At 35.7% G+C, this 60,948-nt stretch overlaps 2 protein-coding genes and 1 long non-coding RNA gene across 3 annotated transcripts; 2 read left to right on the top strand and 1 right to left on the bottom strand.

Annotated features, from left to right (window-relative positions):
• Window positions 1–21,894: 21,894 nt before the first annotated feature.
• LOC129260538 (sodium/potassium/calcium exchanger 2-like) lies at window positions 21,895–31,314 on the top strand. The gene is made up of 2 exons (XM_054898505.2): window positions 21,895–22,028; window positions 24,147–31,314. Exons 1-2 carry the CDS (start codon window positions 21,895–21,897, stop codon window positions 24,394–24,396), a joined length of 384 nt encoding a protein of 127 aa, XP_054754480.1. The 3' UTR covers window positions 24,397–31,314.
• A 6,717-nt stretch (window positions 31,315–38,031) lies between these two features.
• LOC129260539 (uncharacterized) lies at window positions 38,032–40,440 on the bottom strand. Its single transcript, XR_010293615.1, has 2 exons — window positions 40,283–40,440; window positions 38,032–39,411 (listed from the first exon to the last, which is right to left on the bottom strand). It is a non-coding gene; the product is annotated as an uncharacterized LOC129260539 (long non-coding RNA).
• A 322-nt stretch (window positions 40,441–40,762) lies between these two features.
• LOC129262461 (bcl-2-like protein 2) lies at window positions 40,763–44,403 on the top strand. Its single transcript, XM_054900584.2, has 2 exons — window positions 40,763–41,940; window positions 42,194–44,403. Exons 1-2 carry the CDS (start codon window positions 41,311–41,313, stop codon window positions 42,311–42,313), a joined length of 750 nt encoding a protein of 249 aa, XP_054756559.2. The 5' UTR covers window positions 40,763–41,310; the 3' UTR covers window positions 42,314–44,403.
• Window positions 44,404–60,948: the final 16,545 nt, after the last annotated feature.

Raw genomic sequence — 60,948 nt, 5'->3', positions numbered from 1 at the left:
ACAACAAAAAAGAAGCCCACTCCAAGAGGAAAATGAACACCAAATATCATTTGTATAATCAGTTTTTTCTGTTGAACAATAGTATCACATTATCAAACTCAATGTCCCTGCCCCATCTCTGTTTTATTCCGTAATGATTACGTCACCTTCAATCTTCAAAGTGTCTGCGTCATTACAGAGTGCAACTCGTTTTTGGAGCAGGGGCCAAGATGCGAGGCGGCGTCACCCCAAAATGTCATCCAAATGGTTTCCTAGCTGAGAAACGTGTCATCCATCATCATCACCAGAATCTTCTTCATCTTACCGAGCCTCTCTAGGAGAGTGACACCCGATGAATTCATCCCTTTTCTCTCAACGAAGGACAACCTTCTTTTTTTTCTCGGAATAACCTACTCAGAATCTTCACAAAGTACAAAATGGTCATTGTGCGAATAATAAGTAGGGTTAAGAGATTGCAGGGTTTTTCTCTCTCTTGACTATTGTAATATCATGAAAACTTCAGCATTACCTGTACTCTTAACCTTCTTTGCAAAAAACACTCTGTCAATCCATTGGCTATCGTCCATTTTAAACCTTATAACAATTTTCTGTGATGTACTTGTTAAGATAAAATTATCTTTAACTTGTATTTTCCCATACAGGCTTTGCATTTCCTCTTTTCCTTTTAAAGGCACTGAAATCCATTTTTCCTGACCCATCGAATGCTGGAAAGTGGTGACTGTTAATCGCATGTGGCACATCCAACCAAGCAGGTGCCACATTTCTCACTTTATGGTGGATCTTTGTCTCGCTCTTCCTCCTAACAACCTGCCAAACATTCATTTCCTAACCAGTCAGACCGCAGGTCCCTATGCTAATGAGCAAAAAGGCCAGATTCATCCAAATCATCTCGTGGCTGAATCCTCCTTGCAAAATCTCGTGATTCGTGAAATTTTCTTTCTCTAAGAATTTCCCTGTTTTAACCTCTAGTTAAATGAAATATCATTGCACCATCAGATAGAGTAAATGTTATTCTTTCTTATTGGTCATTTATTTTTATATACAATATTTTTATAAATAAGTAAATTTCTGACCTGAAAATGTGCCTCAAAACTGAATTTTCTTCCTCTGTTTTCTTTTGCAAATTGTGCAAAACTTTTTATTTTGAGCCTCAATGATATAAATATCACCATAAAGCTGAACTTCTGTACTTTCTCACAATGCCACTCTTGATATGCGGCACCTTTTAATCGGGTCAAGATCACACTTTTCCCACCAAGGTACATGACGAGATTTCTAAAATTTTGTAGTTGCATGAAATCCAGAGTTCTGATTGGCTGGATAAGGTTCATAAAACAACAGGCGCGGGTAATTTGAGGAGATTACCACAAGCATGGGAAGTGTGACCTTCCCATGAACCCAGGCACTGAAACCGTTGGAATCTGCCAGTGTGTGGTCTCTTTGACCAATCAAGTGCAGTATTCTTGTTTTCAAGCTGCTTTATGTATATATATATATAATTACATATCTGTAATTTATTATAGAAAGATAAAGGACTATATTATTTCTTAAAAGTGACAACTAAGTGATATTGTAGAGCTAAATTCATGCATAGCTTTAAGAAGTTAAACATCTCCTGGGTATGCGCCCCCTGTTTGCATAAATGCTCACATGTGTATGCTTTAATCATGTGTGAGGGAAATGCTCTTTTACAATTATTCAAGTACACTTTTTGGTAAAATAGTACACATTGTATTGTGAACGTTTATCTAAGATAGTAGACAGTGCAACATACCAAAAATGTCAAAACTCTCCTGACATTGGATGTCTCTCATGTTTACTGTGCTCTTTCCTAGCCCGTGAATGGTGAAGAAAGCTAACTTATCTATCCTTCTGAAACAGTTAAAAATGATTTGAAAGAAAAAGGAGTTGGTACATTGAAATTATACTGTTAGAGAGATATTGACCACTATTGGCTATCCATAGTTAAACCACAACTTTAAACCAGAGTTTGAATTAAACCCGACTTCAGAATACGGGCCCCTGTGATGTCCCCTTCTCTCTCTCTCTCTTGTCATCCTCTAGCCATCTTCACTTCTGTTTCCATCCCCTCTGGGTATCCCCTTAGTTTGGCAATCATAAACCATGAATAATTCAAGTCCTCGTTATTGCATCCTAGAATGGCTCCCAATGGGATTGATATAAATCATTTAGCTTTTTACTCTCCACCCTACCAGAAGAAACCATGCCCCTTTGGTCATGAATAATCGGACATAAATCAGTATATCAAAGCATCCGGTGCTTTATTTTATGTAATATCAATAGATTACCTGTTCTACTGGATATCTCGTGAAAAAGGGACCAAAAAAAATCTTAATACACACCTTACACAATGTTTTTGTATACTGGAATGACTTATTTGTATACCATATCTGCCAATGTTTTATGCAATCACCTCTCACATTTTGTTGATTGTAGAATTTGTTTTATGTGATATGCATTGTATTTAATTATTAAATTTCTTGTCGTGGATGACTTGGCATGGGACTGAAGGCTTTACTTCAACTTAAACTTGATTGTCAGCTGTATTCACTAATCTCCAATAAAAATTCTCTTCAACACAGTACATGTCCAATTCCCAATCATTTTAATAGTGATGTTTATGACATAATCTGATATTATCTAATTCTCTCCATTTTCTTCTCTTTTTTTTTGGCAACAGGAGAGTAGAAGGTGGTACTACATAACATTCATCGGCAGTATCCTGTGGATCGCGGGTTTCTCTTATCTCATGGTGTGGATGGCCAAGGAAGTTGGAGACACCATCGGCTTCGAGGAGCGGGTAGGTCCCATTCATTCATTCATTAATGCTTTTCCCCCCAATCTCTCACGTTTCACTCTAAATGCACTCCTACTCAAGGGAATACCAGGGGCATCTTCTGGAGCTGATAAAGGGTGGGACAGATGGGATTTTATTCTAAATCTGGTTACAAATTTGATGGGAAAAAAGTCTCACCCGGAAGAGAACAAAGGGTCATGTTCGAGTGATGAGGTTTTTATTTTGAAACGAGCATGTTTCATTTTGTCTTTTTTAATTTGGTGGAAAAAAAGTCTTACCAAGACCATGGGAAAGGGGAAATGTTCGAGCGATGAAGATATATTGTGAAACAAGTATATTTCATTTTGTGTTTTAAAGGTAAAAATTGTAAGACTTAATGTTTTCATATATATCCTCCTTCAAATTTCTCTTTGAATGATGAGAGCACAATTCACAGAGTTCATGAAAAGGGATATCTCTATCTCTTTCATGAATACTAGAAAGTCATATAATACTAGCTTTGTGCATCATTCATAACATAACTTGTTTTCTTTTAATTTTTTTTTATATTTTATCTTTTTATAATAAATCATCAACCATCACAATATTTACAATAGAATGACATGATAACAATATAACAACCAAAATCAAACAAAAGTATAAATATTAAGAAAAAAGAAGGAAAAAGCCAGAAAATATATCCAAAAAATATTGAACATATCAAGTACTCGAAGACTGTGTTCATGATATAAACTTCAAATTGGTGTTGATGTTTACTAAAGGAAATGTTATTGGCAGACTCCCAAGATGATGAAAACAATGAGATTGATGTCTCATCTGTTTGGATGACATAGTTGCGTATCTGAAACCAACATCCAGGCATTAGTCTTTACGGGCCGAGGCATAAATAGCCAGTCCCAGCAATCGTAAATCAAGCAGGAATATTGCAGCATCTTGTTAATTGATAACGTTCATGGGAGTATCCACAAGGACTGTAATGGATCCGGCAAACTCATCAATCAGATGCGGGAAGATATTTTCCCCCAGCCCGATCACAAAACAGTCACCCCATTTTCCCCAGATGGACCCCTTATTTCATCTTGTTTGTACTCCTACCTGCAGCGCGGTTCTCTGTACAAATAAATTGTTTGCGCGTTTTAGTCGTCTTCGCTTAGTAAATCTAACATGTTGTGTGACAGAAGAGTAACCGTATGGTAGTTCTTTTACACAAATGACATACAGAGCCCTGTTTCACGAAACTTTTTTTACAGATAATAATTTGCTCTTGATCAATGAAATTGCATCATTTCAGTAGCTTTTAACAAATCATGTATATATACACATGTAGTTGATAAGAAGTTCTATGTAACGGGACCCAGAACTGAAGATTTACTCGAGTACAAGATCGTTTAAGGAGGTTGAGAAAGTGTTTTATAGGGAAAAAAAGAGAGTTAAAAGGGGAAGATATCTGCACTCATGGGGCTGCTTGGGTTTCACCTCTGATTCCCATTGATGGAGAAAACTTAGAACACCCCGAGGGGGAGCGGGGAAAAGAGAGGTTCGCTTCTTCAGTCCTTGGTGCAGTAGTAGCCTGCCATCAGCATTCCAACACCGTAATGAGTATATGGGACTCTGGAGATAAGGACTTTGCACTGCACTTAGAATAGGGTAGATTTGCTTTGTTTTTGTAATGGCCTTATTTGTTTGAATTACATAAAGTTGAATTTAGTGAACTACATATATTCATAGCCCCATGCATGTGCCTTACATGCACAATATTTGTTGTATAACTAGTGGGGATTTTAAAAAAAAAAATCATGACTCGATAAATAGCATCCAGGTGAAAGCAATAGTTTAACGTTCGAAAATTCAAGATAACAGTAAAAACTTTATAGAGTGTGCACACCTGGGGGGGGGGCACTCAGTATATAATGCATAGTGGGTATGTGCCACGGAGGAGACCCCCATTTTTACACTCAAATTTCCGTTCCAAGGCATAGCATTTTTGTCTTATTGAGAAAAAGAAGAAAGAAATCCGCTCCAAAGCTTCGCATATTTTCCGTTATGCCGTTCCAGTTGCATTGATCTGCTACAATGAGCCGCAATTTTGGTGAAAAGCGGCCGCAGAGCGCTGTACGATCATCGCCTCTGCGCTAGCGCACCCGGCGCCCGTGCCGCCAGGCTAGCTGCATGCACGTTCCATAGGGATGCATACGCACTCGCACACAGTCGACCCGTTCCAAGGACTCCCGTTTTTACAAACATTTGTAGTTCCGAAGCTCGTTCTGAGCACCCTCCTTTTTACAATAAGCCCGCTCCAAGGCCCCTGTTTTTTGTCTCGCCCGCGGCACATACCTACTACTTTTTTGGTCGAGTACCCCCCCCCCCCCCCGGGTGCACACTGTCTGAAAACTGTTTGTGGTGGTAGCTCAGTGCCATCATTTCTATGTAGTATATACTAGCTAACAATGTCTGTAAAATCCTCGCACACAGTGCGTGAAATACTGTTTGAATGACAAAAACTGCATTGCCATGATTATATAGATTATTGCAATTAATCTGAAAATTTTGCAAATTGAATTCTCTTATCATTTTCAATCAATGTTTATACAATTCTGCTGATGTATTTGGTTTTCAAATTAACATGGGGAAGACACTTTTGAAAATATACTTTTGAAATATGATGAAAACTGCTTAACCATGGTAACAGCATGCCATAACAATACTTTTGAAACTCTCAAACTAGATTTCCCTCAGTGACTTTAAAGAAAAAAAAGATTTCTAGAAATAAAGCTCTTCATCAGAAACACTAATGAACATGTTAGAATATATTAAATAGTGTGTAAAACAGGAGCTACGCACCACTCATCGCGCACGCAGTTTTTAATGTCAGATGCGCACTCTGTGTGTGGAACTGTGACAGCAGTGTGACAAAAGATTCCAATTCAATTTTTTTCTACAGAGGCTGCAGTAAATTTCTAAATGCATAGAAAACCCACAACTTTTTAGAATTTTGGAGTTATATTTGCTTTAATTTCATATTATCCTATAATAATATGAACATATTTTAGAAATTGAGGCACAGGAAATACTATTTTTTTGCATGATAAATCGAGTGCGTAGCTTTAGGACCCCCTTCTACATCGGGTGGCGAAATGAAGAGGTGTTTGGAAAACATGGCGGGATTTTCGTATTAGTAAGTTTTGTGATATTTTCTTCTTGGTTTATATAAGGACAGTTAATCATAGAATATTTATTACAAATTAGTGAAAGATAATTTGTTCAAAAATTAAAATTTGCATAGTTTTTATCATTTGTAAACAAAGTGCGTAGCTTTAGGTCTGCCCATCATACAGTGACATAGGATTTATCCTACAAGGTCAGTGATTTATTACATGTCTTTAATTTTCTGATAGGGCAAATTCATTTCCTAGTAATTTTTTTCTTTATTACCTATTGTTTAATACATAGGCGGGATAACCTGGATCCTATATAGACAGTGCATAAAATGGTATATTTTTATCCAATGAACTTTATTTATGATACAATGAATTAAGTGTGACAATTTCATGAAATATGCAGTCTCATCCATAAACAGGAATAACAAAAATCCCATTCTCCCATTACATAAAACTTGTTGTATTTACACTGTAAAAAATGAAGTGCTAATTTAGCACTTACAGTGCTTGTATAGTGACTGCACTTCGAGTGCTGACTTTCTTGTTTAAATTTGAACTAGAAAATCAGCACTCGTTGTGCAGTCACTACACAAGCACTGTAAGTGCTAAATTAGCACTTCATTTTTTACAGTGTAACAATAAATTTATTGCAATGCAAAAACTGCCCTTAGCCAATCAAAGAGCACTGTTTCAGTAGCTTATAATAATAGCCTGTAACTTGATTTTGATAACAGGGTTTATGAAACTCGGGGCACTGGCTGCCTCCAATCAAATCTATTATGACCAGCGATGCCTCATTAATCTCGGTGAACATGATTACAATCCGGGCCATATCCTTTGATTAATAAATATTTGCTTCATATCGACAGGCGCAGGTATTAATAGAGACTCTATCCATCAGCACAGAAAGGCGAATTGGGATGGGTGGAAAATAATCAAGAGGGCGTTTTTGTTTATAGAATGTTCAGGGCTGTTGCCTTGGCGAGTCGCTTGTTTGCTGGAAAAAGCACTGAGGGTTACCAAGTAGTGTCACAGACTTTGAATTAAAGATCTTTTTCCGTCTCTCTGTTCCTTTGCATTTCTCTTTATTACGTACGTAGATCTATTCCCTCCCCTTCTCTTTCTCTCTCTCTCTCTCTCTCTCTCTCTCTCTCTCTCTCTCTACCTGCTATCTTCCTCCTCTCCTTTCCCTCACACTCTCCTTCTCTCTCCTCCTCTCTCTATCCTGTATTCCTAACCTTTGAAAAAAACACTTTATACCAGTCTCTGAATACATTGGCTATTGCCTATTTCAAATCTCACAAATTTCATCTCTGTTTTCTCTCCCTTTCTCTTGGCTGTATTTCTCATTGTTTAATTTGATTTAATATGGTACATCTAATGACAATTAGTGAATCGCATATATTTTTTTCTGAAGAATCAAGAATCAAAAGATGGAAAAAACAGTCATTTTAAATGTGACTCTTCAATATATACTCACTTCCACCGTTTCAAGTAAGATTTTTTTTAAGGTTATGCAAATGACTGATGTTGAAATAAACACTGTTTAAATTTCAAGCTATGATGTTAAACCCCATCACTCTGACAGCAATTATTGTTTAATTTTCTTCAGCAGCATTATTACAGACATTTGAAGTGGGTTAGGGGGAAAAACAGTTTCAAAGGGGTTCTGTTTACCCCTAGAGTGAAAAGAACTGATGAGGCCAAATACTCCCATGACTCTCTAATCATCATTTCAACTCAAAGACAACGTGAAATTTGCAATGAGCACTTGTCATTAATAATGCACATTGTTCAGAAGAGTTCTATGGCCTTCATTATTCTAACAAAGAAGCAAAAATTATAAAGCATGCAAGAAAAAATATGAAGGGTCACTTGAGAATTGAAATATTCCCCTTAGTGGTAAGAGTTCTATGGCCTTCATTATACTAACAAAGAAGCAAAAATGATAAAGCATGCAAGAAAAAATATGAAGGGTCACTTGAGAATTGAAATATTCCCCTTAGTGGTCAAATGGCCTCCTTCAAAGGTGGTATGAAAGAGATTAATAACATCACTTTGGGGAAGATGTAAAAGATCTTATATGCAGGGGCCGCGGAAACGGGGGCTTCAGCCCCCCCCCCCCCACTTTTTTCCAAAACTTTGTACAAAAACAAAAAAATTACCATATGATTGTGATTTTTTGCATGGTCAGCCCCCCCCCCCACTTTGAAAACCATTCCGTGGCCCCTGATATGGCCCGTATTCTGAAGGCAGGTTTAACTTATACCATGGTCTAACCCTGTGCTAAAATTATGGGAAGCCAAACGTTTTGTTTACAGTGATTGCTTCTCATGTTTACTGTGCTCTTACTAATTTTTTAATGGTGAAGACAACCGTTATACTTATCCTTCCCAGGCAGTTAATAACATTTTGGTAGTCAAATGAGCTGATACATTGAACCTCTACTGTTAGAGATTTTATGTAACAACTGGCTTTCCATAGTTAAACCACAACTTAAAACCAGAGTTTGAATTAAACCTGACTTCAGAATACAGGCCATAGAGTTCAGCTCACCTAAATTGAAAATTCTGCTTTTGTAGGATTTCAACAACAATTTGTTTTGTTTCAAATATGGTGACACAACATTTGATCCTGCAACATTGGAATTGTTGAAATTGTAATAGAGTTTTTGATTCAGAATAATGATAAGATAAGGATTAGGGTAGCTTTGGAGGTTAGGATTTATGTTTGGCTTAACATGCAGATTTTCCATCAGAGCAATCGTCGCCAGAGCAATTGTCATGGAACCTCAAAAACAAGCAAATCTAAGATAATATGACTCCATCCATAATTGAGATAATTTTATTTTAAGAGTTGATTCGTGAACTTGCAGTTTGGTGATTTCAAGTTTGGTGTGGTTATTGGCGTTGGTGGAATCCCAATTTATTAACCTAATATTAGTTTATGTAAACCTTATGTGATTTTTCATAAATGGTCCATATTCAACACCAAGTGGGACTTGTCCATCAAATGGCCTTATCTTTTGTTTTTGTATCGTGTTAATTTAGAAATCTACCCAACACCAAAACCAGCAACCAAAAAAAAAAAGAAATTATTTCACAACAATTACTTTGTTACCTAAATTCTTTTACAGGTGTAAGTGGTAAACTGCATGCACCTTAAATGTAGTTTCTACAGGAGAATGTTTTGTATCAGGCAACAGGTTTGTCAAATTTATTTGTGACCCTGTATTCATTTATTCAAGGAGCTTTAGTTTGTGGATTTTATGCTCTGGTCGGCTGGCCTGTAGATATAAACAGCACTTTATTTGAGCTTCTGTGGATCAACAGTGCTGCTGTGGTCAGCGAGAGAGGCAAAACACCACAAGCTAACATCTTTATCTCATTGGTGGATCCAGGCAGGGGGGGGGGTGCAAAATGCACGGCACCCTGTACGGTTTGAAAATGGAAATTGCCCATTGAACAGACATATAAATAGATGAATGGAGAAAATTGTGATACATGCCCCCTATATTTTCAAATCTGCCTTTTGCCCCCCCCCCCCTGTTTATTTCAAAATCTTGGATCCTATGAGAGATTTGTGCAGACAGAGGTATAAATAGCCCTCTGATGTTTGACCATAGATTGCTACAATAATTAGCATTATGACTAGGGTTAATGATCAAAGAGGGGGGGGGGGAACTTTCTTCTGGGATGTAAGGAGGGCCAGTTTGGAGGATAGAGGTATGGTTCAATGGACAACTTAAGTCCTAGGGGTTCAGATAACAGTTATCAACCTAAAGAATGAGTAATACATCCATAAGGGGTTTTAAGTGCCAGGGAAAGTTTTTTGATACAATGATTGTATATTAGGATTTTCATTTTGGACCTGATGATGATTTTGATTTTTTTTTCTTTGTTGATCATGAGAAGTTTCATCATTCAACCCAGGTCCATGGCAAAGAACACTAACAATACGTGTGCCATTCGCAGGGTGTAATACATACACAATACGTACATGTACATTGTGGTATACAAAGAAACATGCATAAAATAGAATGAAACTTTTAAGACTTGATTTGAATAAGAGGGTAGAAGGCGTTATTCAAAACACAATATTCAAATTTAGAAATCGTTATTTCCACGTTGTCATAAATATTAATATGATTTGTCTCACTTTTGAGTTTTATTACAAATTTGTATGCGTCCTGCCCCCCCCCCCCCTCACACTAGGAAAAAATTCCTGCATAAGGCCGGCCATGTATGATTCCATGTTGCATAACGTTAATCGCATTAATGTCTTGCTGGATGGTATTAAATTGAACATTGCCTTTGACTTATAAATCAAATTACTTGTCATGTTTATAAATAGGATGGGCAAGAAGGCAGTGAATGGGAAAATTGAAGTTTAAACCACAAACGATTATCAATCTAAAGTAGATAGCAATGTAGAGAGAGGAAGAGAGTTAGAGAGGGGGAGAAAGGGAAAGAAAGAAAGAGACAAAAAGATAGACATGCAGATATAAATAAACTTGCAGATATTTGAATGTGATAGGGAAATATGTAAATGTATAATAATGTATGACTTTTATGCAAAGTTTTAAAAGATGAGCAAGAATATTGTGCAAAACACTAAGGATCATCTGAAAAAGTGAAAACTGGAAACGCGATAGTCAATCGCTTTATGGCATTCCACGTTCTTATTTCAGCTTTTTATCAATTTTTTTTCATGTTATGATGACACACCACATTTCTACCCCCCCCCCCAAAAAAAAAAAAAAACATATAACATTCTCTAAGAATTCATTGCAAAATAAAACTTGAATTTAGACTCTTTATGAGATATTAGTTGTTCTCATTGAAGGTCTTGAATATTAACTTGACTTAAAAATAATATTTATCACTTCAACATTGAGTTAGTATTTTCACTGACAAAATGTATGATTAAGTTGCTGTCATGGCTTGAATGAAGCTTTCAATTGTATTTTCTTTTATTGCCTGAAGCTCTTTAGAAGCAATGGAAATCAATTGATTAAAGTCTGAGGCACTCATTCTACCCACAGAGATAGGAGTCGATGGGACTACACACAGATACAGCTTTGAAAGTTTCATTTCCTAATTTATTTCCCATTTTGAATTTATAACGGCATTGCCAGAGAAATCATTCCAGCTGATATTTCTACACCGATATTCTTCTACAAGGACACACAAATGTTGAGGACCCTTGAAAATTATTTTCCGTCTCATTATCAGGGGGTCTATTTTGTCTTCTTTGCTTTCAGTGTGCAGCCAGACAGGTCAATGATATGTAATACCAAGTTCATTATGTGGGGGATTTAAGTGCTTTGGTCGAGGGACTGTTTACAGCGTATACAATACAAGACAGAGCCAGGCAGAACTGGTAAACAGCCACCTACGTTGATCAGCTGACTGATCACATGACCTTATTTGTCTTCCAATCTCACACCTTGAAAAATCCTCTTGCACATTATTTATGTTTTAGACCGGTGCTATGATGGCCCCTCAAAGGCTTCAAGAAAGTAATTACCATCATTAATTTATGCAAAGCAAAATAGGCAATCTCTCAGAAACTTGATGGATCACTGTGCAGCAATTGCATGAATGATCATCATTTATTTCTACGAGCATTCTCCGTCTTACGAAGGGTTACCGACTCTTCCGCGCTGATGACACTTCCTCCTTCCCCCTCTTTCTGTCTTGAGCATCCTTCTCGTTCAGATTTTTCATAATCACTTTCCAAATAACTGTTTAGGAAAAATTCTTGTTAAAGCATCTGTCATTGTCAGTGGAGCTGCCGAAGAGATTGCAACCAGAGCTTGTGTCAACTCCCCCGTTCATGATAGCACCTTCAACGATTCACCACAGACAAAAAAGGAACACAATTATCGCCTTTCTCTGTGAATAATGAATATGAAAAACGTAGCCCCTTTTTACTGCTGGATGATGAATAGTGGTAGACCCCCATAGCTTTTAAAGTCAATTGATAACTGCCGACTGTGTGGTGAGTTACTGCAGAATGCGAAGAAAGTATCATCAGGACCCTGTCTTACAAAGAGAAACGATTGATTCAATCAATCGTAAATCTATGGAAATCCATCAGTGTCATAATTTTTGTATTTTTTTTTTTTGTCCTTTGTATGCATCATATCAGCTAGAAAATATTTTGAACAAACATGCATAATAGATGTTGACGTTGCTGGCCGTCCATAGTTGCGATTGATCGGATCAATTGTAACTCTTTGTAAGACGGGGCCTAGGTTGATTTCAGTAAGGACCTGTTGCATAAAACTTTTTACCTGAGAAAACTCAGGTATTTTTTACCTAAGTTTTTGCCCTGTGTTAAAGTCAATGGCAGAAATCAGACTAACCTTAGTAACTTGCTTGGAATCCTTGATTTTGATTGGCTGTTGATCATCGTTAACATGGTAGTTACACTTGGATGGCAAAGTTACCATGGACCTATCCACGGAGGATTATTCTATTGTTACTGGGGGTGCTGAGCATTGTCACAGCACCCCTAGTAACAATAGATGATCCTCCGTGGGTAGGTCCATGAAAATTACCATAGTGTTTATGCAACAGGGCCCAGATTTTGAAATCGATTGCAAATAAGTTTCTCACAATGCCCTCTGTGAGAGGTTCATATCTACTTGAGATTGATAGATGGTGGTTTTCTTGCACTTCTCTAAATAATAATAGTTTTCAAAGGATCCTTCTTTTCCTATTCAACTGTTTATATCAAATCTTCTCTGTTGATATATCAAGGCTTTCCAAACTCCCCTAGTTGATGTTTGAAAGTATTCTCCATTGAGCTGTTACTAGGTAGGTCTAGCGTGTGTTTCATCCCATTCAGTGGCTCACTCGGACGCCCTCTCGACACCTGATCTTTCTCGCTTGTCAGAATTGGGAAGCCCGTGCACTTTATCATCATATCCCTTAGGAATGTGGAAGATGGTTTGGAGAGGTAAAGGAGGTAGGAGAGGGGAGGAGAATAGAGATTAAAAGAAGCTAGTCAATGTATTTTCTCATCCCATCCCTTAAGAATGTAGTAGATCGGTTTTGGGACAGGTAAGGGAGTAGAGGAATGGGGGGAATAGAGATAAAAGGAGGCTAGTCAATGTATTTTCTCATCACATCCCTTAAGATTGTAAAAGATGGGTTGGACAGGTAAGGTGGGGGGAGGGGGTAGAGGGATGGGGAGATAGGGAGGGGGTAGAGATTGAAATAGGCAAGTCCATATCCTATACAATCCCACCCCTTAAGAATATACATATAGAAGATGGATTAAAGAATAAAAAAGGAAGAGGAGGATAGAGATAGAAAGAAGCAAGTCATTCACAAATGGATTCAGAAGATGGGTTGGGGAGGTGAGGGGGTAGAGGGAAGGGAGATATCAAAAGAGGCATACTGGGGGAGAGACACATATATTTTTGTTTTGAAGGGGAGGGGGCAGAAGACAGAAACTGAAGGAATGTAGGGGGAGCAAATAAATAGTCCAGGGGCCCATCTTACAAAGAGTTACAATTGATCCGTTCAAATCAAACGTAACTATGGAAATCCATCAGTGTCATAATTTTTCTACAAAAAACTTGCACAATGTCCTTTGTATGCAAAGAGAAACACAGTGAATTTTCAAGAAAACAATGAATGCATGACATCATGGCTAGAAAATATTTTGAACAAACATGCATAATAGATGTTGACGTTGCTGGCCGTCCATAGTTACGATTGATCGGATCAATCGTAAATCTTTGTAAGACGGGGTCCAGAAGAGAACAGAGAATATCATGAAATAAAGATGGTGAAACAAGTGAAATCAAGATGAAGGATTGGGTCCATTGATGAAAGGAACTTGATTAAAGGGGGCGGCTTGATTAATCCCTTGACTCGCTGGAAATAGAGGGGCGTTACTTAAGTGCAATGTGTGTGGGGGGAGTGTGCGTGAAGTCTCTGTCTTATGGTCATGAAAGATCTAATGACATTTACAAGAGAGTTGTGTAGAAAAAATCATTATAGAGAAACCGCATTTATAGGGAAAAGGGAGGAGAAAATAGGAACATGAGAGAAAGAGGGAAGGAGTAGTCTCACAATCAGAGAGAGGACAGTTCTTCAGACAATGAGGAAAGAGACATGTAGAAAGAAAAAAATTAGAGAGTAAGAGAGAGAAAGAGAGAGAGAGAGACGGGAGGAGGGGTATAGAAATACAGAACCATATATTTAAAAGACAGAGTGGTAGATAAAATGGGTGAGCTGATACATAAAGACAAAGAGAGGCATGCAAACTAATGAGGCAAGATAAAATTGACACATAGATACACATAAAGAGACAAGGAAGCCATAGAAAGATGGAGACAAAAATGACACAAAGGTATATGCATCCAGACAGACAAAAAAGGGGGCTCAGAAAGATAGAGGCAAACAATGACACAAAGGTATACATATATATAGACAAAGACAAAATAGGCACATTAAGACACACAAAAGGATACACACACATACATACATACAGACACAAAAAAGGGCACAGAAAGACAAACAACAAGATGACACAAAGGTATACACATTCAGAAAGAGACAAAAAAGTGGCACTAAAAGACAGAGACAAAAAAGGCACATTAAGACACACAAAAGGATACACATACATGTAGACAGACAAAAAAAGACACAGAAAAACACAAAAAGACAGTGACAAATTACACAAAGAGATACAACCAAAGACAGAGAGAGAGAGAGAGAGTGAAAGAGGTGGAATAGAATGAGAGAGAGAAGAGGAGTATGAATAGCTACGTGTAGCTATTTCAACCTGCCAGAATACATCAGTGAACACATTTTAACAGGGTCAAGAGCTCCAATCTGTTTGTCAAACTAAATATATTCACATACATGCCTATCGTTCATATGCTCAAAGCTGAATACACTTTGTGGAATTGGATTTGGAAGAGTTTGACCGTCCGGTGCAAAGAAAGTTCCGCATTTAGAGGGAAATCCTGATGAAAGAGTTAATTCAATTTTATTTTTAAAAAGAGAAAAGAAAGTGGCTCAATCTATTCTTTCTCACTATCACAAACATTGCATAGAAACGGACTTGTTGGAATTGTATATTACAAAATGCTTACCGGTAAGTTAAAAATGAGTGGAAAGTGGTGAGAAGGTACTCATGAAACATTTCTTATTTCTAGGAAGTAGGAAGTGGGAATATTTCACATTAAGCAAATATCAAGTGCTGGTTTAGAAGTCAAATTTCGGTAGGAAATGGTGGGAAGTAATCCTAAAGGGTTTATCATATGCCATAATTCATATCTAGAACCGCACAGTTTAATCAAAGTAATTTGTGCTTGCTTGAAATTATCTGCATTTTCATTACCTTGTGCTTTTCCTGGTGTAGCTATACACAGGAAACAACATGTGGGACCACACTGTAAATGGATGGGCTTTTCCAGTAATTTTTCTGATCTTAATTTGCTTATTATTCTGTAACTATACATTTTCCTTAAAAAATATATCAGATATCATTTTTTGTTCTCATTATTCCTTGTAAGTTTTGTTCAATTATGTGAACATTTTATTTGAGAAAAAAAATTGTAGACTACACACACAGATATTGGTGGGTGGGTCACGGGGTAAAAATTGAACACAGACAAATATTCTTGATGGTATGAGTGCAAAAAAAACATTGGGACAATTTCTAATATCTGTATATTCTGTGAATTTTTAAGCATTTCATAAATGTAAGATAGAGTGTCAATAGGATATTCAATACAAATCTATTAGAACAACATGGACAAAATTACTTGGGGCTTAGGGCCAAATGTTTAAGCTTTTCCATTGTTGCAGATTTAGGCAGTATATTATGAAAAGTAGCCTTGAAAATAATTTTTAAAATTGTCTCACATAGACTATAATATGAAAAGAAAGTCTTTTTTGTATTATGTTCTCTATCTGTTCCTCCGTGGCTTTCTATGTCTCCCCCCTCTCTCTTACCCTTTCTCATTTGCTTTGCTCTTTCTTTATCTGTCTGCATCTCTCCCACACTCTGAAAAAATTAATCTCTTTCATCCTTCTTGTCTTTTTGTTCGTCTTCTGCGTCTCACTCTGTCTTTTTTTTTCTGCGAACTCCCTTCCATTTTACTTCTTCATTTCATCTACTTAGTCTATACCTTAATAATTAATTGAGAGGGTTTTGAACACAATCCCTTACCTGATGCTCGTACCTCACTCCCTATTAATCAACATGATTGCTTCCATTCAGGGATCATGCTCTGAACTGTGTGTTGTAATTGACTTTCATAACACTTGGGAACTGTGTGTCATAATCGACTTTCATAACACCTGCGTAGAGCATCCTCCCTTTGAAGTGTCTTTAATTTAAAGGGAAAAAATGGTGAAAAGTAAAAGAAAAATCCCACTTCTAACCAGTGAATGTTGATTAATTACAAGCATGCTGGGAAAGGGTTGTTATCTTCTTGCATAGAATTTTCACTGAGATTATTTTTGTTAACTAACTATGTCTCATATCCTCCATTTTCTTTCTTTCTCTTCCAGGTTGGTGTTTCATAAAGCTGTTCGTAAGTTAAGAGCAACTTTAAGAACGACTGGTGATCCTTTCTTGTGGTAAATGGTATATTCATTGGCAATGGTTCAGCTCGTAAAAAAGGATCCCCAATCATTTTGAAAGTTGCTCTTAACTTACGAACAGCTTTATGAAACGGCCCCCAGGGGGTTTTCCTTTTTTCCCTTATCTTTTCTACTGCTTGCTGTATCGCTTTCCACACGTTATCCGCGTCTTTCCTTTACCGCCCATATCTCTTCACTTCATAAACACATTTCTATCTGTCTCTTTCATTTTGCTTCATTAAATGATATATCGTCTCTGGGCTGTTACATTCTTGTATCTCAAAACTAAAATATTTTTATGACACCTCAGAATAAGCTTGATTTTAGACTAATAACATGAAGGTAACAGCCTTCATTTGCCTAGAATGAGGTCTTGACAGGTATCAGAATGTTTTCACACAATGTAAATTGTAACCATTGCCTTATTTCTAAAATACAGCCTTTGCTAAGCTGCCCTCAAAATTTGTAAATTTTGAGATACAAGGTTTTAACAGCCCATGCAGCCACGATATTTCCCTTCGTGTGTCGTTACTCCTTTGCATCTTCAATTCTTCTTTGTTATGGTAAACTTTTATTTCTCTTTCCTTCTTCCCTCAAGTGTTTTTGGATCTCTTGCTTTCACTGTCTGCCTCTGTCTCTGTTTGCCCCAGAAGACAGTGAATGATGTGTTTGTGGGTCTTTTATCTTCATCACAGTCTATCCATCTCCCCCTCTGTTAGCATCTTTCTTGCGCCCAGCAAACACCCTCCTATTTACTCTATTCTCCCGTTTCTGTTCCGTTCCTTTCCGGAGTCGGCACTAATTTCTCCCTACGTCTAATATCTGTATTGCCTCTTGAGTTAAACTGCAAACAGAATGTCGCTTCCCTTCATCTCCATCAACCAAAGTAGATATGCCCCCCCTCCCGTCTAACAGTAATGAGACGGAGATAAAGTAATAAGATCTAGGTAATCTAACGCCAGATGATGAAGCTACTTTCCGCGGGCTTCCATTTCAAGCCTCTTCTTTTGCACAGAGCCCCAGATTATTAGATTAGTCATGATTTTGCAAGTACCATGGCAACGGGAATTTGCTTGGCACACACGCCACTGTTTGCCTATGTGGTTTGGAGTCTCTGAAAGAGATGCATTGCTAAGCACATTAATGATGGGACATTGCATTCATCTTTGCCTGCTCTGAGCTACTCTAGTATAACTCCCAAAGCAAAGAAATCGTACCCCTGATTTGACAATGAGGTATTGTGTTTGGATTTCTCCGCCGATGGATGGCAATCCCGGTCACATGAAAAAATTGTTGATCTTAAAGTACAAATGGGATGGAGTTTTTCAGTCCCAATAATATGATTAAAATATCATTGTGAGCATTGTGACTTTGTTCATATTTATATATTCCTCAACTATACATATCACTTAAGTTAATAAAACTATTCTATATTTGGATTTTCCAAGAGCCCAAGCAGCAGTAGGTGAAATGAGGAAAAATATCAATGATATGATTCATTCTTTAAACAAATTCTCAAGCATTTTTGTAAGTGGAGTATTTTCAGGAATAATTTCATTTTAGATTATATCAATGATTCCCCCAGAAAATACCTCTTATTTAGTTGTTGATTTCTGTAAGAAAATGCTTTTCTTTATGTGGAAAAAAGTTGTTTCAATGAGAATTGAGGTTGTGGTGATTTCTTTTTACACGATTGCAAGAAAATATGAATGCTTTTTGTAAGTTACAAACCACAGGACCATTAGCTTCAAGTCCTCTCAGAGGGACCTGGTAATGAGATTAACTGCCTTGCATTATTGAAACTTGAATTCTAACACTTTAAAAAGTCTCTATTTCCAAAACTTCATTAAAAAAAATATTTTTGAAATATTTTTTTGTCTGTCATAGAAATACCATGTTTATCATGTTTATTCTTTAGACTTCTTTTCCAGGAGTATTCAATTATTTCTCCTGGTTTTATTGTCTCACCTGCATAGCAGAGTGAGACTATAGGCGCCGCTTTTCCGACGGCGACGGCGGCGGCGGCGGCGACGGCGACGGCGGCGGCGGCGGCGTCAACACCAAATCTTAACCTGAGGTTAAGTTTTTGAAATGACAGCATAACTTAGAAAGTATATGGACCTAGTTCATGAAACTTGGCCATAAGGTTAATCAAGTATTACTGAACATCCTGCCTGAGTTTCATGTCACATGACCAAGGTCAAAGGTCATTTAGGGTCAATGAACTTAGACCATGTTGGGGGAATCAACATCAAAATCTTAACCTAAGGTTAAGTTTTTGAAATGTCATCATAACTTAGAAAATATATGGACCTAGTTCATGAAACTTATACATAAGGTTAATCAAGTATCACTGAACATCCTGCATGAGTTTCACGTCACATGACCAAGGTCAAAGGTCATTTAGGGTCAATGAACTTTGGCCGAATTGGGGGTATCTGTTGAATTACCATCATAACTTTGAAAGTTTATGGATCTGATTCATGAAACTTGGACATAATAGTAATCAAGTATTACTGAACATCCTGTGCAAGTTTCAGGTCACATGATCAAGGTCAAAGGTCATTTAGGGTCAATGAACTTTGGCCAAATTGGGGTATTTGTTGAATTACAGCCATAAATTTGAAAGTGTGTTGGTCTAGTTCATAAAACTTGGACATAATAGTAATCAAGTATCACTGAACATCCTGTGCGAGTTTCAGGTCACATGATCAAGGTCAAAGGTCATGTAAGGTCAAAGAACTTTGGCCACGTTGGGGGTATTTGTTGAATTGCCATCATATCTCTATAAGTGTATTGGTCTAGTTCATAAAACGTGGAAATAAGAGTAACCAAGTATCACTGAACATCTTGTGCGAGTTATAGTAGTTTTCAAAATCAGCACTGCTGCTATATTGAATCGCGTGATGCAGGTGAGACGGCCAGAGGCATTCCACTTGTTTTTATTGGAAAGGGAAATATTCCTATAAAAATGATGGATGGGCGTAACAAAGTCTATGAAAGAAATTTACATCTCTGTGTCTCACAGCAACATTCATGAGTGAAATTTGATGAAGATTTATTTTGTATCTTTTGATACGAAAATGAATATCTTGATTCTTTTGTATTATACCTCCTCTTAGAAGTTATTATTGAGGAAGGGCGGGTGTTTGAAGAGCAATCGATTCATGTTGCGATTTAATCTTGGAACAAGTAAGACCACGCAAGTGGCAGTGTAAGAGTTTCCTGTCTCGCATATTGATTGGGATGGAAATATTCTGAGAAATGTCATGGTATGAGGGCATCGAAATGAAAGATCGTGAAGAAATGTGTTGCTATAAGGGACTGTGTCTTGCTCTATTTCCTGCTCCAGTTTACAGAATTGAATGTCATTCTTTCACTGTTTTTATTCTTGTGCCCCCACCCCCGTTCTTTTCTCCCTTCCTCCGACTCCCACCCCTCTGTCTCGATACCTAAAAAAATACCACTATATTCACCATAAGAAATATACTGTACCTCTATATTCACTACAAGAACATACACTGTATATAAATCTAACTTGCTGTTTGCCCATCTTGCCCCCCCCCCCCACCCCATACCCTGACACAACCCTAGGCATTTGTAGTAGCCATGAGGAGGAGGAGGAAATGAAGAATATTTTGTGATTATGATGATTTTGCTGATTGTAGAAATGACAATGATGATAATGAAGATGGTAATGATGATGAGGAGGAGGAGGAGGATGGTGTTAATGATGATGGTGGAGGGGATGGATGTGATAGTGATGAGGAGAAGGATGATGATGATGATTATGATGATGCTGCTGATGGTGATGCAGATGATTATAATGCTGATGATGCTGATGATGATGATGCTGAGGATGATGATGATAATGATGATGATCATGATGATGATGATGATGTCGATGATGATGATGGTGAGGATGATGATGATGATGGTGATGATGATGATGATGCTGATGATGATGCTGCTATTGCTGATGAATGATGATAATGACGATGATGATGATGATGGTGATGATGATGTTTTATTTTCCCCGCTAACTTCAGCTTGATTGCATATTAGAATATTACAGATCATAAAACATACAATTGACACTGTAAAGATTGAAAAGGAAATGTTCCTTATAAAAGTAATACTGTGGTTTACCACTGTCCTTTGAAATAAGGCTGAAAACACCATGATGATATTGTCTTGACTTGTGCAGTAAATGTCACATTTTATTATTTTCTATGCATGCACTTGCGCTCAGGTGAGAAAAAAAAAAGATCTCGAGCCCCCCCCCCCCCCCCCGATTTTGCCTCGTTAGCCATTAAATTTGTACACAAAACTTTTTGAGCATTTTCTCTGAGTTTTGTTATTCCATTTCAGAACATGCCCATAGTGAAATCTACGTTAGATGTGAATGCATTTTATTTTTCTCCCCATAATAACACTTTTTGATATCCAGAGTCGGTATTCAATTCAATACTTAAGCCAGAATTTTCAGGGTTTTTTACTCGGTATTTTGCTTAAGTAAAATACTCAACCATCTTTGGTAACATTTTCTTATGGGGGGGGGGCAAAATAGTCAGCCACCAACCTGGCTTAAGTCTGGCTTGCCTGCACAAACGTGCCTACGCGCAGTTATACATACTGCAATACATATATTGCGCATTATTTGGCTAAAACTCTATGATGTCACAATGGTTATTATTAAGTATTTTGCTTAAATTTGGCTTTATAAAGTAAAATACTTACATGAGATATGAATACCAGTTCAAGCATTTTTGCAAAGCCAAGTAAAGTGCTAAATAAAATACTTACTTAATATTGAATACCAGCCTAGGACTCTGTCTTAAAAAGAGTCGTGATAAATATGAATTACACTCAACTATGGAAAGCCAGAAACACTTTTAATTTGTAACCAGATGACATATGCCTCGTTTTCTTGTATAAGTCCAAAATCCAGTCTCCATTTGCTTTGCATGTGATTATGTGAAGCCCATGACACCTAAGATACAATGTATCTAATAACTTAAAATTATTTCCACAGCTGTAGCACAGCTATCTTGAGCATTCAAGGAATATTTTCCTTCCTACCAGTTACCGATGTACTACACTCGGGTGGAGAGTGGCAAATGTAGATAAATGCCTTGCCAGCTAGAGGACACGAGTGATGCAATGGAATTTGAACCCTGGACCCTGTGGTTCAAAGTTTGGCCACTTGACCTGTGAGCCCCAGCACCTTTCCTTTCGATTCTTTCTCCTTCTTTGGATGAATGATAGAATAACATTTCTCTTTTGTTCCTTTTGATAGGTGATGGGACTAACATTCTTAGCAGCTGGTACCAGTATACCTGATCTGATTACTAGCGTGATCGTAGCCAGGAAAGGCCTTGGGGACATGGCTGTATCCAGCTCCGTCGGGAGCAACATCTTTGACATAACAGTCGGGTAAGTAAATAAAATGATTTTTTTTCAACTTATATATCATTCTGAATCATCCTGAGTATTAAACCAAAAAAATGCAAGTTATGGAGGCTGTTGGGCAACTTTCGGGGGCTGATCTATCTGACCCGATATGTATATTGTTCCTTAATTTAAACGAATTGAACCTCTTCTTTGGTAATACAGCTGAACAATTATTGAAAAAAGCACAGTGATGAAAATTTGAAGTCAACTTGGGCCTCACCAAAGGGGAGCAAATAATGTTGTGATGGGTGTATTGTATAACTACAAATTTTGGGTTGGAGTATTGTGGTGAAGTTCTTAACAACTCGTTTTTACACCAGGTGTATTCTTAGATGTCATCTAATTATCATTTAAACGAAAAGATGATTCTGAATCATCATTTCCAAAAGAACAATATTCTAGTTATCTTTAAAACACCTAAGAAGACCTTAACACCTTGGTAACGGAGACTATCGATTCCTCACATGTGAATTGCTGTATAGTTGGATTGAACGTTTAAATGTCAAACTTTGTAAGAATCTTCATCTCTGTTATTGTGCTCTCACAGTAGAATAATGTTGAGTTGATCAGTGATGATGAGTGAACACCTTGACAATTCTCACTATCGAATATAACCTACAGTTCCTGGACGTAGTGCACTGCGTGAATTCGCTATTCACTTTGTGCACTGAACTAGAAATTCCATCCTTGTTCAGTGATGTGTGACATAACAACATCCAGTCTACTCCTAACGTAGCTAGCGCTGGTCTAGTTGCATCCCCTTTCGCACCGCATTATCAATCTCTTACTTGTCAAGGAAGAATCATTGTAAAACTTCTTGTTAATCCCTTTTATTGTTTGCTATTCCTACCTTCAAGCCACTGGAAGTTACCGGGTCACACTTGTAAACGGCATGAGCTACATCCGGGAAATTTTGGTTATTGTCAATAGCGAGAATTCTAGATCGTAATACCGAACCCTGTATCTTTTGGTCTACAGGGACTGTATTAATGACAGTATATTACAATCCACAACAGCCAGATTGTCTCATAACTGTGATCATCGATCTGGACTGACTCTAAGTTTTAGTGTCTTTGTCTGTTAAGATTTTCTTAAGATTTTCTTTTTATCAGGAGGAGGATGGGGTTGTGTTCATTGTTGTAGTATTGAGGATGTGTGCCTTTTTCCAATTCCAAATAGAAGTCATATGGCAATGTGTGATAAAGAAATATGGTCAATGGTGCCCATCGCCTAATTCATATTAACATATCGAAGATCGAAAAGAGCTACCTACAATACGACTAGATATCACCGCGCCCTCTCTTCATACCAATTGGTCCAGCAGTGTACACATCCAGATCAGAGATCTTTGTGCTTGAAGTTGCCTTGCAATAATAAAGATTAACAGGATTAATCTTTATTGTAGTCTACTAGTAATGGATTTATTGTTCAATTTTGCTTTTGCTTACAACCTTGTTTGCGACTTCAGGACAAAGAGGTAGCATTTCAATTTTTGCAAGAGACTTTTGGTCTGAGAGTAGGGGTTAAATGATTGGTAGGAGTCGTCATTATTGCAAATATGAGTCTCATGGTAATCGAATAACAGAGAGTAATTATGACCTACCACCCCAAAACCACCAATAAGTCACCAGGTAAGGTTCTCTGTCAATAGCCAAAATAATAATTTAGTCTCCAAAATCAAAAAATTAAAAAATAGCTTACCTAAAAGAGCAATTCTTCTTCTTCATACTGTGAAAATTTGAAGTTGTGAAGTTGAATAAAAGAAAAGATACAAGAGTTTCCTGGACACTACTTTTTCAGACTGCTTGGAAGTTTCACTGAGATTACACAGTATGCTCATCTCATGAGTGAACCTGAACTTCAAACCTTGTTTTCTCCTTATTTTTTAAGCTCTTGCCAAATTTCCTCTGCATTCAATCAAGTACTTGTAATGGTTATTGTTGGTCAATTTTAACATATCATAAATAATTTTAAAGCGTAGGAAATGAATTTTCAAGCTACATAAATATCTCAATATTCATTTTAGTCTACTTATTGTTGGTTTGGGGGTGGCAGGTCACAATTATAATCTTAATCCCTTTCTTTCCCCTCCCTCTGCAGGTTACCATTTCCATGGATCCTCTGGAGCCTCTCTCGTAGCGGTACACCGGTGCCCGTGGACAGCAGGGGTCTCTTCTGCTCCATCTTCCTCCTCTTCGGAATGCTCATCCTGGTGGTGATCCTCATCGCAGTCAACAAATGGCGCATGACCAAGGTCATGGGAGGTTTCATGTTCCTCTTCTACATCGCTTTCCTGGCCATCAGTCTGTTGCTCCTGGCCGACACGATTCCATGTATCATCGGGGCATAAGGGATCTGTCCAGACAGAGTGATGTAGGTGTGCCGATCACCATATTCTTGAAGACACGGCTCTATCTAGAAATACCATGGACTTAAAAGCGGACCTTAAGTCATTGGAAAGTCTGTAAAGCGACCCTGCTTTAGGTGTGCCTGTCAACATTTCCTTGAAGACACTGCCCTATCTAGAAATAACCATGGACAAATTCATCGGAAAGTATGTAAGTCCACCCTGCTTTAGGAGTCCAAATCAACATAAAGATACTGCTCAATCTAGAAATACCCATGGTCTAATTCGGACCTTGAGACAATGTAAAGTATGCAAGTCCATCCTGCTTTAGGTGTTCCGATCAACATATCCTTGAAAATACTGCTCTATCCTCTATCTAGAAATACCCATGGACTAAATCGGACCTGAAGTCAATGGGAAGTATGTATATCCACCCTGTATTAGGAGTCCTTATCAACATATCCTTAAAGACACTGCCCTATCTAGAAATACTCCATGTTACTTATGATGTTAACATACTCGTACTGTAAGAGTGAAACCTGCTCTCGGAGTAATTATCAACGTCTCCAAAGTTGAAGATATTACTCTTGGAAAATCTCCTATGCTGGGCTTAATTCAGTATATGAGTCCCTTGATAGATTATCAAATCACTGGGTTATATTTCAGAGATGCCCACAAAGCTCTAAGTGTCGTGATAGCACCTCCCTGTCATTTCCCCTCTTTGAAAGAAAAAGATAAGATAAATGTAAATAAGATAAAATGTAAGATAAAAGATAAATGTCAGGTCAGGTAAATTGGCTAATTTCTGTAGTTGCTTCTTAGAACCAAGTGTTTATGCAACATGGATTATATTAACAACCCTCTGATATACTTTACACCATACACCCCGCCAGTGCGTTGGGGTATCCTATCCCCTACTCATGGCAATAATATTCATGCTATTCTTCGTTATCTGGCTGTCAATCTGAACATGGGGGATCAAAGATTGCCCATCTTGACGTCATCCTGGAGCATGAATTTGGTTTGTTTCCCTCCAGTATTGTATGACCCTCACCCATGCTACCTATCAATAATTTACATTCAAGAACTTGAAAAGAAATTTGTCCACGTGCAGTGTCTCTTTAATAGTGCATGCGTCATTGATTATCAACTATTTGGGCTGGGCTCGCCATTTAGAGCAATCATCCATAACGATTCAATATATGACTTTCTTGGAGTGCGTTGGGGGTGCAGTTTTAAGATTTGAAGGTTAGCAATGTAACGCTGCTTTCGAGATTGTAAGGATGGTAGCTATAATGGATAATTCAGATCTACATATTGATTTGATTTTGCATGTGAAGAAGTCAATTTGTATTTCTTAAATGGCAATTTTCAGCATCTCTATATTTTTGAGAGGTAAGGGCATTAGATTTTATGTAGCAGTTTGAGATACTAGTACATCATCTATTTCTCAACTGTGGACTAGGGTGAAAAATACCCAGGGGCTCTGGGCGGTTTCTACCCCCCCCCCCCCCCCCCCAAAAAAAAAAAAAAAAAAAAAAAAAAAAAAATGCTCAAAAAAGCCCTGGGGATTTCCCATATACTGCCATGTTAAAGATTCTCAAATGTTGCGGATTAGAGATGTGGGCTGTGAAAGGTAGCCCCTTTTAAACAAAAAAAAGAAAGAATTTTCTGCCTGCTATGGACTCGCATTGCAGGCATGTTTGTACCTCTCCTACTGATAGTCATTGACTGAATGCCAAGTGGGTTCATGGAGAAAAAATTTGATTTTGATAGTGTTATCGCATGTACTGTTCCAATGAATTTTTCGAAATATATGACATTGTAATAATCTCTTGCTGACTCATTTCTTGGAGCTGAAATCAACACGGCTGAAGTATCAAAGTCAAAGAATTAAAACCCTATAAAATACTCTCAGTATGATAGTACCAAATACTTTGACAGATTATACCTCAAATGTAATGGACTTGAATGTGCTTATATAAATATACATGTATAAGTGCTTATGTTCCTTTCTTAAGATATTTCTGCCATATACCATTATTTGAGATGTGTGCAAAATGAATTCCAAGCGTATGTCATTTACATATTCAAATCGTTGAAAGGTAACTAACTTCTTGAGCCCTTAAATATGATTTGCATGAGTGATGAAATAGTTCTATTAAGGAAGAAAAATATGAATTTGAAATGAGTCCATTGATATCATATAGCATATGTATATTTGATAAATCAAAATGGTTTTGATATGAATTATCTATGTTATGAAATTCTTAATGCAGAGACATGTGTATTTATGAGTGATTTTTGTCTCTGAAATGCTATACAGTTTTGAATCATTAATTCCTCTAAACAAGGAAAATGATGCTTTGGGGCAAGTTTGTGCTGGGGAGTTGTATATCGGTTGTGCATAAACTTTGTAATCAAGCATGAAAATTTGAAGATAATCAACAATTATAAGAAAAGATACGTGCACTGCACACTGATGTGATGGTATGGGACCGCATCTGATTCTGAAATGATTCATGTTTTCAGAAATGTGTCATATATATTTCCCATATACCGGTAATCACTTTAGGGGACTTTTCTACTGTAATTTTCTTCCGTAGTGACAAAAAGTATTGAGAAATGTTACATCTCACTTCTAACATAAGCTGAAGTTTATATTCAGTAATTTTATTATTCTATTTGTCACCATTTTAATGAAGCTCCTCAAAATGAATTGTTGAAGAAAAAAAAGGAAAAAAATCTATATGTTTTCAATATGTATGTGGACTAGACTGTCAAATATCTCTGTTCCCACAATTTTCAGTCTCAGAAAGTTCTTACTCAATGCTTATATTTGAAAAAAAAGTTAAATTCAATCACTATTTTTAAAAGCCCACAAATTGCCACAAATCAAAAGCTCAAGTTTGAACTTATTTGTCTGCTAAAAACCCTACTAGGATGGTTCAAGAAAATGTCAACAAATTGTTTATATGAATTACATGAATTTGAAGAAATGAAGTCAATATTGATGGTCGTAAAAAAGAAAAGGGAAAGTAATGAATACGTGAATATATCAAACAAGATTAAAAATTGCATTTATATCCACTGACATGTAGCTCACTAAACTGCCTTCATTAACATTTGATGTATGTATATATTTTCTGCTGTGCAAAATTAGTGACTGGTCTTGTATTGAAATTTTTTTAATACTTCTGTTTTTATTATCAATTTTTGTTTTGTTTTATGTAAAACTTGTGCATTATAGATTTCATTGCTTCTGCTGGAAAGAAGGATATATTTGAATGCTTCAAATTTGGGTATTGTGATGGTTTTTAAGTCTTTCTTCCAATTGTGTTTTCTATAGTGACCTTTTATCGGAATATATTCATGATGTATTGTACTTAACAAGGTATGAGAATAAATCTCAGCTGATGTATGTGTGAAAATATATATTTATAGTGGCTTATGGTCATTTTAGGTGATTTTAGGCTGAAACACATGCTTGAAATGTTTTAAAAGTTAAATTTACACTGAACAGATTCTGTCAATTTCTATTTCTATTGCCTTTGCTTGTTATTGTCTCAGATTACCCCCACTTATCACCCCCCTCTCTCTCTCTCTCCCACTCTCTGTTTCTTTTGTATCTATCTCTCTATATCAATCTCTCACTCATTTTCTCTGATACGCTCTATTTCTGTTTCTCATTTCCACTGCTCATTCATATGACACATACCTTGTTTGTTTGTTTTTTTGTTAACTGCAAATGAATATATTTCACTGTTTTTGTGTTTTATCTGCTGAACAGATTTGTGCAATTCGTTGTGATGAAAAAAATATTGTTTTGTGCAATTATCTGCTGACTTCTCACTTGTTTGGTAACAATAATCATATACATGTATCTAATAGGATGTATATATGTTATATACCGTATTTTATTATATTTTCATATTCCTCTTTTATGATATACAAGAGTGCAAATATATAAGCCATCGACTTGCTGTATTGAAAGGGAAGATTACTTATTCTTTTATATTCACTGTGTCAATGAAAAATGGATTATATCTACAGATGTGTGACTTTAGTCATATAGAGATTTACAGATTATAATTATATATATATAAATAAAATAATTATTATTTATTTACAGACATACATGACTGAAGGGATTCCATAACGTTTCTCTAAGAGATTTAAATTTTACATGATGTTGTACTCTTACTTGCATTAAAAAAAAAATTGAAATATAAAGCATTTTCTTATGCACTCCTTTCTCTCCCCCCCCCTCTCCCCTTCTCTCTCCCTTTCTCTTCCCCCCCCCCTTTCTATCTCCTTCTCAACCCCTTCCCCAATCTCCCTTCACCCCTTTGGTTCCTCTCTTTAACTCTCTCTCTCTTCCTGTGTCTCTCTCTTCTCCATTTCTTTCTCTGTCTTCTCCTCGTCTTTATAAATTATCATCTATCTCTCCATGTATCTATAGCCCTCACTGTTACTACGTTCAAATGTCTTTATATGGCATCCAATGATCTTTATTAAGATATCTTGTCAACACTCTCAGTTTATCAAAACACAGGCTTATTTTGCTCAACCAGGGTAACTTGATATAATAATTCTACTCATCAGGCTGAAAACAAGATTCACCCCCATTGGAAATGTCCACCCCCACACCATAAAAGGTGAAACCCTTCATGTCTATCTTGCGATGTATACAAATTATCGGGATGGTGGAAGGGCGTCATCATGGCATCACATTATGTCAATGCAAGAATGATGGGGTGTTTCAATGCGAATCTCGAGATGTTCTTGCAGAGACATGACGGACTTCTCTCTGTGCAGTCATGTACAATATTACCAAAGATATATTATTATTCAATTCTTTTTATTCTATTTTTGCTGATTGATTGGTCTAACAATGCATTGTCAAATTCAATGTTGTCACATAAACAAAATCTGTGGTGGCAGAAAGATTAAATGAGACATTTTCAATATTGATATTAGTTAAGACAGTTCATTACCATGCATTTCTATTTGCTAAAGCGAAGGGAAACTATTTTAATTTTTGCATGTGTGTTCAGTAAGCTATTTATTGTCCAATTATATGATTTTTTGTAATTATAGATATTTTATTTTACTTCACTTGTTTTTACTTGCTCTCCAAGATCTTTTCTTTATGTTTGTTTAAAAGTTACTTGTTATTGTAGGTGTTTCAATGTTCACAAGTCTATGTGTGTGAGAGCAGTTAATTACAATATTTTAGTGACTTGATAAGCAAATCAACAAATCATTAATTTTTGACATTGTTCTTTTGATATTTAAAAACCGATGTTTCCTTTAAAATCCTATATGCACTGTTAGAAAATTTATCCTTAAAATAAAAGAAGTTCCTGCAGCAAAGTCTCGAGAACACCTGTAATCTTACCAGATTGCGTAATCTTACAGGAAATTGGTATTTGGTGTTTGGAACCTTACAAATTTCCTTAAAAATAACACCCGTTTCCCCTTTTTAAACAGACCTGTTCTGTTAAAAAATTCCTGTTTTATGAATTCACAGAATGATTCTGTTATTGCTTTCTGCAAAATCTTCTTTTTTCTGTAAAATCAGGGTTTTCTTAACAGTGTGTCTAAGCCTTTACTGTAGCTCAAAATATATTTATCTCTGATATACAGACTCACTATGATTTAATTTTACAATCAATATTTGTAACTTTCAGCTTATGAAATGAACAATTATTTTTTTTAACAAACCTAGTTTCATGATTAGATTTAGTGTTTCCATTTGTGGTGCACATGATAAACTTACAAAAATATTTTTGTGTTATGACATAAATTGGATATAACTGTATTGCATTATAGTTTGCAATGATGATTTATTTTGATATAACTGTGTTGAATAATGCTGATGGGTAATATTTGTGCAATCTGTTTGATTTAACAGATTTCTTTTCTTTACATTAAACAATTCTAAATCTCTTTATCAAAATAAGATCCAACCAGCTTGAGCCACTCAACGAATATATAGAAGGATTTTTTTTTTTTGGGGGGGGGGTGGGTTGAATGAAGGACTTTGTTTCATATTATGCATTTTCTAGCATTGTCTTAAGTTATCGCTATCGAACAAAAATTGTTTTGCAATTTTAGTGTGTGCTTGCATGAACAAAATTTCACAAGATATTCCATGTCTATGTATTTTCTATTTTGGATTGTTTAAATTGAAAGAGAATGGTGTAGTATTTTTAGTCTTAATGATTTAAGTACGTTATCATGGTTGTTCAACAAATTTTCTATGTACCTTCCTAGTATATTGTTAACAATCATATAATTATATCATCATATATATTTCAATTGTATATAACATATGTTTAATCATATATATAAATCTAAACCAATCCATATTTTCAGCTCATTACTTATTTACACTTTGAGGACTAAATCATACCCACTAGGTAATTTCAATCCCAAATTCTATTGCTTCTCGTTAGATATATAATATTGATGATGATTATACAGTGTTTATATTTACTCATATATTAGACAATTCAAGAACTTACAGGCCGTGTTAGTAGAGCAGGAAAAATGCAAGAATATCTACATTGTTTTCTCGATAGCTAAAAACATTTGAAGTCGTCATTAAGTGGAACATTAAATTATACAGTGCCGAATGAAGTAACAAATATGGCAATAGAATTGAAAAGAATTACACCGGATTTGAGATTAAGAACTAGAGAGGCAGATATATTGTTGCCTATATTATAATGACTAAATTGCAATGAATAGATGCATTGATTCAGTGAAATGATGTGTCGCTTCAATGTGTATACCGTACTCCTTACCATATTAGTGATTGACAGAATGACCTTTGACTTTTGACCTTTCTCATGTGCTGTGTTAAGCAAGCTGAGATTTAGAATTGCAATAAAAATTATGAATTCTCATCTAGAATATTCGTCTGCTTCTGTTGTTTTTCTTTTTGTTTGTTGATGTTTTACAAAAATAAGATAAAAGAGTGATAAATGAGCTCAAACAAGAAACTTGTCAGCATACTTGCTCACTGCAAAAACACTTGTGTTCATTTAACACCAGCCTGGTATCTACATCAGTAAACACTATAGGAAAGTGTTGAAACAACACCAGTTTATAATCAAATTGATATTATTGGTGTTGCTTTAATGCCTATCTGGTGTTAGCCTAACGCCAAACGGGTGTTGTTTCAACACTTCCCTGGTATTTACTGATAGGCTGGTGTTAAGTGAACACCGACGTTTTTGCAGTCTGTCCCTATTTAGGAAGGACAGTACCTTATCAATTGGGGACAAGGAGAGATAATTTTTCACCCGTGACAACCCTATATGTCTGTGCCCAGGCGCGTAGCCAGGGGGGCGGTCGCCCCCCCCCCCAAAAAAAAAAAAACGTCCCCAAAAAGAAGGGGAAAAAAGAGAGGAGAAAAGGAAAAGCGAAGGAAGGAAAGGGAAGAAAGGTAGCTTTGTGGGTTTTTCTTTTTATTCTTTTTTTTTCTCAAAAAGAAATTCCTTCACTCTTGCTCTAATTTCATATACAGTACATGAATTTTGCTTCCGCGCTGCGCGCGGTTAAATGACAATATTGCAGTTCTCCTTTGTTATCCTCACCCTTTCTCTAACCCTGTTTTTCCACCTCAGCTATATGTGTTTCTTGCCAGTTAAAGTTCAAATATATACGTTAGGGCATGAAATTAGAGTAAGGATAGTCCGAAGTATATGAAGTTTTTTTTTTTTATTGGTCGCGCAACTTCTGGTCGGGTCGGCTACGGGCGGGTAAAATCTTTATATCAATTTCTGCCGTCACCTCCATATAGGCAACTTATCCCGCGTTTCAGCTCATTACTAAACAACCATAATTTGGGGGCAAACAGGTTCCTAATTTAAAAAGAGGAAGGTATAAAATTCGTATTGTATTAAAGGTCAAGTCCACCCCAGAAAAATGATGATTTGAATCAACAGAGAAAAATTAAATAAGCACAATGCTGAAAATTTCATCAAATTCGGATGTAATATAAGAAAGTTATGACATTTTAAAATTTCGCTTATTTTTCACAAAACAGTTATATGCACAACTCAGCAACATGCAAATGAAAGAGTCGATGATGTCTCCCGCTCACTATTTCTTTTGTTTTTTATTGTTTGACTTTGAATTGTACAATATTTCAATTTTTACAGATTTGACAATAAGAACCAACTTGACTGAACCATAAAATCTTAAAACAATGGTAATTCCACATTTAAGGAAGATATAAAACGCTGTTTGACAGGACAATGAGGAGATATTTACAATATTTCATATTTCATATAAAGAAATACAAAAGAAATGGTGAGTGGATGACATCATCAGTTCCCTCATTTGCATACCGACCTGTACGTGCATATAACTGTTTTGTGAAACCATAACTTTCTTATTTTACATCCGATTTTGATGAAATTTTCAGTGTTAAGCTTGTTTGATTATTCTCTTTTTATTGAAATTAACTTTTTGTTGGGGTGGACTTGTCCTTTGAATAAAAAAGAACAATATTTTTTTATCAAATTCTACTAAACTTCATGTCATTTCCCTACACATTCATCTCCTGTCCTGTTTTGCGTCCTAAGTTTGAAATTTTGAATGACACTTAAGTTTCTTCATCATTCAAAATGAAGCGCATCATGATAATTATACATCATCCTGTTTTATATAATTTCAATGCATCACAGTAGTTTCATTGCAACTTTTTGCGCACTATTTTCCTTGTAATGAAGTTCAATAATCTTAGAGGAAAAACAATTGAATTAGAGCCGATGGGGGTATTAGAGATATGTACATTTGATGAAACGTCCGCCCTTTGAAATTTCAGAGTTTCATTGCTCTGCGCGGGGAGGAATATCTTCCTCCCGGCATATATCCTTCTTCTCCTCTGTTTTGCGAGTTAAAGATATGCACTGTCGCTAAATTGTTTGTAATCAAATCTGATCTTTCCAAGGGAAGTATTCAATATAACTTAGAGAATACCCTTTTCTCGGTACCCTTTTCTTTGCAAAAAAATTGATAAAACACTTTAGCTTCCGCGCTTCGCACGGGATTAATTTTATTTTAATTTCCTCCATTTTATCCCTTTTTTGTGCGTTCACAATCACTTTTGAAAACAAGGTTCAAAATCACAATATAGTCAACTGAATTGGGCCTGATATAGGTACTAGAGACAAGAGAGATGGCTGCTTTTAATTTCAATTTATGAAACACCGAAAGCTTGGCGCTTCGCGCGGGAAGGGGGGAAACTCCCCCTCCCTGCACCCACCCCCTAGTGCTTGACTGAGTGAGAGAGAGTGAACTACAGCTTGAAGCTTGGCGCTGGCAGTGTCGTATAGGCTCTGCCTTTTTTGTGTGTATATATATATATATATATTTTTTTTTTTTTCTATATTGATTTTCCCTGGTGTAGAGCTTTAAGATTGTAATAATTAAATATGCTTTAATTTCTTTGACTGAGTGTGACTGTGGTGTGGATGTTAGAGTCGCACAAAAATACTTTTACGTGGGTGGGGGCTCGGGGCGATTCACTCCTGCCCCCGAAATGTGAAAAAATATTCGCGGTGTAGCTGTGTTGGCATGCTGGGCTAAGGGTAGCCATCAATAAATTTTTATTTTATTTTAGGGGCTTAATTTTTAATCAAATTGATTATTTTTAGGCCTATTAATTTTTTTTTTACATTTTATTTTTTTTTTTTTTTTCAGTGTAATTCTCTTTGTTTACTAAGGAGATTGTGCGAATTTCCTGTAGAAAAAAATTATGGTATGGATGGATTTCCATACAGTTGAGATTGGTTGGATAAATCGTAACTCTTTGTAAGAGGGGCTCTAAGACGAAGTGGATATAAGACGAAATGGATATGGACGAACTGGAATTTAGACAAAATGGTAAATTGGCTAAATGTGTATTAAACCTAATTGTTAGACGAATTTGTTTGAGACTAACTAAAGTTAGACCATGTGGGATGAAACCAAATGGAACGTTATTATAAAAAGTGTGAGTAGACCAAGTGGATTACCGTTGTAGGTCCCCTATCTTACAGTTTATGGCTAATTAGTTTGTTTTATTGGTTTGAAAATCGACCCCCCAAAAAAAAAAAATATATATATATATATTTTTTTAGCCAATAATATACAGAAATATAAAACGGAATTGTTGAGTGAAAAAAAATAAGAACAACATATTCAGTTCAATTTAATTCAACAATTTACTACATTTATTTAAATCGGATATTTCAATACGACACATGAATATAGTGAATTTGTTCATGACAATCAATACAATTTGACCCAATAAAAAGGACAAGACCTTAGAAATTACATAATTTGTAACTTGTGAAGGGATGCTTTAAAATAGTGTACAAGAAGTTTTACGAAAAATTATATTGGAAATTAGTTTGATATACAAAAACATGACAAATGAGAAAACAAAGGAAATGATAACATACAGTACACGTTCACAAAACGTCCAAGAAATAATCTCTCATCATGTCTTTTTTTTTTATACATTGATGAAAAGTTTTCGATAACATATTTGAAGAAAAACAGAGCTTCCACAGGAAACTGATGTTATAGCGACAGTTCCCTCAAGGAAATATACCACATAAATATTATGAGCAAGCATGCATTTATTTCTGTGACAGAAAATCACACAAAAGCAACTATATCCCGCGTTTTATCCTTATCAATATTGTTCACTCTTTTTAACTCTAATACTGTACAGTTACTATAACCACAATTGGGGCAGTGATTATTTTATCTATCTTGACAAACAATAACTTTCCCACAGATATTTTACTTCATATTATGCAAATGTCAAAACTACATAAACACATATGTTTGTAGGCCTAATAATAGCAATATACCTTCTTCAGTCTTGTTCTCCTCTCTGATAAAAAGTTTGATGCATGAGAGTCTGGAAATCTAAAGAAGACATTTATTTTCAATTCCATCAGATTAAGATACCTTCAAATATGGAATTTCTCATCAACAACATTCTCAGATATTGTTCCAAAATCATTCAAATTTTGTTTAAGTTAATCAGTTTTGTTAATTCATGCATGAAATAAGTGTATCTATCAATATAACCATTTAATTTGTATTTATATTGTTACAGAGACTATGTGGGATTCTGATCAAATGCACATAAAAATGATCAATATCAATAATTTCTTATAAAATGCATTTTACTGTTTTTGAAATTTGTCAAATAAATTCCTTGCTTCGACTTTTTATTAAAAAAATTTATCGATGGGAATTGTCGGTGACAATTCTCTGATCATAAACAAATTTAATTAACTGATTTTAATCGTAAAAAAATAACGGGACAGTTTAGAATCTTGTCTAGAAACAGACTTTGCATGGCACGTATACATGAAAATGGGAAATGGGGGGGGGGGTGGGTTGGTATAATGCACATAGTTTTTAAATAATGTTGCGTGCAGGATCCGCTTACCAAACGTCGCAAATTTGGTCTCAAATGTTGCACGAGACATGAAAAGAAAAAAGTATTTATGAATAACGCAGCGCAAACCTTTCCCTTTCAGATTTAACCCCCCCCCCCACCAAAAAAAAAATAAAATAATAATAATAAATAAATAAATAAAATAAAATAATGATAAAAAAACCAAGGGGTGGGGCCATATGGGTTGTGTCGTTTAACACTCCCCTCCCATGTCTTTTTTAGGTATACTTTCTCTGGTTAAAAAATGGGCTAGGCGACTTTAAAAGGTGATGAGGTTTCAAGCTCATCTTTTCTTATTTTTGTTATTTATCAACATGAAAATAAATATTTTTCTTCTCTGTGCTTCGAGATGTAAAGCATGTTTTTTTTTTCTCCTGAACTGCAGATATGAAACTGTACTAATCTATTATCATCATCATCATTATTATTATTATTATTAAATTTAGGCCTGTATTTCATCGGAACATCCGATCAGAAAACTGCTGTGATAGCCCATAGATGGCAATTTATTTTGGTACAATTTTATTGAAATTCTTAATGCAAATAATAATTCAAAAAAATAATAAATATTGCAGATTATGATACAATTGAAAAGGTGCGTTCATCGAAACTTCACCTTACACATTTGCATGAAATATACTGCTGTTTCTCCAAATAATTTGAAATATAGAAATCTCATAACTTTATCATATTTTTCGTCAATTCAATTTTTGTGAAATTTGCTGTGGAATATTTCCTTTAAGGAAATTCAAACGTTTTTTCTGTAGGTATCATTTTCTGAATAGAATCCCTGCTATTCAATATTCCTTAACACGTTATCGGTGTGTGAAGAATTAGGGGGCAATATAATGTAGTTCATCCAACATGTCCAAACTACCTTACAATTATCAAGAGAGACCAGCAGACAAACAGCTCGATGGGATTAATTGAGCTCCATGATGAGATCTTAAAATTCCTTGTCATGAGTCTATACAAGCTATATAACACCATCCTTTTCCCCTTATCGTTTTACTTGTCGGATTTGTTTGAGTAGTTGTGCCATTTCGGGTGAAAACCCTTTTTTGGTTACTTGTCCAAATATAAAGACGAGATCAATACCCTTTTAATATAAATTGATGTAGTCCTACCTCTATTTTAAACACACAATCCAGGATTTGCTCCTGCATTTAAGAGAGCTTTGTTTCCTACATATTCCCAAGATAATAGATAATAAGTTCATAAGATCATAAGTTATTCTTGAACTCTGTCCATCAAAAGTATAAAAAAAATAATTTGACGAATTTTACAAGTCAAATTTTAAAACTATTTTCAATGTAACATCATTATCTTACGTACCATTATTCAAGTGCCCCCCCCCCTCATTCTCACTCTCTTTCTTCCTCCCTCTCTTTGTTATTTCCAGCCTTCCTCGCGTCTCTTTGAATATTCAGATTACTGATCTCTCTCTTTCGGAAGGGAGGACTCATTTTCCCGACGAAAAATTTGACAAAAAAAGGAAAGGGTTTTTAACCAAAAATTAAGGGGATTTCGTCCACGAAAAAATTTGACAAAAAAAGGTCTTCACTTTCATTAGGGGGCACATTTCTGTTACAACAGCATATATTTACATTACAAATTTTAATTGTGCCTCTCAAAAAAAGGGGGGGGGGGGATTCGCCAGTGTCACATTTTGTTACATTTAGCTCCCTAGTTATCTAAAATTTTACCTTTAACATTTTCATGTGATCTATGTTCAGAAAAAAAATCATGTAAATGAAATAAAACCTCACCAAGGAAGAAGAAGTGGAAGAGGGAGAAGAATTTAGAAAAAGAAAAAAAATATAAGAAAAAGGAGAAGATGAAGAAAAAAAAGAAGAAGGGAGAGGAAAAAGGATGAGGAAGAACAAGAATGAGGATGGGAGGAAGAAGGAGGAGAAGAAGAAGAAAAAGGAAGAGGAGGGGAAGAAGGAGAAGTAGAAGATGAAGAAGGAGAAGAAGAAAAAAGAGGAAGAAGGAAAAGCGATAATAATCTAATATTTTTGTAAACATCCATTCATTGTAAATTATATGTATATTTTCATGTTTGATTTGTTTACTGAATTTACATCAAATCATACAATATAATATTGCAAATTATCATCTTCAAAAGGACACTATACTTCTGCATTAAACAAATCCTGTGAAAATATTGCGCTGCATTTATTGTTTCATTCATGCAGGTTCTATCAAAATTTACAATACAGTTAAAAACAAATCTTTACTCAAAATTACACTAATAATGCATGAAACAAGTGAATGAAGGCAAGGATTATTTTCAGTAATGAAATAAAGAAAATGTATTTTGTTTATATACATGTGATGTCAAAATATATAGTCTATTTAAAATAATCAGGAACCGGCATGACTTTTACACTCCAAAAACAATATAAAAAAAAGAGACTGATGTGTGCATCACAATCATAATGTGTACTTTAAACTCTTAAACACTACTTATCCACGTTTGTGAATTCGGGCCCTTATCTAGTTATTATTTAATGAATAATGATTATATAACAAATATTTGTTCTATGTAATATTGGTACAATCGGCGCTCCTACTTATCTCTGTACGATTCATGTCAGAGTTAGAACAGCTTCATTCTCCACATGGTAATAACAGTACTAGCGCCATCACGCGTTCAGTTCATGCCATTCACAGACTCAAAATCAAGGCGAGTGTTTGAGCTGTTTGAGATCATGTTGTGAATCGGTTGTAAATAATGAATGAATATTTATAAGGTGAATATACAAAAATATAATACAAAACGAATACAGTATTGTCTATTCTATCTGCTTAAAAACTTTTATTATAAGTACACTTATTAAAGGCACTGTGGACAGGTTTACATGGAGGCCTGCTCAAAAACTGTCATGATGAGTGCACTTACTGTCAAGGCATTGAACATGTAATGTTCACAATAAAAAAGTATAATTCTTTATAAATTTACTGCAGCATTTTCCTGAATAGTTTGAGTTTGAGTTAATGGGTTATTTGGCCTAGTCATGATTTTCTTCTCTGCAGTGTTCTCTCAGCCATATCCTCAAACAGAATGACATCAGGTGGGTGAGTTTCCGACCCGACAAATTTGAAATAAACCTCGTCAGCTATCCTTCTCAGTTCATGTCCAGTGTTCCTGGTGATGATGAACAGGTCTGCCACTTTCCTCAATTCCCTACCAGTATCCTCCAGTAGAAGCGCCCTCTCAGGTAGGGTAGATACTGTTCTTCCAGGGCCTGTGGATACCATTCCTTGGTTAACATCATTGATCCTATCTGTGGTATTTGATCGAAGCGGACCTGATCCGCCTATGTTTGTGCCATTGCCATAAAGGAAATACTCCGGCAAGCTGTGCTCTTTGCAGCCTTCGTCGTTGCTTCCACCGTCCCTCAGAAGTCCATGGTCTCGTCGAGTGTTCCCATTCCCTTTAGTCAAGCGGCCTTCTGGATCGCTCTGGACTTGAAGCACCATGATTCTTGCGGCCTCGTTCTTAGATATCTGTAATTTAGTCACTGCCTTTCAATCTGTGAATATATAGAAAGAAAAGAAGAATTTATTATAAAAGGTCTAAACGGGAGAAATAATGCATTTGACCAGAAAAATGGGGGGGGGGGGACACCATATTTTTACTATGTATCAATGTATTGAATTATTAGCAATTATAGTAAAGGGAGAGTAAAAGTCATGGGAAAATTTTCCATTCTAAAGTCCTCCCAGCCCAGGCCCTGGGATATATTTTTGAAGAGGGGTGCTGGTTTGGAGAGAAAAAATGACAAGAAAAAAAAAATGGGTTTTTGTTTTTAAAAAATTCTACTTTTTAGTAACCCGATTTCCAGGGGGTGCTGCGTATGGTGTATAACATTATGCAGCACCCCCTAGACAAATCTTGGGGTGCACCCCTACTTCCCAGGGCCATGCCCCGGTCCTAATATGGGGGAGGGCATGTGTACAAAAGGCCCCTGGTCGATAATCTTTTTTTTTTTGTAAGATCATTAAACACTTTCAAACACTCGTTAACTTTCTTGACAATAATTATGCTGCCATTATCATGTAAATGAATATCCAAAAGTCTAAACATATTTTTATGAAGAGAAAACTACTCTCTCTAAGACTCTAGAACATATTTTGTTTTAACATCAGTAACGCAAATGTGTAGGATATGTAGTGTACATCACTATGTCTCTGAATGTCAGTTGACAATTACCATTTTATCTAACCTAAGTTCTGCATCAATATAGTACTTAGTACTAATAGACACACTGAAGTAACATGTAGAGTCTACATATACTGCATACAGACACCAATGAATGGTGGAACGTAAGTAGACTCCCTACAAAAATGAAATTTCAAAACAAAAGGTCAAATTAGTATACAAATTGGTAGATGTCTACTCACGGCAGATTCCCTTACAACAAACTTGAAGTAAACTGCAAATACTGTGTAAATGTTACAACTTCAGTTTCTAGAAGAACACTTACAAGACGCATTAATAATCCCTTCTTCTTCGCTGAATGTGGATATTGTCAAACAACGTATATTCGTTTGACGATGTCACAGTCATTGCGCAATCTGGATCAAACCATTATTGATTTGAAAGAGGGGTGAAGAAATGTATGTCGAATATTATCAACATTTGTACGGGTTTTAAACTTTTTAACACATTAATTGCCGGTCTCTTCTTTCTGTCAATATCAGAGTAAAAGACTATTTTCCTTCAAGTGGAAACATATTTTCCAGAAAATACACAATAGCTTTGTTTTTAAATCTAATTTTACCAAGATAAAGAATTTGTATCCCCATGTTGGTCCCCTGGTTGCTTGCTCACAGGCATTCGTTCTTTCTTAGCAGTCAGGTAAAAAAAAACCTCGGTTTAACATATAACATATGAATAGAGAGGGGTATGGACGCTGCCATTTAGGGAAGTTCCCGAACTTTCAAGCAGAGTCTAGCGGCCTCCTCAGCTCAATGATTGGTTGCTCGTAGTGATGTGACGTCACAATAGTTTACGTCATGGTAGAATTTAGTCATCGGGGGTCATAGAGATGTACTAACTAGTATACATCTCTATGTCGGGGGTTCGGTTCTCCGAAACCAAGATGTCGGCGCGCGTTCGTATATATTCGGCACACCCGATCTGCGGAGCGTTATTTCGTAATTTCACTCGTGTGTGCTGTTGTTTGAATTCGTGTACTGTGCATAGATCTACGTACGTACAAAGAGCAAGCTCGAGATAAGGGATCAATAGATTTTTTTACCACACACGGAGTTCTCTAAGACTAGTTCTCGTATTGTGAAACACCAACTGCTAGTCATCGAGCTCGAGCAGCAGCGCAGCCTCTATCTAGCCGGAAAATATTGGAATCACTTCGGATCTTGCATTGACCCGTTGTGGTGTGTAGCGCTAGCACAGGGGATCTCTCTGAATGAGTCAGGAAGACCGGACGACAACTGAAGAGGAGACGGGCATATGGTGCTGTCTTGGATGGTCTGGCGGATGTGAAAGAGCTCCAAATATGTCTGAATCAATTCTCACTGCTTCTTCGCCTCAGAAAAGTAGTTTCAAGCAGTTGTTTTATAATGGGAATGTCACGAAGGAACAACCACCAAGCCCTGATGCAGAGGTAAACGGACATCCTCTGGTGGGGGAAGGCGAGTCAGGCCTTATTGCACGACAGCTTGGGGACGATTATATTTCCTATAAAGTTGGAAAACACAATGGACGCCGACCGCCTTGCCAGCATGCAGAGACATTGAGGAGAGTTGGGGATGAAGTTGAGGAAAGATACGCCATCACCCTGAATGGATTAGTGAACAATTTGGAATATGATCCGGACAAAGATGGTGAAGAGGCATTCACTGCAAGTTTGAATGCCATGTTTGAGGAAGGGTCATGTAACTGGGGACGTGTTGTGATGGTTTATGTGTTTGCAGCCCGTCTTGCAAAATATTGCCAGGAAAATGGAAAAGGTTATCATGTAGGACGCTTATCAGAATTTGCAGGACGATATGTTGCATCGAGATTAACTCCATGGATAAATAAGCAAGGAGGATGGGTACGTCACTGAAAATTTTATGTTATGTCTCTATTTTATTTTAACCCACTTCCAATATACTGTGGCTCAAAATGAAAGTAAGAATAATTTAAGAAAAGAATAGATTAGAAATTATTGAGCCAAAGCGATACTAGTAATAGATTCCGTAGATGTATTTTGACTTCAAGATATATGTGAAGCATTCCTAATATATCAAGAAAAGTCTAGAGTGACATGAATTTTAATTTTTATGTTTTTTTCTCTCTCTCTTCAGGAAAAATTTGATGAAAGTTTCAAAGCCAAAGACTGGAAGGAAAAGGCAGCATTCAACTCACTCTTGGTGACGGGAGCTTTTCTTGGTGGACTAGCGGCTCTCAGACTATTGATGAAATAGTAAAACATCACAGAGCAGACTTTTAATTACTGCGCCTGTCTAGTTTTCGTCAAGCAACCAGGCAGAAATTTGGATATTCGCCAAACTTCTATTGTGGAAAGATACCCTACTACTAGATTTCAAGTATGCACCCTATTCAGGAATAATCTGGACACAAATGGCACAATTTCAGCTTAGCAACTTCAAAATGGTACTTTCTATCGAGGGATACTATTGGATCTACCAGAAAACATATTTTTAGAATACTACAAGTCGACAATAACAGACTCTCAGTTACTAGAATATTTTTTTTGTCATGGGCTATCACTAGAATCAAATCTTTAACTTACATGTAAGACTACAGAGTTTAAAGAGCCTTGAGAAATTACTACTTTATGTAAACTATCACTGCCAGGTGAAAGGTTCTAAAACTCTGTCTTTGTTTCCCTTAAAAAAGATATGAACTGAATATAGTCTTTGATTTGTGTTTAAAATGATGTTTAAAGACAGTACTATATGTATGATGCTAAATTATAGATTACGTTTAGCATAAAAATACAGTGTACAATCGACTCTCCAGTCTCAAATTTTTATGTTTAAAAAAATTGCAGATAAATGCCCCTCGACACTACATCTGTTTAAGGAAATGCTAGAAAGTTGTTGCCATATTATGACATGCTTTTTGTTGTCTAGGTAGGGAGAACAGAATTGGCCTAAGGCTAACAGCTATTGAATGCAGACATTACTTCTGTTTAAGGCTGACCAGTCTTGGAAAACACACGAGTTCAATATAAATGACTGTTGCCTGCTTCGCCAAATGGTAGGGTAGAAATTGTTTTTGCTTACTTTTTTTGGTTTATTCAACAAAAGCAAAGCAATGCAATTTGAGCCTTGAAAGAGGAAAAACAGTAAAAACAAGTCAATTATCAGAAAAAGCTCCTGCATAAAACCAAAGGATGCTCATGATATTTAGCAGCTGATTAATTAATATTTATCTAATGATGAGTATATTTTGTTCTTGGATGTGATGTTGATGTCCGTTTGATGTTGCCTACATGATAATGATTATGAGGCAGTCTTTGTCTTTTTTTCTGTTTTTTTTTCAAATATGATTTTTCAAAGATCTTATTTCTTGTTTTGATGTATTTTCTTTCTCTTTTCAAAGTAAGCCAAATACCACTTACCAGCTACATGTACTTTGTGAGCAGTGCAAGACATGTCTTGAAATTTAGTTCTTTTAATAATTGATACATGTATGTGGCTGTTAATTGATTATAGCTGAAATTTATTTTCTTTGGATTATACTAAATATGTAGAGTCAGTAGGGTCACTCATAAATTTTTAATCTTCTAAATAAATTCCTTGTAACTAATGCCTTACAAGACCTGATTTATCTTTTGATCTCTCAAATTTTTGTTTCTAAAATAATCATATTTTTCTGGCCAATAAATATTTTTATAGGGTTATTGATACATTTAATTTGGAACCATAATGTAGACCTGTATGTAAATGTATTGGATAATTTTCCTGACTAATCATATTTAAGTTTTGCCCTTTGTTTATTTATGAATAGGACCTATGTGTACTTTTAAAATGATGCCCACATTGAATATCATTATCAAACAGTATTGGTCATCGTTTCTCCCTTTTGAATGTGCAATAACGTGAGAAAAAATAATATCCATTGATAAACTTGAGATATTCCTGGTACATGCATTCATGTATTGCTTGTGCATTCATTGCTTTCTTGTACAGACCACATAGGCCTTCATACCCCACAGTAAATGCATGATGGTGAATGTGTACCAGCTACAATGCATGCAGTCAGTATACGGAAATTTCTGTACAATGTATGCCAGTTCGACCTTTGGATGGATCGCTTGTGCGTGCGTGGGCGAGATATATTTCAATGGGTTTCGAATTTGTGTGTGTTACTGCACGTATATGTACATGTACATCCAATTGTGTGTGCATTACTGCACGTTGTGTGTGCGACGGATTGAGTGTTGAGTGAAGCCCATACGTACACAATTCTCTCATGTGAAAGGGGGAATAGTTTGGATTTGATGAATCAGCTTCACAAAAGGCTCACATTTATATTTGTAACTGTACGAAACAAATTAGGGGTAGAAGAATATAAGAAGCCAAGAAGGGCCGATAAAAATAAGGGACAGTTCTCTCCGATACTTTGTAATCTTGCACTTTGCAGATAAATCCAGATATTTTAGACAATATTTCCTCAATTGGACCTAGCCGAAAAAGGCCAAATGTTGCATTTTTCAAAGAACAAGGAAGTTCATTTTTATTAATCTCTTATAGCAGTTTAAATGCTGCATGCCCATTGGCACATCAGTGATAAGCCTCTTCTTCCTGCTATTAAGCCATTCGAAAGAGGAAATGAATAATATACATGTACAGGATATGGTTTTGAATGATCAAAAGCATGAAAGAAACTAGAGGATTCTGAACTTTAGACATGAATGAACAAGGAAATGTCTGAAAAATTACCCTGGATGTATAAAGACCTAAGACAACTCTTGAGCTTGTTGATTGAAAAAAGAAAATGGTTTTCATTCACTCGAAAAGTAGAAGCGAAAGTCAGCAGGGGTTTCCCCCATCTTTATCCCGAATCGTTAAACAGTGCAAAGTATTAAGAATACATGTATTTAGATTTTCCCAAACAAACAAATTATATATTTTTATACTGCAATCCTTTTGAGGTATGTAGCCTACATGTAAAGATACATGTAGTACATTACATAGTATATTGAAGCCAAGGCATATCAATTAACTGGGCCTATTAAAATACAAAGCTCATTAATTCTCATGCTGATTTTGCCTCGCCTCATCCAACCATATGATTTTGTGCAGCAAAACAGCATGGCTTTCATGAACAACTGTTAAGAATCCAAAAAATTGAAAGAAAAAAAATAACTGGCCACAAAAGGGAAGGAAATTATTCATTCCAAATACATAGACCAAGCTGGAAGCTTGCCAGACAGGTCAAATTATTTCAAAGGTCACCTTTTTTGTGAGCAAATGGGGGGAATGGTTAGAAATTCAGTGAGAAATCCATGTTTGTAACTTGTATTTTCATAATACATACCGGTACATGTAGTATCATATGGGAGAACATTTACCCAAAGTTGTGTTGTTCAGCTTATATTTGAATCTGATTAAATTCAACTATGTTAATATCAAAATTTCTGTGCATACACATAGGAGAGATTTATCCATTTCACATGGTCAATCATTGGCTTACACTGTATTCCTATGAACATGGAGGCCTACATGTATAGGCCCTACTCTTGTCTTAGCTTTCGTAGAGTTTGATCTTCAAAGGTCTGATCTTGAGCGATGACCGTTTCGATGTGAACTTGATAGTAGAGTAAATTAAATTTGTGGTTTTGTGACTCAGTTCCGCTTGAGTTTTTTATCATTTTTTTTTTGGTTCTGATTTTGCTGTTTTCTGTCCACAGTTTAAATGTTTGATAGGAAAGAAATGTGTTTAAACCATTCAAGGTAAGAATGCCAGTTTGTTGTTGTGCTGTGCTGTGAGTAAAGTGATTCATCATTTAATGTTTGTCACTTGTAGTTTAATGGCAGTAACAGATTTGAAAGAAACTTGCTATATTTCTCTTACAATGCTTCAAAAACGGGCTACTTTTCCAGATATTTTTTAATAAACTGATATTGATGAGGTCAAGTGAATACATCTGTAGTCAGAAAAATACATCAATAACTACAGTAGATTCAGGAATAAGATTGTAAAAGTAGATTACAATATAGTCTCAGATTTTTTTACAAACCACATTACATGTATATTCATATGAATGATCATTATCATATTTTTGACTTTACAGCACTGAAATTAATCTTTAGTTGATAACCTATAATTTGATAATCTGTTTCTATGTTAGTTGGTAATGATATGTAAGTTTAATTTCATGTATTACTTTTTTTAAATCACTAGTTGATATCTTTTCGGTTCACTCCTGTTGAAGAAATACTTTGCTTGTTTTGTATCAGGGAAAACTTCTTTTTTTATTATTAATTCGAAACAGTAATGTTTTATTCAGTTTTCTTTGTCTTAAACTTTAAGTACATGGTATTTACGTGTTTGTAAAAAAAACTATTGCAAATTGCATACATGTACATTGCCGTGTAAACTTGTAAATTAAAAGAGATATATATTATGATTTATGAACAAAGCTGGTGTATGATTGTCTTATTTATTGAGTGCTCATAATTGCCCCCCCCCCATTCCACTCTCCCTTTACCCCCCCCCCCCTTTCCTCCCACTACTCTCTCTCTCTCTCATACATTATCAATATCTCTATCTTTTCCCCACTTTTTTCTTATCTCCGTTTTTTTTATGTACCGGTAGGCCTATCTTTTATTATTATGAATATACTTGGTCTTTTAAAGTTGTAATTCCTTTTGTCAAACAAGAAGACTTCCTGCAGAGGTTTTATTCATAAATAGTTTCATAATTGCGACATTTGCCGTACAAATGGGGGAGCTAGGGTGATGTGATGTGCCCCATCCACAAAAAAAAAGAAAGATTAGAAATGAAAGAGAAATAGGTCAAATATGAAGTTGTTTTCTGAGTATAATGTTTAAAAATGCCCCTTTTAAATTTTTATTGGATAATTGGAAACTCTTTTTGCTCCTTCTGCCCGCCAAAAAAATTTGGGCTCATTTTGCGCTGAACAGTTGATAAATGTAGATTTGGTATGTATGCGCAACTTGTACATTGTGTACATTCACACACCATAGAGCTATTGCTCCATGTACACACGAAGCTGGAGCGAATGGCATTTATTAGGCGAAGAGAGGATGTGAGAGGGGACGATACCAGCTCGTGCATAATTTATGTTGGGGAAGGCTTTAATTAGTAGCAGAGGGGAAAGTCACAAAGCTCATGGGAGGGGGGGGGGGGGGCTTAAAGTGAGTAATACACGAGAAAATGAAAAATCAAATGTTGTACATACATGTATATCTAAACAAAATTGGCCCTAACTTGTACTGTAAAGTCGGACCAATTTTTCTTTGAGAGTTTACTAATGAGACAGAGACATCATGGAAGAGAGAGGAGAGAGAGAGAGTAGAAGGGAAATTAGGAAAGGATATTGGGCGTTTGAAATAATGATAGTAACATTACTACTAATGATGATGATAAACAGATAATACATTGGACAGGGCCTGTGTATGTAGGCCTATATTCGAACAATGCAGGTGTACAATAATATTAATATTTGTACTGTATAAAATATTTACATACAGATTTTATGAATACAGCAATACCGGATTAAAAACTACTTGTAGGAATCAATTCACTTCTTCGACGGGTAACCAAAATAGAAAACCACCCTCCCCACCAACATTTTCTTATCAATCGATTTTCAACTGACGGGGTGATGACGTCATAATACTCACAGTGTCCCTAGTATTATGACGCAACAATAGAGGAGAGGATGGCAAGTTCCATAGTCGCTATACTCCACCACACTTTCATAAAAATTATAGACCCATTATAAGTCCATCGAGTCATTTTTAGAATGATGCAATGTTCGTTAATAAAGTCAAAATATGAGGGTTGGTCTTTGATCCTATCCCAGATTGACACGTACAATTCGTTGCTATCCCTTGCACCATCCAAAATTTAGCTTCAATTTTCGGTGTGCATTTTATCATAATTCATCAAAAATATGTGTGTATTTATTTATTTATTCTTTCATTTATTCACTTATTTTATTCTAATGTTATAAATTTTTACCATAATTTATATAATGTTGTTAGAAAAGGGGGCCTTCAATCAACCACCTCTGCTTTAGTAGCCGGTCTCCTTCCCTTTCGATGTTTTTTATTGTACAAATTAATTAAAATGTCATATGTTGTATATTTCATTTCATTTCATTTATTTCCACTTCCATATGTTTTAAATTGGACTATCATTGTAAATACAAAAAGGTTGAAAGAGAAATATAAATGAATTGATTCGAAATGAGTTTTTAAAAAATAATATCAAGACACCAATAATCGAACAAATTATTCAGTCTGCTTGCAGGCCCTCTAACTGGGGTGTTTACTTAAAGTTTACACCATAAACAAAAAAAAAAGGTTAAGGTTAGTTCAATCAATAAATCCAGCACACGAAGTGAGAAATTGTTTCACACTCATTGTTATCTCATTCTCAATCCTTTTCGACTCACTATCTGGGGTTCCCAGAATTTTCTGTGATTTGTTTTCACACTTGAGTCGTGTCGATCGATAAAAAAACAAAAAAACAAGATGGCACAATACGAATGATACATCGAACTCTTCTTCATAAACACCGCAAAATAACCCTGAGCAATATGATTTTTGTATCATCGTCATTGATTCATCAAATTGAGTTTGAAATCATTATCATCCCACTATTCCTTTCATATTCCTATATTCCTATCTTGTCAATGATATATTACGAAATTTGTGGGTTGAAGTCAGAATGAAAACATAAATCCCATTCTTGATTTATTGTTGTTAAAATCAATATTTCCCCCTAACTCGTCCACGTGCATACCAATCTTCGTGGTTTTAACGAAATGAATGAGCTTCTTGGTTTTATTGTGTTTGAATATTGAATCATAATTGTATGAATATTCGAAGTGGGTTAATTTACACCCTGAGGTAAATTAAAAGGTTAGAGGAATGAATTTAAAAAAAACCCTAATAATTATGACGCATAGGCTTGTGTCTCCATGATGGATGAGTAGTCGTCAATATGAGGAGTAACTTCGATCGAGGAACTCGTGGTTGGTTGGTTGGATGGCTTTGTTATGAATAGAATTATGAATTGGATGGATGAATGGTAGATAGAAGAAAATAAAGGAGATGTATGCATGCATCATCATTGATGCAGGTGGTTAATTGATGGGAAGAATTGGACTGTATGGGGGTGGTATACAGGCAGGGGCACCCCCCCCCCCGCGACTAACACATTCATTTTTACAATCGTTGATAGAGGATGATGGGGATGCTTCGTGCAGGGCGGGGGGGGGGGTGGTAAGGGAAGGAGAGAATGGGTGGGTGTAGAGAGAGATAATATAATTAGGAGATAAAAAGAGAGAAGAAGAGAGAGAGGGGGGAGGGGTAAGAAGATGGAGAGATGAGGAAGGGATTGAACAAGAAGAGAGGAGATGGTAGATGAAGAACTTAGGGGAATAGAAGAGAGCAAGGTTAGACTTCGAACAAAATATTGGCATCTCAACCCCCCCCCCCCCACACACACACACAAACACCTTTTGGCCAAATGAGACTACAACTTCTTTGACTCCATGCTTGTTTCGCCACTGCGAAATTCGAGGCAGGTGGAAAATAGTATCAGTGGAAATGATGCCAGATAAAATGAAAACAGTTTTCATTTATATAGGGCTCTCTGCCACAATGACTTAACAAAGAAAGACAGGAAATAATAAGATACGATTAGGTTCATATAAAAATTATTAAGTAAACATGATGAATGGAATATCCACATGCTTATGCTATTCAGTCATAATTAATATGACTCTACATTGATATTAACATGTTCGATAATGTTGATATATCTTGTTAACGTTTTATGCAGATGCTCGACGATCATGCTTGAAATAAATAGTTTGTTTCAAGATGTATTTTATTGAATTCGTGAGTGTATACCATGATAGCAGGAAAGATTAATATACTGGAAACCTTTTCAGGTTTGAATCTTGTTATGTGCTTTGAAAACGGTGATATTCATGATAAAATATTGCTCTCCGTCTTTATTTCCTTTTTCTTCTTCTTTTGAAGCATCACTATCAAGCATAGTCACTATAATCTTACGATCATTATCATCGTCACCACCACCACCACCATCAACATCAGAATCATCTTCATTATCATCATCATCATCTAGACGTTTATCTCTACTCACAATCATTCAGAAGAATAAACAACGGCCATATTCACTTTTTATTTATTCATTTAAATCTGTTGATTTACCTTTTATTAATGAATTCATTCACTTGTTAATTTACTAATTGTTTTATAGTCATTCATTTATTTTGTTCATTTGTTTTATTTTTCGTGTTCATTGTCAGACCTACGTGACACAAGTCACGGATGTATACGGTGAACCCCATTGGCAATAATGAAAGTTACTTGATAATAATTGCACCACATCAATGCAAAAGATATCCCTCCATTATGGAACCCAAAGTGGCCATGACACCAAGGAATGTATAGAATTCCTATTCAGAGCCAGAAGGACATTGGGATATACCTTAGTGAAGGGGAACATAACGCCTTTCTGGTTCTGAAAAAAAAGACACATCGAGACAGGAACTGACATCACTGACTCTCAGCGTCGTGTGGAGAAAGTTTGTGGGATAGCGTCCTGTTTAAGAATTCAATGCCAAGTTTCGATGGCATCCGCGGGATTGTTTAAGCTGATAAATCACATGACCATTAGATCATTTTTGAAATATGTTTTGGGGTTTTCTAAATTCTCAAGTAAAACAAAAACAGGATCAAGAAAATAAGTTATGAGAACATTGTTCTCCAGTTAAAATAGGACCTTGCCAAATTGACCAAACTATATTTCAAAAATGCAATTTCATTGTTTTATGTTTGGCAAAAAGCCCTTGGAATTGCCGATCGAGACATAAGCCTAATCGACAAGTCTCATTTCGGAATCATTACAAAAATCGCAATCCTCGTTTCTTCCCGTGCATACTTTCGTTAAGTTTAAAAAAAAATGTTAATTTCAACTTATACATGTTATACCTTCCATTTTGGTGTATATACAAAGATGTATATAACTTGCAAGTAATTTTTTTTCAGGAAAAACAATTTTTTTTTCATATTCTGCTTTCTCAACGATCAGAATTAGTAATATCTAGATATAAGATTATGATTATCAGATTATCATGGATGGTTCTGACATTGAAAAAAATGTTTCAAGTTAAGAATACAACATGTATAAAGGTTGAAATGTTGGCCACTTATTTCTACGAGAAAAACATTTTCCTTATTATAAAACGAATGGAAAACTAATCGTTATCTATATGGTGATATCACATGATGTCATTTTTAGACTCTTACTTTCTTTTCCATAATCATAATCTGATAATCAGGAAAATTTGAAACGATTTCAAGTCATGTGATCGTATTTAATTACAAACTCGTTGCATCATGTTTTTTTTTCAAACTCCAGACAAATTATTTTTCTATCTGTGAAAGGGAAGATATAATATTCAATCATGATTCGGATTAAATCATGTTGCGCAAGAGAGTCTTTATCAGTTAAAATATGGAGATAAAAAATTTGTTGGCTTTGTTCTTTTATCTATATGCAAGCAGTATTTATGTGCAATAATTAATTCATGATATTTGGTTATTGCTTCACGACTAAAGTTCAACATCAGCAAGAGAAGAACATGAAAGAAAATTGAAGAATCGTAGAAGTTATGATGCTAATGATTTTGTAATCTTTATTGCAATGTACTGTATATCTTAAAAAATCTGTTATATTCAGTCATGACATGATTTTAAAAAAAAAATCTCTGAAGTCGAGTTTTTGATAAAGGTTATTCGTATAACCCGTTCTATAACCAGCGACGAGTCAGATGCAAGTCATAATAGTTAAGAATGTCAATGAACTAATAATAAAAAGGCATTGGTTTTTGTACAATTCTTCAAGTCTAACAATGTATATACGTCACATTTCAAATATTTATTCTATGAGATGAAAGGTCTCCTAACTGAAAGGCGTGGAGGTTGAATGATGATAAGTGCACTTTGAACTGTTGAATAAAGGTAGATAACCAATATGAATGTCTCGTGGTGTTACAAACTTTTGACTCGTGACTTCCGCTTCGGGAAAGGCGTGGAAAGATCTCCAATTTTGAATTGAATTAGATCATTCAAAAAAAAATTTATATACATTTATGTGTGTTTTTTCAGTTCAAAATGTAGCCTCTATCCAGTCAGATCCCAGCACGATTGTAATTATAGTCAAAATTTACAAAATTATTTAACTTTGGATTCGGGAACATGAGAGTAAAACTGTTGATAATGCCAAATTTCTTATTGCGAATTAATGATTGCATTACTTATTCATTTATAAAATGCACTTGCATTTTGAAGAAAAAAATATATGAAATTTCTGTAGTAGTGTACTGCAATCAATTGTTATATATCCCAAATGCCTTTTACTTTACTACTCTGTAAAAACGCTGTATAACATTTTAAACATAATTTTTATACTGTACATGTAGGTCCATGATTTTATATATAGTCTTATCTATATACCTGAAACTAATAATGTGAGCTTTGAAGATTTGCATGGTGGTATGACTATAGGGCAATCTTTCGGATAATAGTTCTTAAAATAACTGGTTTGAATAGCTGAGAAGATTACCAAAAAGTCTTTTTGAGGACTACATGACACGTTGAACCCGAAAACTTTTCATCTCTATTAAATATATATTTTTTAAGGAAATGTAGAATAAATAACTAAAGCTGTCGATGAAAACAAGGTCATTATTTTAAAATTTTGCTTTCAATATGGACATGTCCTGTGCAGGCCACGAAGAATCCTTCTGTCCAGCTTTCATTTTATATATTCATTTTAAAGACATTTTCACTACATTCTTCTTTTGTATTATAATCATCGCGATTTTCAACCACAAAAAATCAATATGGCCTACTATTGTAAATAATATACGACATACTGTTATGATTATTTATCTAATCACTTTATATATTATAAAACAAAATATTAATGTCAAGTGAATGAGGTTCGTTAATAAATTCAAATTGAAATTCAAGAATCAATGATTATAATCTCTCATGAATTTCAATCATTAAACCGAGATTGGGAATATTATTTGACCTATGGTCTCAGAATCGGTGCCATTTGGCTTGCACATTATATAGTGAGATGCGAGTTTCAAGTGACTTTATAGTGCTCATAATTTATAAGTGGTTTTACGCAATCGGGGATGAATTGGACTTAAAACTCTGACTGAAATCCGACGAGACCGTTCGTCACTTCTTTGTTAATAAACAAATCTTTTCAACAGATTCTCGGAATTGATGACAACGCATGGTCATATCATAAACAAACGGGCAATAGTTTGTTTATTTCCAATCGTTAATGTGGATTGCATAATCCAACTTTGTGAATGATTATGAAAAATCGGATGTGAAAATTCAATGTTCGGTATTGTTGAGACAATGTGAATTGTCATATCAGTCGACATGACAATATTCCAAATTCATTATAGATATATAGAGCACACATTCCCTTTCCGCATGTTTAGAATGCCAGCAACTTGCATAATTTGGATGAAATCGTCACATTTTTTACATAAATTTTGAAAGTGAAGTGCTTACAAATGACATAATGATCTTGCCCTTCATTTTTTTTTCATCAAAGTCGAACACCCCCAGACAATGGGTTATATAGCCCATGTGTAATGATATATATGTTCTAAAAACATGATAAACTCAGAACATCAGGGATATCTCCAAGACTCCAAACTACTTTCTTATACATCTTATTTTTATTTATCTCCATTTTTCGTTTAATTTTAGTCACTCCCAATATCAGAAGGGGCGACCCCCTATTTATGCCCCCTGTAGTGCCGTCCCTGCAACCAGTTTGTAATGAGCAAAAAATTGAAGGGGCACAACATGACCTGAGAAAAAAAATCCAGCCTTTATGAAATAAAATCTAATCTCGTAAAAGATTTTAAGATAATAAAACATTGTTTTTAATCAAGTGTTTTGTTGATTTCATGATCAGCATAATATACTTTTATTATTACTATTATAACATTATTGATATGTTTTGTTTTGTAGTATTGTAATTTATGCTATTGATTACGTTTATTGACATAATAAAACATAATAACAGGTAACAAAAACAGGCTCATAGTTTACAATTTTGCCCTTTCTTGTCTTTCGTTAAATGTCATTGACTGATAATAATAATAATAAAAACATAATACGTTCCTATTTTATCCCTTTCCCTTTTCTTGTCTTCCTTTTAATCTTTCATTTTCTTCTTTTTCTTGGTTGTACAACTTTTTTTAGGGAGAGGGGAAGTGCCCCAAACCAAACCCCAGTGCACCCCTAACTATGTACGCTAATACGTCTGTAACCAAAGTTCGGCAAACGGTCCTTCGTATGCCTTATATTATGCTTATTTTTCGATTGTGTTTACTTTGTTTGTTACCCAACATCGTCCTAGTTGTATACTTGGAAATCAGAAAATTTAATTTAGATAAGAATTCAAAACATCTCCAAGCATCCAAACGATACCGATTCGTTGCGGTAAACCGTAAGGGCCCCATTTCATTTTGAGAACAGGAAAAATAAGTCTGATCAGGGATGTGAGGCGATAGACACAAGGTCAACACACTTTTATCTTGATTTTTATCTCAGTTTCAAGACCAACAGTGACAAATGAATTTTTTCCTTAAGCTCATAAAAAAGACAAATTCTCATAACTTTTGTTTTAATTTGTAAAATCTTTGATGGATTTTCCTCAGAGCTTCACCACTATTGTTTTACTATAGATGTTTCGTCAGGGTGAACCCCTTTTCATTCCAGTCGACATATTTCAAAGAGGGTGTATTTTGGCCTTCAAGAAAACATAATTGTGAACTGTACTAAATAAAAAAAATTGGAAAATTCACACAAATTTATGCCAATACATCCATTACAACAAGTACAAACAAAATGGCCACTTGGCATGCTTGGGCATCTGTTTTGGTGACACTTTCAATTCAGATCGGCTCTGAGTAGTGACCAGACGAATATAGGATTTATTTTTAATCTTAAGAATTAAATTCTAAATCTCAAAAGATATAAATTCAAATCTGCATATTTCAATACACAAAGTTTAAATCTAAATCTAATACTCGCGGCTGGTCACAGCCGATTTAGATTTATTTCAAATCCTTGGAATATACAGTGTAGACCCCTATGGCCCGTATTCTGAAGTCATGTTTAACTTAGACCACGGTCTAACTCTGTGCTAAATTATGGGGAGCCAAAAATTGAAAAATTCTGTTTATATTGTATATGTTTTATGTTTACTATTTTGTTTCATTTTGCTTTCATAACGAAGAAAAAATACCCGGGAAAAATACTTCAGTTCTCATTCCAAGACAATTATGAACAATTTGGGTGTCATATGAGTTAATAAATTGAATGTGTACTGTAAAGGATTTGTGCTCCAAAATTGGCTCTCCATAGTTAAACCAGAACTTTAAACCAGGGTTTGATTTAAACCCGAGTTCAGAATACGGGCTTATATACATCTCTAGGCCCATATCTTTTGTATTATATTCAACTAGAATTATTTCAAAATACAATATTCCTGTCGAAGCATGATAGTTCGAGTAGTATTGTAATATTCTGGTTGACTGGGCGATGCTTCGTGATATAGATCGGTATTTCAACTTTAATGGTATGTAAATATGTGACGTCAATAGAATGAATAATTCGTCGACTTTGCACCATTACATATCAAGCTAGGAGATGGTTTCGCATCTCTTGTCAACATGGTCAATTAAAGGTTGTTCAGTATTCTCATCTCAGGAGACAGGGATACAAGATCTATTCTTCTGGATGGAGCGTATCCATATATACTTAGTTTGTGGGTGAAGGGGGGGGGGGGTTGGAGCGGGGGCGGACACCCCCTGAGAAAGAAATTATCATAAAAAATTAACCCTCGTCTGAAGGTTACGGAAGACAAGGGTGTCATGACACAGCACTCGTTGCCCCCCCCCCCTCTTTCACCTTAACTTTTTAATATGGAAATTTATAAAACTCAACGAAGCCTACCCCCACAAAAATAAATAAAAATAGCTCCTCAACAAAGATTATCTGGATACAACCTGAAAACATGGAAATAAATGGATGCAAAATAATGGGTGCAAGATAAGCAAGTAATTGATAAACCCTTTCATACAGAACACCCGATGCGTTTCTATGTTTCTATACCCCCCCCCCCCCATTCAACACCTATACCCAACAGCAGCCCCCCCCCCCCCCCCCCCCGCCACCCTCTCCATCATACGTGTCAGTGCTAAGCAACTTCATTCAACTATGGACCTACCGACCGTGTTGCACTTATTTTTCGTAAATGGATATAAACGTGTCATGGATTGTCAGGACCACTAAAAGGGAACTTACTAGAATTTCACCATGTTTCATCACGCCTTGTTTTTCAGAAATCTGTCGAAAACATTTCTCTTGAAGTTGATATATTTGTTTTGTATGTGATATTTTATATTAAACTTATAGAACAAAACGAAAGTCTGTGCCAAATATGTTTCGAAACAAACTTAGATGATAAACAATAATTTATCAAAACGTTAGGCCAAGCATTGCACAATTTCATGGTAATAATGTGTAACGATGCGATGGGTCCGATTTAGTTTTTCAGAACATCATCATGGACTAAGGATACATGACATTCCTGGAACATATCTCTCAACATAATTCCAGTGCCACTCCTCGGCCGGGGTTAGACGAGGTCATCCAATCATCTGATGTGATTACCATCATGGCTGCTGTTTAAAGTCATGATTCAAGTTCCATTTAATCCCAAGATTCGGAATCATTATGATCAGACTATAAATTCCTGTATTTTTAATCATGTACAAATTGTCACTTGTATCTCATTTGAATAGAGACATTATCCTGATAGAAAAAAATGCAGTCAGTAATTTGTACTCATCAACGCCTGCTGAAAAGCCCCACCCCCAACTCTGCCTGTCCTGAATGGTTGCGGGATTGGCGCGTTGACGCAACCTTTCGAAACAAGCGGGGGGGGGGGGGTGGGCTTTCCATTTATAAGGGTTGCGTTATGTTTTTTCAATTCAATTCAAATAAATATTTATTTTCCTACATTTCAAAACATTTTTCCATAAACATTAATTCATACAAAAATCAAATTGTTACGAAGAATATAAATATGTACATGTTGGGTTTAAACGCACAGTACCGCACCGCAAGGCAACGCAACCCTTCTAGATAAGCCATTACAACCATGATTCTGTCACCATAATTTTTATGAATTGTAATTATCATAATTTGAATTCCCATCACCACCCGCCTCTTCATCATGATCGTTGTTGTCAAAATTTTTTTTATAATTATTCAAAATAAGATTGTTAGATTTATTACGTGCTTATTTCATTCTTCCCAACATGTGTTCTTGGGTGTATACACCCAAGAACACATGTTGGGAAGAATGAAATCGAAAAAGCTGGCCTTCTTCGCATAGACTTGAGGTCGCAACAACTTATACTTCACCATGTTCATAAAATTTTCTATTCAAACGAATATCATTACATATCAAAACATTTTACACGGTCATCTAATATTCACGGGCATGAAACAAGAAATAGTCTGTTTAACTTTGTTGTACCTTGGTAATTGGTAACACATTTTATTATAAAGGTATACATTTTTGGAATTCCCTCCCTAATCATGTTAAATCGGTTAAGACTTTTTCACAATTTAAAAGTATTGAAACAACACTTAAAAAATGTCCCCACTCTGTAATGTTAAATATTGTAGTCTTATATATAACTATTTAGATATGATTTTTTTTAATCAACTTGTTTTACATTGTTTCATCATCTTTTGTTGTTTGCGTGAAAGTTTGATGTCAAACTTATTTGTACTTTTTCATATCTTAGGTTTTACGATTCATGAATCTTGTATTAGTTACGATGCATTTACCGCTACCTAAAAATTGATTATTAGTATAATTCTCATATGTAACTTAGAAGTAATGATCGTTTACTCAACCTGTTTTACAATTATTTTAATCATATTTTGTTGACTGCGTGTTTTTCATGGCAAACTTATTTGCTTTTGTCTTTTTATATATTAAGTTTCACAATTCATCGTGTTAATTTAGTGGTCTAGACTTAATTGACGTAGTTTGTAGATTTCTATAGGTGTTTTTTTCATAGATGTACATTGTCTTCAATTACTGATGTAAGGACCCCATTGGAAATAAGCCATCTCGGCTTTCATGGGTTATCCTGTCAAGGTATACACTTCTGTTCATATATTCTTGTACTTGTTCATAGTTACCTGACAAATAAAATCAATCAATCAATCAATTACATTTATACTGTCATCATCCCATCTCCATCCTTGATTATTCTGTTACTTAAAAATAAAAGATGTCATCATTATCATTGTCTTTACCAGCTATTAAATACACCTCATTCTTCTCCTCCTTATATCATCATCATCACCATCACTGGGTGAACTTTTTAATAATCATGCACCATCGTCATCATCATCACCATCATCATCGTAATCAACATCATCATCACCATCATCATGTATTCCCACTGAATCCCACAAAGCCAAATTCAAGATCATTGTATATGAAGGGGCTCATTGTTTTCCATAAAATCGCTGAAAGTTATACCCGAGTCTCGAGTTCAAGACCAACAACAAAAATAATGACAACATGACACTCCTCCCCTATATTCTCCCGATGAACTGAAAGGTAACATAAGATGTAAGCTTTGAATTCCAGGCATACCTTATGCAATACGAGGCAGGACAACGCGGACTGGCACCGAGTCAAGTTCTCATGCCTTGTAGAAAGTCATGTGACTGGGTTCAACATGCTAAGGTTCGTAATCAGACGTTGGTCGCCATGGAAACGGATTCAGGATGCGTTCGTGGGAAACTTTCGATCGGAGTTTGTTGTCGTCACGGTCGTTGTGGGAGACCGCATTGGTTATTTTGCCTGGGTTAATTTTGGTCGCAAATTTGCACTTATTTTAGTGGTCAACGACATCTGCGACGTCGTACTTCAGAAGATAAAACGAATATCACAGCAAACCTTAGAATATTATCAAAGATGGTATCTAAACCTCGATGAAATGGTTTTAGCGGGGATTGATTGTATACCCGTATACCTTCTTTCATTTCAAAGTTGAAAAGGAACAGCTTGTGATCTACGTTTCAGTCTATTGTATAGCTTATAGGTGAAATTTTTCAAATTTGTTTCATCTAGAATTTTTTTTCCCAAAAACATTAATATTGGCAGATACCATTTCTGAGAATGGGCGTGAGTACTAAAACGTCAAATTCATAACTCAAATAGAATTGATGATGGTAAGAGAAAGCAGGTCCCAGGCATCAGTCGGGAACATCTTAGAAACTATTGTCTGACATTTTGATGATCAATTAGTCTCGACAGTAGAGAGGGCTTGCCAAGAATATCTTCACTGTCAAGACTGTCAATTTGCCAAGGCCTGGGATAAATTGGTAAAACCGAAAACCAGAGTGGGCAAATTGAATCTCTGGCAATGTCACTTTGGATGGAAACATACAAGACTTCATCCTGGCCATTATACATGCAGAAAGATTATTAAATGACATATTAATAATTTCTGGGAAAAATTGTTTAATTTTTGATATGTGAATGTTTTGAGCGAGTGTGTGTCCCTCATGCTGGATACATCAAGAGCCAATGGAGACGAATGGCGATTGTTACCAGGTTAATGATTGATTGTTTACAAACCCGATGAATTTCAAACTTGAAATCATAACAACGTGTCCTTTGAGAATGTTAATCCCGTCTAATATCTCAAAACCCGATGAATGTCATTAATGAACAGATTATCCATGTTCTGCCCGTGGTTTTGATGGAGAGCTGAGAAGTTTTTGTCAAAAATAGTTGGTGGACTGGGACAGCAGATCATCCGCAGATTCGGACCGCACGAAAAATTGCAAATGTCGTTTGTCCAGAATCCAGGACGACACTGCTGTTTTGATTCACCGATTTTCGACAAAGGCTGTTTTGTCATTGAAGGGCTTTTGACAAAAGATTCTCTGTGTTATAGAAAGCGTCTGCTTAGGGATTGCGTAAATGCCCTACAATGGCATTTGGTGACCCTGTCCAATCAGCTATCTCATCACTCCGACTGAAATCTCATCCTCTCCTAAACCTGAGCCTCTGGCGTCTAGACAAACCATTTGCAAATCGAAACGAGTTCCAACTTGATCTAAAAGAATGGCTCAAAATGTCTTGGGGGCGTTGCCAGAGGTGTGCCCGATTTATAATTGTCATGACGCACACCAAATATAGACACCGATCATGCGGATGGATCTCATCTGCAAATCTGGTGCTCTGGCAGAGCAGTGGATCGTGCTTTGGGGATGAGTTGGCATCATGAAACAATTTACATTGGATCAGATGCAAAAGAATGATTTTTAAAAAATCATTTTCATTTCTTTCTTGCTCCCATCTTCCCTCCGTTTTTCGACTTACTTGTTTGTCAGAAAGGATTGAATCCACTGCGTTATATTGCAGAGCAAAGCAGTACCATCATTCGGTCTTACGGAGACCGCACCAAGTTTATCCAGTGTTAAGTTACATGTTCTCGTCTGACCATGCATCCCGAGTTGCCGAAGACAATGTATTTGAATTATCTGACTATCTTTTAATTAGGATACCAAGCTACAAAATAAAGAAAAAAAATACAAAAATGAAATCCATTCTGTTTTAATGACATATATATTATTAATAGCAGACTATTTCGAAATGAGGGTTAATAAGTGACATTATTTTGATTGCAGTCTTATAATGCTTATAG

Source organism: Lytechinus pictus, chromosome 5 (genome assembly GCF_037042905.1).
Source record: "Lytechinus pictus isolate F3 Inbred chromosome 5, Lp3.0, whole genome shotgun sequence".
Lineage (NCBI taxonomy): Eukaryota > Metazoa > Echinodermata > Echinoidea > Temnopleuroida > Toxopneustidae > Lytechinus > Lytechinus pictus.
The sequence above is the reverse complement of the archived record's forward strand: the minus strand, read 5'-3'. Positions and strand labels throughout refer to the sequence as shown.

Excerpts from the sequence above, each read along its gene's own strand:
- LOC129260538 (XM_054898505.2), top strand. The coding sequence starts at position 21,895 with ATGGGACTAACATTCTTAGCAGCTGGTACCAGTATACCTGATCTGATT. Across the intron at positions 22,029-24,146 it reads ATCTTTGACATAACAGTCGG|GTTACCATTTCCATGGATCC; the intron begins GTAAGTAAATAA and ends CTCCCTCTGCAG.
- LOC129262461 (XM_054900584.2), top strand. The coding sequence starts at position 41,311 with ATGAGTCAGGAAGACCGGACGACAACTGAAGAGGAGACGGGCATATGG. Across the intron at positions 41,941-42,193 it reads TAAATAAGCAAGGAGGATGG|GAAAAATTTGATGAAAGTTT; the intron begins GTACGTCACTGA and ends CTCTCTCTTCAG.